Raw genomic sequence first — 72,089 nt, forward strand, 5'->3', positions numbered from 1 at the left:
ATTGAAAAGTCTTAAATTCAAAATTCCAAGACCACCAGATTCTCTAGGCTCGCACACCTTTCTCCATGAGACCCATACTACTTTCCTTCCTTCATCTCCCCATCCCCACAAAAACTTTCTCTGTACCTTTTCAAACTCCTTTAACACAGCAACAGGCAGTTTGTACATGGATAAATAAAACAACGGAATGGCAGAAAGCACTGACTTAATAAGACACACTCTTCCTGCCAACGAGAGAAATCTGCCTTTCCATCTACCCAACCTGCTTTTAACTCTTTCTAATACACCATCCCAAAACGAGACTCGCTTGTGTCTCCCCCCCACGAGCAACCCCAGATATTTGAAGGGAGTTTTCATCACTTCACAATTAAGGATTGCAGCATACTGCTGAATTACAGTATGATCAACCCCACCCCTCCAATTCTACTTTTTGAGAAATTAACCTTCAAACCAGAGGCTAATTCAAAACAGTGCAGAATAACCTTCAAATTGCAGACCGATTTAAAATTCGCTTCACATAAAAACAGAGTATCATCCGCATAATGAAGCATGTTTACCTTTACGTTTTTAACCCCAACCTCCAGACTTTCCACTAAATTCTTCTCTACAGCTTTCCTTACAACACCTGTCAACCCTTCCCCCACAATAAGAAACAGGAAAGGCGCAAGAGGGTCGCCTTGACGTAAACCCCTCTTCGGGCAGAATTCTGAGGTAGGACTCCCATTTACAAGCACCGATACAGAGGAAGATTCCAAGCAGGATTTAATCCATCTTATCCATCTTTCGCAGAAGCCTAACCTTCCAAGCATGTAATAAAGAAACTCCCAGCTTACAGAATCATAGGCCTTTTCGTAATCGACTTTAAAGTAAACACACCTCTGTTTCCTCCGCTTCACCTCCTCTAAAACCTCATTTGCCACAAGGACACTAACCAATAAACCCCTTCCTTCCAAGAAAGCAGATTGTCTGGAATCAATTAGGTTACTCATCACCTTCTTCAACCGAAGAGACAACACCTTTGAAACAATTTTGTATAGACAACCTACCAAAGAAATAGGTCTGAAATCGCTTAGCTGTTGCGGATTATCTATCTTGGGAATCAAACAAATGAAAATGTGTTGATTTAAGTGTTAAAAGTGAGACTTTCATATTATGATCCAAGCAATGAGAGAGAAACAAAATAAAAATGGATTTCTTGTAAATAAGTGTAAGGCAACTAAATTAGATTCCAAGCATAGGAAAATTGGGTTTTTCCTTGAAAGATAATAATTGTTCATTACACTATAATTACAATTAGTGGAGTTTTAATTGGGGTTTATAAGTTGTGTGTTGGTTATATTTTGACACTTTTTCTATTATTTTGGATTAGAGGAGATAAAATGGATGAGTTTTATAAGACACTAAACATTGATTTTTTTTATGTATTTTATAGAAAAATTAGAAAATCAATCACAATTTACAATATTTTTAACAAAGGACAGAGGACGTAAGGCTATCAACATGTCATCAATTTCTGTTGTAGTTTAGGTGTGTTGGTGATGATGTTTGGTGTGCTTTTGGTTCTCATTCCATCTTAGATCAAAATCAATTTTTTATGTTGATTCTATGTACAAAACAGGTGTCTGATTTTAACAATATACCATATACTTTTATATGATTTATTTTCATTTTATTTAATCAACTCTGAAGTAGAAAAAAAATGTCTTTAATATGCAAATTGTGGTATTTTTTCCATTATTTTAGGTTTATTTCTTTGAGTTTTATGATTTATGATTATTTTTTATATATTAGATATTTAATGAATTAAGTGTTCTTAACGATAAAATAAATGATCAACATCAAATCAAGAATACTTGAAGAATGTTATTGAATTTCTTTTATTATGTATACTTTTATGACTGATAAAAAATGAAATTTGAATCTTCAATAGTTTTAACTTTTAAACTCTTTTTTTTACATTAGTTTACCTTAAAGTTGTAAACTTTGTTTTTTTTTTCTTTTTATCAATATTACATTCAATTATAAATTTCAAAATTTTAAAATCTTTTGCCTTTTATTATTTTTTAGCTGTTTCACTATTTATGTTCATTAAAAAAACAATTCACAAAAAACACAATTCATTTTAAGAAAACACAATGAAAGTAATAAAGATTTAAAAATTCCTAAAAATAATAAGAATTTGTAAAACTCCTGAAACATATTAGGATTTGTAACGAGTATTAGGATTTGAAAAGTCCTATCCTTAATCTATTTTTTCTTCCAATGTAAATTTCAATATAGCTCAGCAAAAACTTTAATGACTAGAAAATATCTCATGTTGCCTAAATCAGTCATTGCAAATTCATTCATTACTATAGTTTTAAACTCTTGAAATATCAACTCATCACTACCATTATATATACATAAGATTATTTACATTATTAACACACAATTAACATTTAACTTCCCTCCTTCAAAAATAAAGTATGTTCATGAAGACATTTAAAAAAATCGTTAGTTGCAAGATAAGACAAACTCTTTGGAGCCTGCTTAAGTTCATCCAAGGTCTTTTTGAGCTTGTATATTTTGATTTTCATGTCCTTTACATACATACTTCTGTGGTTACTCTTGATAGACATCTTCATTGATTTCTCCATGCAAAAAGAGTGATTTAATATGAAGCTGGTAAATACTTTTTTTTTTTTTTATAAAAAATGAATTAATAAAATTAAACGAAATATTTAAGGGGTATCCAACCCTAATACACTGATAAATACTCTTATCTTTTTGTTGCTGCAAAAGTCTAGCCTTGAATTTATCAATGGTTTGCTTCAATTTATTCTTGAAAATCCACTTGACACCTATGACTTTGCAATTTGATGGTGGATCAACCAGCTACCATGTATCATTTCTTTGAATAGCTTGGATTTAAGCATCCATTGCATTTCTCCAATGCTGATTTTCTTATGCTTGATTTTATGTTACTGGACCTGCACCTGCAAGCATGGCAAAAATTCATGGCATCTTCCTCAGTTAGAGCATCACCAATGACATAATCTCCCATCCATGTTGGTGATCTTCTAGCCCTTCCTTGAAGAGGAGGTTCTGAAGCTGCTGGAACAGAATAATCAAGCACAGTTAAGGATGAGTTCGTTGTTGCTGCAGTAGAAATCGCAACTATATTTATTAGTTCTAACTACAGAATATTGACTTTAACTTTAAGGTCAGATAACTTTTATATAAAATGGCCTTATAAGTTATATAACATTAATCAATGTTATATTTGTTATTGTCAAATGTATAATCCAATACATTCACACCAACAAAAAATAATTAAAGTTTGTGAAATATAAAAAAAATAATCATTTAAAAAAATAAAATAATGGATATACATAGAAATACTATTATGCAGGAAATGAAAGCTTGAAAATACAAGTTCTATTTTTGTAAATCATGTTTGTAAGTAAGTTTCGTCATTTACATCACTAGTTCACTTTCATACTTTTAATATTAGGTTAAATTACTATCTATATCATTATTTTTAAAATTTTGTAAATTCTTTACTGCACTAATTATTTTATTAAGTTTAATATGCCCAATGCTGTGGAGATAAATTTATTTTTAATGAAAAGGGTATTTTATATATTAAATTTACATAAAATTGGTTATTAATAAGATGCTAAAATAAACTATGGATAATGTACTTAAAACCATTCAAAATGTTAAGTATAATCCGTTAAAAATAATTTTTCTTATAGGGATATATTTATTGTCTATCACATTTTATTTATCGTACCTTCCGAACTATAAACCCTACTTATTTCTTTCATTGAATGATGAAAATATATTTGACTAGCCTTCAATTTTTCTAGCAGATTGTTGAATCCTCCATTAAAACTATTGGAGTTTAACTTCTGTAAGTAAATGACTTGAACTATAGGATCCAAATGCGTCACTGATTCGTTGTATTACAAAATCTGAAGAATAAATGATTAATTAGATTCATAGGATTTGATTTTAGTTGTTAAATTTTAAAACTTCAATCAACACTACAACAAAATCATAAAATAAAAATCAATTTTAGAGACAAAAAATAATTAGTTGCTATAGTACTAAATTAGATACCATTTTAGAGACTAAAATTTTTTTTGGTTTCTAAATTAGTTTATATTATTGTTAAATAGTTTCTATATTGATATCTAATTAGCTGCCAATGTTTTAACTACCAATCATACGACGTCCATCTATCTTTCACAAGGTGTTTAAAACCCCTCTCTAAAAGCCACACATCGATAGTTTTGAAAGGCTTAGGTCCTCAATGCTTGACCAAGGATTTCACTACTATAGCACAGTGATCTGAGACCTCCCTCGATTGCACATATTGTTTGCTCATAGACCACTTTTGTAGCCACTCCTCAGAGACCAACACCCTATCTAGCCTGCTTTTAGCTGAGACATTTGACTTGAACCACGTATACTTCTTACCCACCACCCACAGTTCCATCAAGAGGTTCCTTTCAATGAAGCCATTAAAACCATTAATCTCCTTTGATTGGTCTCCCCTTTCTTTGACACCTCTCCTTTCATTTACACTTCTAACTGCATTAAAATCACCATAGAAGCACCAGGCCAGGTCTTGATCACCATAGATAGTTCCTCCCATAAGATAGCCTTGGCACTAAGGTTGCATTCAGCATACACATTAACCACACCGCATTTTGTCTTGAAAGGCACATGCAAGCCAAAAATAGCTATATAACCCTTCCACATTGCATGACTATCATAACAAAAGGCTTCCATTTTTCACATAGTTAAAAGGCTCCCCACACCATTATCACCACCATTATGAATCCAACCAACATTATTATCCCCCTCATAAAGAAAAACATCTAGCATCTGAGAAAGATTTTGCTTTCGTTTCTTGCAAGTTCATAAAATTTGCACCTTCGCGAGTAATAATTAGCCTAAGATATCTTGCTTTGGTACCCCCTTAAACCTCTTACATTCAGAGTCATTATAATCATAGGTAACCCTTTTTAATTCCCTCCTCATACTTCCTCATCACCTCATTATCCCTTTCTTCCATTCTTTGAAATTCTTTGATGACCTCCTCTCCGTTCCCACTGCAAATGTCACCTACTTGCTTATCAAGCTCCCACAAATTAACAAGTTCCACACAGCTGCCCAAATTCCAAAATCTATGGTTGTAATTAACAATATTCCCATCCGAGATGGCTGCTAAGGGAGCATCTGACTTAGGTAAGGTATTGTTTCTGACTAGATCATAACCCACCCCATACTCACCTTCCCACTCACAAGAGAGCTAGGTTCCCTCAATTCCCAAAGGCCTTTGTACCTACGTTGCCTTGGGAGATTTTAGTAATACTCCCCACAATTGTACCCTCGTCACCTAGGAAAAATGAGTGATTCAAAGTGGAGCCACCAACTCTTCGTCCTTCCCCTGATTCCCTTGGGCCAACATTGACAAGAGATGATTGTGGACCTTCACCATGACACGGGCAATTGCTTCCTGCACCCAATCAATTTTGACTGGCACCCAACAAAAGTTTTAAAACCTCATTCGCCTATGGATGCCAATATCCAGAAGTGACATATTTGCCTATGGATATTGGAATCTGGAAATGACAGTTTTGCCTACGAATACTGACATCTGGAAGTGTTAGTTTTGCCTACGGATATTGACATCCAGAAATGTCAGTTTTTCCTACAGATATTGGCATCCAGAAGTCTCAGCTTTGCCTACGGACATTGGCATCCAGAAGTGTCAGCTTTGCCTACGGACATTGGCATCCAGAACTAGCACTCTTTGACTACGGACATTTTTATCTAGAAGGCACCATCATGTTTCTGTATATACATATCCGAAAGCCAATCATCCTGAACTCTTTTTTTTTGTTTGCAGTGTGATGATTTTGTTACTTTTAATGGATTAAAACCACTAAACCAAACCACTTTAAAGAATACAAGTAAAATCAACATTAAAAGGTATCCATAAAACCAGAGCACTTGCTTTTCATTCTAAATTATTTATATTATCATTTATATAATTCCAAATGCATTAACCATTAAGGACAAAGATAGAACATCATTGAGAGGAGAAAAAAAAACACTGAATAAACACATTCCAGATTTTCAAATCCGGACCTAATGAAAAGACTTCCGGATCAGCTCATCCGCGGTGCATTTATATCCAGAACTCATAACAGAGTTACAGACAAAATATCTAAAACCCACAAGAAACACGAAAACTGACCGTTTTGCGACGCATCTCCTTCTCCGGTGCCTTCTCTCTTTGTCGCCGTCGAAGTGGCTCAAAAGCGCTGCCTGAATGACACAAAACGGTGCTTGCGCGTGTGTGTAAGGCTTCCGGAAGAGAATGTCCACAAGAACCAATTAACGACATTGTGCACTGTGCTTGGCTATTTGGTGCATGTAACCTAATTTCACTTCATTAAGGGTATTATGGTCATTTTACATAAATTATTAAGGGTGTTATAGACATTTCACATAGACAAATGGGTGCTAGTCAGAATTGATTGGGTGCAGGAAGAATCAGCCCATGACACGGATTCTTCAGCGTTGCCTCATGCACAACTCTAACCTCCATTCCACTCCCACCGCTTCCACTTTCTTCATTAAGGATGTCATCTTGCATGTGTGACCCGATACCCACTTTCGGCTCCTCACTAGCTCCCATGCCCAAACGGGCTTCGCTTCAAGTACACTCTTCATCCATTTGGGCTTCAGTTCTCAAGCAGCCTTTTTACCAATTGGGCCTCGTAAAAAACCTTTTGGGCCGACAACAAAGGGGGATTGAGAAGCAGGTTTATAATTTTAATATGCCAATGCTTGTGAGATAAATTTATTTTTTATGAAAAGGTATTTTAGATGTTAATTTCACATAAAATTAGCCATTAAATGAGACGAAGAACATAAACTGATAGTTTTAACAAAGATAACGTGTGAACATCATATTTATGATAATATCAAATTAAAAAATAAATATAAACTATAAAATAAATAACTTTTTAAATGACTATATATAATAATATTAAGTACAAAATTTAATAAATTAATAATGTTGTAAATGTTTCATATGTTTATACAAAAATTAAGTACAATAATAATAAATTTATATGTGGCAAATTTAAATGTTTATATCAATTAATTGTGAAACAAGTGATTATTGTATAAAAAAATTAACTTAACAAATTTTAAATGTTTATAATAATAGAAGAAATTTAAATGTCACTTTATAATTTAGTTTTCAATTTGAATTTAATTACAATATTTATATTATAAATCATTACCAAAACAAGGTTTTACTTTCCTTGTTTTTTTCCTCATTTTTTTTTTCAAATATGATCACAATAATTAGTTCCTCATATTTAAATTTTTAAATTAAACAGTTAATCTCAAATTAACATCTTGTATAATATTTATATAACATTTACAAAGTTATAATTATTTATTTCAATTCTATACTTATCAAAATATAATGTGTATTTCATTTTAACTATATTACAAAATTTTGTCAAATTTCCTTTCTTCACTAATTTTTTATTTATTTTTAAATACTCCTTTTACAATCATTTTCTAACCCCATTGAAAATTCCTCCATGTTTTATCTTACTTTGTTTGAGGAAGACACGAGTTTTGACTCGTCTGCTTCATCGACATGCTTGCTCCTTTCCCTCACTGCCATTATCATGCCATGTCAAATACCATGCTCATCAAAAAAAACTTCACCCTATATTTTATTGGAAAATAATACTTCGAAACAAGCACATGACTTTATTTCATTGGTTAAAAACTAAAAATGAAAAGAAAAAATATAACAATGGTTGATTTAACTTATGGCATTTTTCATGGAAGGTGACTTTCATACTATTCAAACAATCTTTTGAAAAATGAAGTTTCTAAATATTTTCCATTATTATACACCACACGAAAACTATGAACAACAAAAATCCTTTGTATTACCTTCTTCATTTTCGCAACTCGTCAAGCAAAGGGTGCTGATTATCTTTTCCGAGTTTGCAGTCAAGAAGACAGAAACAATGACAATAACGGAAAACTTATACAAATGGTGCAATTCAATATGAAAAAAAAGTACACAATAAATATTTTTAAGTTAAAGTTTGTATGTATAACATTAATTAAATCCATTAATTTATTATTTATTATTATTTTTTTTATTAAATTCGTCAATTGAATTAATAACTTCAATTTAAATAAAATGTAAAAGAATTGTATATTACGATTCAAAACCTGAGTATATTTTACTTAAATTGAAGTTGTTAAGATTATAAAGAGATTGTTAGATTGACAATTTTGGTGTATTTTATTTTATTTAAAATGAAGTTATCAACTGTCAGTAATTTTAGTTGAATTTTTTTTGTCTTTCACGAATGATAATTATTATTTTTAAAAAAATATGTATAATAATAATTTATAAATAGTTTAAAATTACGTGAATTGAATAATAATGTTTTGAAATTTTTTATTTTATAAATAATATCAATAATTCAATTTTGTTTTATTTAAGAAAATCATTCACAAAGTTGAAGAATTAAAATGAAATTTTCTTTCACAATAATTTTAAATAAATTGTTTTTAAAATAAGTTGTGTGACAAATTAAAAGTATTGACTATTTTAAAAGCATTTGTGTTGTTTTTAAAAAAAATAACTTATGTTTTAGGATTGATACAATTTATTTAAATAAATGAGTTATGGTTTATTTTTATTTTTTTTATCAAAGAATGGAATTAAATTTAAGGGGATACAAATAATGTGAGAGAAAAAGAAAGAGTAATGAAACTTTATTGAGAAAACTTTTTACTCGTTTTACACATAAAAAATTCTAAGCAAGGCATAGAAGAGTTCAAAAATGAGGTTCTATTAATAGCCAAACTTCAACATAGGAATCTAGTGGCATTCATAGGATTTTGTCTTGATGAACAAGAAAAAATACTTATCTATGAATATGTGCCAAACAAGAGTCTAGACTACTTCTTATTTGGTAAGATGTTTTTGACCTTATTTTTATTTTAAAATTTAGCATTAGTTAATTATATGTTTATGATATTTAATATATTATATGTCTTAAACCAATTCAAAGTAATTTACTAAAAGCATGTATATTACTTATATATAATGATTTTTTTTTGTAGATACTAAACAAGAAAAAGTTTTGAGTTGGATTGAGCGTCACAAAATTATAGGTGGAATTGCTTGAGGAATTCTATATTTACATGAACATTCTCGACTTAAAGTTATACATCGTGATCTTAAACCTAGCAATGTACTACTAGATGAAAATATGAATCCAAAAATTTCAGATTTTGGACTTGCTAGAATTATTGAAATAGATCAAGAGGAAGAAAATACAAATAGAATTATCGGAACATAGTAAGTTCTTAGTACTCCCTCCTATGCTTCTCATCATTTTCATATTTTTTAAAAATTATTTGTAACTTTCTATTGATTTTGCAGTGGCTATATGTCTCTAGAGTACGCTATGTTTGGACAATTTTCTGAGAAATCTGATGTTTATAGTTTTGGTGTTATGATTCTCGAGATTATTAGTGGAAAAAAGAATATGAGCTCACATGAATCACATCATGTTGCTCATGGACTTCTAAATTTTGTGAGTGCCAAAATCTTGCTTTTTATTTTACTTCATCATTATTCATGGGTAATGTATAAAAATATTAACTTAGAAGTATGAAAGTGTAATGGTTATGACAATTTTTAAATTTTTTTATAGGTTTGGAGAAATTGGAAGGCTGAAACAACACTGAACACATTGGACCCAAAATTAAAAGAACATTATTCTAATGTTGAGGTCATGAGATACATTCAAATTGGTCTATTATGTGTTCAAGAAAATCCAGATGTTAGACCCACAATGGTAACAATTGTTTCATATCTTAGCAGTCACACAATTGAGATCCCATTTCCACAAGAACCAACATTTTTCTTAAATGGTAGAACAAATCCAATTGTTGCACATGAATCAAGTTCAGGCCAAGGTGTCAACACTTCCATACCATCTTCTAATAATGACATATCTATAAGTGAATTTTATCCTCGATAATTTACCTTTTGTACATAATTATATATTTATGTTTAAATATATAGTAAGATCTATTGTAAATTTCAAACTATGAAGTTTGTTTTGTGAGATATGATTTTTTAAATTTTGTAAGGATTTTTCTGTTAGTATAGGAAACTTCAACTTTATTTCTATATTATCTATGATTTTCTTTATTAGATTGGTTTATTTTGACATACGATATATTTTATGTTTTATTGTATTATAAAACTCGTGCTTATAAAAAGTACAAGTATAGAAAATCTATAATAAGTAATGTATTTTTTACTAATGTAAAATATCAATTTTAAATTGATAAACAATATTGATTTAAGAAAAAAAATACGATGAAAATTTTGTATATGCAAGGTTGGATATTACATAATTGTTCAATTAACCAATGTAAATTGTGCATGTATGGTCATATTACATTGGTTTTTTTGCCCTAATTGATGTAATTGTTTTTTAATTCATATTTTACATTCGTTGTTTATAACAACCTATTTAATATATCTTTAAAATCCTAAAATTCATATAAGGGCACCTCACTTTTTACTTTCATTGTTTCACACCCCTCTTTCCTTTGTTTCCTTTTTTTACTTTGCTATATTTTCTTTCTCTTTGAAGGTTCTCTCTTCGTCATGGTAGCTAAATAGTGAATCATCTTGAGTTTGTCGCTCCTCCATCAATATCACTACAAGAAAATCATTAAATAAAAACCAATTTAGAGATAAAAAATAATTAGTTGTTATATTGACTAAATTAGATACCATTTTAAAGACTTAAAAATTTATTAGTTTCTAAATTAATTTCTAATATTGATAAATAATTTATAAATTAAAATTTTCTATATAATAATTAGTAATGTAGGGCGAGTTCGTTGTGACCACACTTCACATTGCGAGTTTGTTGCAGCACCACCAGACTCCAAACAACGAGCTTTTGTTAGGTCATTGTGTTTTACCATTGTTATACTCGTAGTCATGAACACGTGACAATGTGAAACCGCTATATAAACATGCTAGTAACATTTGATATATTTATATATTTAAATAAAATTATATGTATACATATATTAATATACGTATAATTGATTAAAGTAGGAATACTTTTACTTAATTTTTATTAAAATTAGAAAAAAATAGATTAAAGTTAGAATAACATCAAAATTAAGATTTATATTAATTTAAGCTAAATCATTAAAAATAATATTAGTATAATTAAAATTAACATTAGTGAAATTAAAGTTACTATTTAAAATAAAATTATAATAATATTAGAATTAAGTTTAAAATTAAAATTAGATTTAGTAGACCAAATTAATAATTATTTAGTTTCATTAGAAGTTTAAATTTCTTTAATTAAATTTAAGCTTCACATATATATATATATATTTATTTGTGTTGTTGTTTGATATTTCTACTTAAGATAGGTTGATTATATTGATATGAGGTTTGAGAGTGTTCAAACTTCGATAAATTGTAATGTTTCTTGGTAGTATAAATTGTAAATTCAATTTTACATGTAATTAGGATTTGAGGTGTGTGTGGATGAAATGAAATCATTCGATAATGGTTATGAAGTTTTTCATTAATGAATTACATTTTATTTTTGGGAGTGAGAGCGATGATTATTGAACTCTTTCAAGAATGATAATTTGTTAAATCAAGGATTGAAAAAACAAAAGATCAAAGCAGGATTTTTGTTTGGATGTAAATACACATGATGATGATGAATGTTGAGGGTTCATCTTTACTCATTAATCGCAAAATAAAACAAAAACCAAAAGTAGAGAAGTGTGGTCTATGAAACTAAATAAAACAATAACTCTTTTCTCGGCAAGAGTCGGTGACGACGAGGAAGGTAACGGTGGAGGGGCGTCGTGGAGGGAGCAAGACCATAATCAGTGTAGTTAGAAGTTGCTTTCGAAAACGAAAAATGGGAGTTTTTGGAGGAATGTTTGTTTGTGAATGGAAAAGAAGTGCATTTGTTGTTGAGGAGGGTGTGGATTTATTATGCTTACAAGAGGCTAAAGTTTTTGTTCTGGAAGATACCAGATGCTTTGCGTTGTGGGGGGATAACAATATCGGGTGGTTACATTATGAAGGCGAGAATGGAGCGAGAAGTACTTTGACCATGTGGTACAAAGAAGCTTCATGTTATGAAAGCCATTTGGAGGGATTGGGATACATACCAACTTTTGGCTTGCACATTAAATCAAACTTTAAATGTGCTGTAATCGATGTTTATGCAGCTTGTATTTTGGCGGATAAGATGGTGACGTGGGAAGAGTTGACGAATGTTAGAGGTACACAACCGAGCATAGCTTGGTGTCTTTGTGGGGATTTCAACACGGTCAAAAAAGATAATGAAAAAAAAAGATATCAGTACTAAAAGTAATCAGAAGAAGGAAATCAGAGGTTTTAATAGCTTCAAAGAGAGGAACTTATTGGTGGAACTACCGGTCGTCGACAAGAAATACACTTGGTACAAAGCAAATGGTTCAGCTAAGAGCAGACTTGATAGAGTGTTTGTTTCTGATGAATGGCTTCAAAATTGGCCCATGTGCAAGCAATATATTCAACCAAGGGTGGTGTCAGACCATTGTGTGATAGTGGTCAAATATGTATCCAAGGATTGGGGCCCAAAATCATTCAAGTCCATTGATGCTTGGTATTTGGAGCCCGGGTTCAAGGAGTTGGTGCAAGACAAATGGAGTCAATATCGAGTCCAAGGAAACAACTTGTCCAAAGTGTGGAATAAGGATGTGTTTGGGTGTCTGGATACAAACAAGAAAAGGATCCTTAAGGAAATAGAGGAACATGATATATAAGACGACAGTAATGACCTTGATGAACCTGCTAAGTTGAGAAGATTGGAGCTCATAAGTCAGTTGAGGATGATTGATAATAAGATTGAATCGCTTTGTAGACAAAAAGCTAGAGAAAAATGGTTCAAGCATGAGGACACAAACTCCAAGTATTATCACTCTATTCTTAGATGAAGAAGGTTTAGAAACGAGGTAAAGGGTGTTGAGGTAGGAAATCAATGGTGTGAGGATCCTGAAGTTGTACGCAGGGATGCCAAAAAGCTCTTTGAAGAAAGATTTATGGCGACATATGATTTTGGGATTAGGCTGGATTAGGTAGATTTTAAGAGTCTATTGGTGGAGGCTAATTCTAGTTTGATTACTAGCTTTTATGAGGAAGAGATAAAGGAAGCGGTTTGGCAGTGTGAAGGCTCAAAAAGTTCCGGTCCGGTTGGGTTCAACTTATCTTTTATCAAAAATAGCTGGGATACTCTTAAGCAGGATATCGTTGATGTTGTTCTCTGTTTTCAGAACACGGGCTGCATTCTGAAGGGTTGTAATGCGTCTTTTATAGCCTTAGTGCCTAAAGTAAGAGATCCAATAAAACTTGATCAGTATCGCCCTATATCTCTTGTAGGTTCTATGTATAAAATAATAACGAAGGTGTTGTCTAGTCGTATTAAGAAAGTTCTTTCAAAGGTTATTGATGCCAGCCAATCGACTTTTTTGAAAGATAGAGGAGTGCTTGACAATGTCCTCGTGGCCAACGAGGTAGTTGAGGAGTTACGAAGGTATGGGAGAAGTGCCTTGTGTTTGAAGGTGGATTACGAGAAGGCTTACGACTTAGTAAGGTGGGATTTCCTTTTCTATATGATGCGCATATTGGGGTTCCAAAACAGTTCTAATTCAACTGAAAACAGATTTAACAAGTTTTTAAAAAGCTGTTAGGAAATGTGACAATCAACCGGTTGAAATGTCGTTTTAATCAGTTGAATTTGTTATGACAGTTAGTCAACCAAGTCAAAAACAGTTTTGAAAACCGATTATATCGTGGTTCAACCGATTGTTTTTCTCTTTGCTTAGAAAAACATTTTTCTCTTTTAAAACAGATTGATCTAGCTTGTGCAAAGGACTAAGAATGATCTTTACAAGAATTATAAACACCCTAGAACTACACTCCAACCAAATCAGCAAAGCATCAATCCTTCAACATAAATTTGGATCATCAAAGCTTCCATGTTCTACACAAACCCCTTTGTTGGCCAAAGACCAACATTAGTAATACCCAAACCATGAACAAGAGATAACATAGTTATATATGCTTACCTACCAACCCAAAAAAATGACCACCCGCCAACATCGCTTGACTTCGTCCTTACTTTTTAATTGACTTCAAACAAGCCTTTGGGTCCATGCACCATTGGGCATATGTAAACGAAGCACCATGTACTTTGCTAGTGAGCCATGTCCACGCCTTGAGTTGGGCCAAAGAAAAAATCTCCGAACAATCCACTCAACCGTTCTTAAAGATAATTGAATTCCTCTGTTTCCAAATTTCTTCAACCATAGAAATCCACATACACCCCCAATACCTGTTTGTCTTCTGAGACGCCCATCCTAGATAGAACTGAAGTGGGATCTAGCATCCCAATGGTAGACTATATCCATCCCAATCCACTTGTTGCACAAACACCAAGCTCTTCATGCTACCATACATTTGAAGAAAACATGACTCCCAAATTGCTCTTTCTCGCATAGAACACACAAGTTGCTTTCCAAAACAATCCCTCTAATCTCCAGATTCGCACGTGTTGGTAACCTATCAGCCACAACTCTTTAAGCAGTAGTCATTAAAGAGGGTAACACCTTTATGCTCCAAAATACCTCATACATAGAGCCATAAGTGCCTACTTCCAACGTCCTTAAACAGTTGTAAGTCGAACTAACCATATAACCACCATCCTCATCCACCTTCCAAACCTATTGATCCACGAAACCTAATGAAATAGTTTTGCCCTACAGCAAAGACAGGAGGCGAAATACTTCTCCCTCTTCCCACTCGAACAAGGCACACCTCCAATCCACCTTCCATGACCACTTGTCATTAATCCAAACACCAGAATGTGAGACAACAACATTTTTATCCTTAGTAATCGAATAGAGCCTTGGAAACCTTAAACACAAAGCCTCATTCCCAATCCAATTATCTTTCCAAAATATAGAAAATGTATAATAAGTAATGTATTTTTTACTAATGAAAAATACCAATTTTAAATTGACAAATAATATTAAGAAAAAAAATATGATGACAATTTTGTATATGTAAGGTTGGATATTACATTAGTTATTCAATTAACCAATGTAAATTGTTCACATGTGATCATATTACATTAAACTTTTGCTCTCACATGATCATATTACATTAAACTTTTGCTCTCACTTATGTAATTGTTTTTTTTAATTGATATTTTGTATTGGTTGTTTATAACAACCAATATAATATACCTTTAGAATCCTAAAACTCACATAAGGGCACCTTAATTTTTATTTTCATTGTTTCACACCTCTATTTCCTTTTTTTTCCTTCTACTTGGCTCTATTCTCAATCTCTTTGAAAGTTTTCTCCATTGAATAGATCCCATTTTCATCATTTTTTAAAATTTTTATTTTATAATATATATTTGTTTCTTATTTTAGGTTTTGTTAATAACAATAGTGTGTGTATACAATAAAAGTATCACCATATATGAAGGATTATAAATTTTACATAAAATTCTTTTAATGGATGTTAGTATGTTAATTATTTTATGTATTTATTAGTTATAAATAAGAAAAATTAACTGAGTAAATAAAAAAAGTGAAAAATACTTTACTTTAATCATAAAAACTACTTTATCAGTTAATCTTTAGTTTTTAAATATTTTGACGATTCAATTATTTTTATATAATATGATTATTGAATTAATTTTTATATAAGATAATTATCAAATTGATTTTTATAAAATATGGTTACTGAATTTATCGTATATATTATGATTATTGAATTCTTTTTTATATAATTTATTATTAAATTATTTTTTATATAATTGTTCTGTGAAAATTTGGTTTTTAAATTATAATTATAATTTTTTTATATTGTTTTTTAATATTTTAGTTAGTTGTTAAAATTAGATTTTAAATTATTTTTTCACTACACGAAAATCATTAAATAGAAATCAATTTTAAAGACAAAAAATAACTAGTTATTATATTGACTAAATTAGATATTATTTTAAAGAAAAAAAATGATTGATTTCTAAATTACTTTATATGATAAATAGTTTTTAAATTGTTATCTAATTAACTACCAAGATTTTTCCTACCAAATTCATAATCATTAATTGTTATACATATAAGAGCATAATCATAAATGCTAATCCACACTCAATAATTTAAGGATTCAACATTGTAAATAGGTTAAATTGTTGGCACATGAAATATGCATTTAAGACAATATTTATTAATTCTAACGTGAAATAACTTGTATATAAATGACCGTATAAGATAACATTAATCAATGTTAATTATATTTATTGTTGTCAAATATATAATCTAATACACTCACAACAATAAAAAATAATTAAAGTTTGTAAAATATAAAAAAAAAAATACTAGTCATTTAAAGATAAATAAAGGATGCACATAAAAATACTATGATGCAGGAAATAAAAACTTGAAAATACAAGTTCTATTTTTATAAACCATGATTGTAAATAATTTTTGTCATTTAAACATAACTAGTTCACTTTTGTACTTTTAATACTTGGTTAAATTATTATTTATATTATTATTTTTTAAGAAAATTATTCTTTACTCCATTAATTATTTATTAAATTTAAAAAATTTCTAAATTTAATATGCCAATGGAGATAAATTTATTTTTTATGAAAAAGGTATTTTATATATTAATTTTACATAAAATTGGCCATTAAATGAGACGAAAAACATAAACGGATAGTTTTGACAAAGATAATATGTGAACTTTATATTTATGATAATACCAAATTAAAAAAATAAATGTAAACTATAAAATAAATAACTTTTTAAATGACTATATATAATAATATTAAGTACAAAATTTAATAAATTAATAATGTTGTAAATGTTTCATATGTTTATACAAAAATTAAGTAGAATAATAATAAATTTATAAGTGGCAAATTTAAATGTTTATATCAATTAATTGTGAAACAACTGATTATTGTATAACAAAATTAAAAAAATTTAAATTTAAATGTCACTTTATAATTTAGTTTTCAATTTGAATTTAATTACAATATTTATATTATAAATCATTACCAAAACAAGGTTTTACTTTCCTTGTTTTTTTCCTGATTTTTTTTTTTTCAAATATGATCACAATAATTAGTTCCTCATATTTAAATTTTTAAATTAAACAGTTAATCTCAAATTAACATCTTGTATAATATTTATATAACATTTACAAAGTTATAATTATTTATTTCAATTCTATACTTATCAAAATATAATGTGTATTTCATTTTAACTATATTACAAAATTTTGTCAAATTTCCTTTCTTCACTAATTTTTTATTTATTTTTAAATACTCCTTTTACAATCATTTTCTAACCCCATTGAAAATTCCTCCATGTTTTATCTTACTTTGTTTGAGGAAGACACGAGTTTTGACTCGTCTGCTTCATCGACATGCTTGCTCCTTTCCCTCACTGCCATTATCATGCCATGTCAAATACCATGCTCATCAAAAAAAACTTCACCCTATATTTTATTGGAAAATAATACTTCGAAACAAGCACATGACTTTATTTCATTGGTTAAAAACTAAAAATGAAAAGAAAAAATATAACAATGGTTGATTTAACTTATGGCATTTTTCATGGAAGGTGACTTTCATACTATTCAAACAATCTTTTGAAAAATGAAGTTTCTAAATATTTTCCATTATTATACACCACACGAAAACTATGAACAACAAAAATCCTTTGTATTACCTTCTTCATTTTCGCAACTCGTCAAGCAAAGGGTGCTGATTATCTTTTCCGAGTTTGCAGTCAAGAAGACAGAAACAATGACAATAACGGAAAACTTATACAAATGGTGCAATTCAATATGAAAAAAAAGTACACAATAAATATTTTTAAGTTAAAGTTTGTATGTATAACATTAATTAAATCCATTAATTTATTATTTATTATTATTTTTTTTATTAAATTCGTCAATTGAATTAATAACTTCAATTTAAATAAAATGTAAAAGAATTGTATATTACGATTCAAAACCTGAGTATATTTTACTTAAATTGAAGTACAACTTCATATGAAATAGATTGTAAAGAGATTGTTAGATTGACAATTTCGGTGTATTTTATTTTATTTAAAATGAAGTTATCAACTGTCAGTAATTTCAATTGAATTTTTTTGTCTTTCACGAATGATAATTATTATTTTAAAAAAATATGTATAATAATAATTTATAAATAGTTTAAAATTACGTGAATCGAATAATAATGTTTTGAAATTTTTTAAATATTATCAATAATTCAATTTTGTTTTATTTAAGAAAATCATACACAAAGTTGAAGAATTAAAATTAAATTTTCTTTCACAATAATTTTAAATACTTTTTTTTTAAATAAGTTGTGTGACAAATTAAAAATATTGACTATTTTAAAAGTATTTGTGTTGTTTTTTAAAAAAAATAAATTATGTTTTAGGATTGATACAATTATAAATAAATGGGATATGGTTTTTTTTTTGGAATTAAATTTAAGGGATACAAATAATGTGAGAGATAAAGAAAGAGTAATGAAACTTTATTGAGAAAACTTTTTACTCGTTTTACACATGTAACTTTTAAACGCAGAAATATATAAAAAAATATGAGAGAAATAAAAAATTTATTCAGTCCAAACTTATGATAAAAGAGAAAAAAAAGAAGAAAAGACAAAAAAAAAAATAATGAAAGACACACAAATGTTGGACTCACCTAATGTTTGACTGACCTATTTCATTGACTTGTTTGCGTCTGTTTCTCACTGCTGTGTTCAACTCAAATATGTATCTCATGAGAAAGAAAGTTCAAATGTATATTTCACACTAGAGCCTCCAAGGTGCTAACTATTACTTTTAAACTATATAATCCCACAATATATAGAAATAGGGTTAAATATAATATATAAATTTCATTTGTTAAGTGGATTTATTAATAGTTAAGTTAACTCTTAATTTACAATTTATCATAATAATTTTTTTAGGGATCTTAATATGGAAAAAGGATTTTGAGGATAATTTAAGAATTATCATTACCATTAAAAATGTAGATTTTTCAATGTTATATGTGTGTTATATATATACAACAATACTTATATCAACTGTTAGCGTTCTTATTTATTTGCAAAGAGTGAAAATTGTTGCTGTATATGAAGCAACAACAACAATTATGGCAAGAATTATTGTCATTTTTAGTTTTTTTTTTATATTATTAGTGTTTACATCAATTTAATTAACCTGTATATAGTAGAATTTATTCACAGTCCACAATTAAAATATAAAAAAGTTCAATATCATTTATAATTAAATCGTAAAATCATAAAATGTTATTTAACCATAATAGAATATATAACGCAACATTGAGTAATAATACTAAAGGTAGTATAAACCATTCTAAAATGTCAATTACTGTAATACATAAAAATATATCCTAAAAAAATAAAATTAAAGAACTAAGAAGTCTAAAAAATAATCTAATATATAATTTATTATAATGTATTATAAAAATTAATACAATAAGTTGTCCATGCCAATCTCATATAAGCAATTATTTCAGAGTAAAAAAATGTATATCCACGAAATACTACATGACATTGTAACTTAAATTTTTTCTATAAACTATAAATTATCTACTAATTTAATTAGTTAAATATAATTACCTAGTCCTCTCACAATAGTCATCATCAATTCTCGAATGTTTCCTAAGACAATCTTAGTAACTTGTATATGTCAATCTAGTACATCAGAAGGCATCTTCTGATGAACGGGACCAAGGGAGGACCGTGATTCCTAAACAACGTAAAGAATATAGGAAAAAGGATCCGGAGACAAAACTCGTGGAAGGCCTCATTGATAAGTTGAAAGTTGATGAAACAGGTGGAGGGGAGGATGTTTTTGCAAATATGCCTCCTCTTGAGGATGCTTCAGATCATGATAGGTCCTCACCCAAACAGGGGTTGTCCACTCCCACTTTGGACTCACTTGCTGTTATGCAAGCTAAGGACTCAGAGTCAAATTCAACAACTTTTATTGATGATCATCATGTGGAGGTATCTGTTCCTGTGATTGTACCATCTCCGTTGCGTACTACCTCTCCTCAGAGGGTTAAATCACATGCGGATACTAATGCTCCAGTTCCTAATGTGGAGGTCTCTGCTATTGTGACTGTACCATCTCAGTCGCCTCATCCCTCCCCTCGAAAGGCTAAATATCTTGGGGATGTTAAAGCAATATCGTTGGTCCTTCAAAATCACTTTTCTTCTCTTGATGGTTTGGAAACTACAGATGTGGGAGTTGATTCTCATATTGGAGCGTCAACTATTCCGCCTACCATTGTTGGAATTAATTCTGATCATATTGAAAATCAGGTTGTTTCAAAATTTTGGACTGACTCTAATGACATGGAGGAGGATGACAGTGATAATGGGGAGGAAACAGTTCGCACTAAAAGAAAACCAGGGAGACCACCTAAGGGGACTGGTAAATCCAAGAAAACTGCTAAGGCAGTTCTCTCTACAACGTCGCAATGAAGGTCTCTTCATTTTTTTGGAATGTCAGAGGATTGGGGAACCACAAAACTGTGGAGATGTTGCTTAGTTTACTTAACCTACATAAACCTCTCCTGGTTTTTCTTGCTGAACCCATGATGTCGTACACTAATGCTTTCGACGTCCTTTTCAAATCTGTTAATATGCATTTGGTGGCTACGTCTCCTATTGTTAATAAAGTTGCTAAGCTTTGGTGTTTGTCGGTTCCTAATCTTGTCCAAAATTTCTTGGTTTGATCAATTTATCTCTGTAACTTGTCGTCTGCAGGATAAGAGTTTTAGCTTTGCAGGTGTTTATGGTGCTAACACATACTTGTCTAGACGATTTTTATGGAGGGATCTTAGTTTCTTCACAGGGCCTTGGTGTATTCTGGGAGATTTTAATGTTGTGCTCTCGGCGGATGACTGTAAAGGAGGGGTGGCTCCTAATCAGGTTTCTTGTAATGAATTCCTGGACTGGATTAATACTAATGATCTTTCTTGTATGCCTTTTACTGGATCTTGTTATACTTGGTGTAACGGAAGGAGAGGGTTGCATAGAATTCACAGAAGACTGGATAGGGCTTTATGTAATGGAGTGTGTCTGGATGAATGGGAATCTTGTTCTTATCAGGTTCTTGTTAAAAATTGTTCTGATCATTCCCCTATTCTTGCTAGTCTTGCTAGTAATTCTTTACGGAAGGTTAGCAATTTTCGTTTCTTTTCGATGTGGCTTCAGGACACTTCGTGTCTAAAGCTTATTCATGATTCTTGGGCTAATCAGGTTGTTGGTTATCCTATGTTTATCTTGCAACATAAGTTAAAAAGGTTGAAACTTGAGCTCCGAGACTGGAATAAAAATTCTTTTGGTAATGTTCATAATGGAGTTCTTCTTAAGCAGGACATCCTTCTTGGTATTCAAAAAAGCTTAGAGACTGCTAGTTTGTCTGATAGTGATGGACTTTTCTGTCAAGAAAAGATTGCTAAGGAGGAGCTTGATCATGCTCTTCACTGTCAATATTTGTTTTGGAAAGAAAGGGTCAGGATGTTGTGGTTCAAGGATGGAGATCGAAATACTGCTTTTTTCCATGCGGTGGTCAAAAGGAGATATAATTCTAGTGGGATTAATCGTCTACGGATTGATAATGAGGTTACGGAGGATCCTAAAATCATTGAGGATCATATTTTGGACTTTTATAAAAATCTTTATGCTGAGTCTATTTCTAATGTTCTGGATACTGATAATATGGAAGATTTTATTGGTACTTATATTCCTGCGATGGTTTCCTCTGAGGAGAATATGATGTTGATTAAGTGTCCAGATTTCTCTGAAATTAAAAATGTTGTTTTTAATCTTAACGGTAATAGTGCTCCTGGTCCTGATGGTTTTGGTGGTGTTTTCTATCATTCTTGCTGGGAAATTATTGGGACAGATGTTTGCAATGTTGTTCAACAGTTTTTTAAACAAAACTGGGTTCTCCCTGGAATGAATAGTAATGTGGTATCTCTTATTCCAAAGGTTCAGGGTGCTGATTCCATTAAAGATTACAGGTCAATTGTTGTTGCTAATTTCAAGTTTAAGATTATTTCCAAGATACTGGCGGATAGGCTTGCACTTGTGGCTGCTAGAATCATTTCTCCTAATCAATATGGATTTGTGCAGGGTAGACAGATTCAGGATTGCATTGGTATTGCTTCTGAAGCTATTAACCTGCTTTCTAAAAAGGTTAGAGGAGGTAATGTGGCTTACAAAGTTGATATTCATAAAGCTTTTGACACTCTAAGTTGGAAGTTCTTATTATTAGTTTTAAAACGCTTTGGTTTTCACCCCTCATTTGTCGGTTGGATTAGTACAATTCTCCGTTCAGCTATGCTTTCTATAAGAATAAGTGGTAGTTTGGTGGGTTTTTTTCCTTGCAGTCGAGGGGTAAGACAAGGTGATCCATTGTCTCCTTTACTTTTCTGTCTTGCAGAGGAAGTTCTTAGTAGAGGTCTCTCTAAGCTTGTGAATGATAAGAAGATTTTAAATATGGCCAGTCCGCACGGTTATCTCACTCCCTCTCATATTTTGTATGCTGGTGACATATTTATTTTTTGTAGGGGGGATATTAAGTCTCTTAGAAATTTGAGTTCTTTTCTTAAAACATATGGTGATTTTTCTGGTCAATATATTAATAACTCTAAAAGTAGTTTCTTCACCATGGATAATTCTCCAAGATTTGTCACCAAAATTCAAAATATTCTTTCCTGTAGTCATGGTTGTTTGCCTTTCCATTATTTAGGAGTGCCTATCTTTGTTGGTGCTCCAAAGTGTCGGTTTCTTCAACATTTGGCTGATAAAGTTAAATTGAAGCTAGCATCTTGGAAAGGTAAATCTCTTAGCAAGATGGGTCGAATTCAGCTGGTCAATACAGTGATTACTGGATCTCTAGCTTATAGTTTTAATATGTATAAGTGGCCTGTTTCACTTATTAAGCAAGTTGAGCAGTGGTGTCGGAATATTATTTGGACTGGTGATATTCTGAAAAAAGGTATTGCTACCGTTAATTGGGGGAAAATTTGTTCACCTCTTGAGGATGGAGGCTTGAATATCATTAATCTTCATCATGAAAATAATGCATATCTTCTTAAGCTTGCTTGGAACTTTGCTTATAGCGACAAACCTTGGTCTTTACTCTTGAAAGCCAGGGTTCTTAAATCAAAATATGAATTTCGAACAGTTTATAGATCTTCCTCTCTCTGGCCTGGAATTAAGCAATTTTATTCTACCATACTTGACTATACTTATTGGACTGTTGGTACAGGTTCTTTTATTAATTTCTGGAATGATAAATGGTGCTCTACTACTTCTTTAGCAAATATTGCAGGGTTATCTGATGGTGTTAGCATTCCGGATACAGTCTCTCAATTTTGGACAGGTTGTGATTGGAATATTCCCTTCTCTTTACAGCAGATGCCTCTTTTTTTTAATCATATCATGATTAGAGAGGAACAGGATATTCCTAATTGGATTCTAAATGAGTCTGGTCGTTTCACTCTTAAATCGGCTAGGACTTTTTTCTTGGAACCAGGAGTTCCAGGTGGTTGGGGTAAATTCATTTGGTCTTCATCTATTCCGCCTTCCAAAACTCTAGTACTTTGGAAAAATTTTCATGGGCGACTTCCTACAGATCAACATATTCAGAATAAGGGTTTGCATATATGTTCTATGTGTTCGCTTTGTGAAAAGCAAGAGGAATCTATTCAACATCTATTTTTTGAATGTTCTAACGCATTGCATATTTGGAGTTGGGTACGACAAATTTTTCTTACTTCTCATTTCTCTAATAAGGATTATCTACTTTCTTTTATTAAGAGTGATGGTAGTCCTTTGGTTAAATTGATTAAGCTTGCGGTGATAACCTTTTCTATATGGATGATATGGCGTATGAGGAATTATGCTAGATTTCAGGATAAGATTGGGGTTTCTAAGGCTATTTCGATAATTAAAGATTTAACTTGTCTAGTGGGAAATTCGTCTAAAGCTTCAATGAAGAATGATATGTTGGACTTCAACGTGATTAAGTTTTTCGGTATTAAGACTCGTAGTGGTAAAGTTCTTCGTCCTCTTCCTATTAGATGGGAATTTCCTTCACCAGGCTGGGTCAAAATTAATACTGATGGGGCTGCTAGGGGGTATCCTGGTCTTGCTACTTGTGGAGGTATTTTTCGTGGGAGTATGGGAGAATTTATTGGTGCTTTTTCAGCGTTTCTTGAAGTTCAAACTGTTTTGGTTGCTGAGTTTTATGGAGTTATACATGTTATGGAGGAAGCTCAAAAAATGGGACTTACTAATGTCTGACTTGAATGTGATTCTGCCTTGGTTTGTGCTGCGTTTACTGCTAGGACTAATGTTCCGTGGATGCTTCAGAATCGATGGAATACTTGTCTTAATTTTTGTGGGACAATCAGGTTTAGGGTAACTCATATTTTTCGTGAAGGGAATGCGTGTGTTGATAAGTTGGCTAATTTAGGATTTATTCATAGAGAATCTTTTCATTGGTATAATAGACTCCTAGCTAGTCTGTTCTTAGAATTCTTTATGAATAGGTATAATCTACCTATGTATCGTTTGTGTTAACATATGGGTTTTGGTCTAGTCCCCCCATATTTTTGTATTTTCTTTCTTTTTTCTTTTTTTTAATAATATTTTTTTTTCATGTGATGGCAGATGATTGTTGTTACTTGAGGTGTCAGCTTAGCTGAGATGTCAAGTTGCATAGTGATGCCTAACACGAAAACTTTATAAAAAAAAATAAAAATAAAATCTTGTATTAAAAATATTTATGTAAATAATTATGGATTATATACTAATTAAATATTAAAGTCATCCTAGACAAATGACGTAATGTGTTGTTTGGACTAGGAAAGAGTGGAAAAAGAAGAAAAAAAAGACAAAAAAGAAAGAATATAAAACAAGGTTGTTTTGACGGAGAAGAATATATAGAGTGAAAAGTAAACGAGAATAAATAGAAAATTATAGATGATTTGATTAATATAGTATAGTAATTTTTTATATTAATATATTTAAAAAATAATTTATATGATAATTTTTTTAAAAAAACTAATATAAATATTAATTTTTAAAAATATAAATATAAATTAAAATAAATTTTATATTAAAATAAAACAAATTATAAATTTTTGACAATACAAAATCATGTTTCAAAATAAAAAAAATAGAATTAATTAACTGATAAAATATCAAATTTAAATTAGTTAATTTTATTTATTATATTTAAAATATAGATATTGATAATAATGTATTATATTAAAAAATATTAATTAGATGTAAAAACATATTGTTACAAGGGGGAAGAAAAGAAAGGGGACCGAGAAAAAAAAAAGAGAGAGAGTCTAATGTTAAGATAATACAAGGAAAAGCAAATACATAATTCTCTTCTATAGTCATTTAACCAAAAGCCCCTAATGGGTTGATAGTTGTGATTCCCTATCACATAATCAATTATATCAATTAAAAAAATATAACAATGGTTCATTTAACTTATGCCATTTTTCGTGGAAGATGACTTTCATACTATTCAAACTATTTTCTTTCAAAAATCAAGTGTCTAAATATTAATGTTCTATCTTATTTTCCATTATTATACACCACCCGAAAACTATGAACAACAAGAATTCATCCATCCACACGGTGTGACATTGTTGTGGAAGATGAACAGAAGCATGAGCTGGAATCCCTTCAAGTTCATCTTCCTTTGTATTATCTTCTTCATTTTCGCAACTCGTCAAGCAAAGGGCGCTGATTATATTTACCGAGTTTGCAGTGAAGAAGACAGAAGCAGTGACAACAGCCCCTATCAGACGAACCTCAGGACCCTCTTCTCTTCCTTATCTTCCAAAGCTAAAGCCAACGGCGATGAAGTCTACGTCGATACAATCCTTGGCACAAACTCCTCTGACACAGTATATGGTCTTTTCATGTGCAGGGGTGATCTTCTCCCCGACGCCTGCAAAGATTGTGTGGCAAACGCAAACCAGACTTTATCTTCAGACACAAACTGTTCCCTGTCCAAATCGGGTCTGATTTGGTACGCCGAGTGCATGGTACGATATTCCAACCTCTCTTTCTTCTCCACTGTGGACACAACTCCCGGATATTATGTTTGGAACGTGGCCAATATCTCCTCCAACTCATCAATCTTCAATAGTTTATTGGACAACACCATGAAAGAAACTGCAGATGAAGCAGCCATTTCCAGTAAGAGGTATTCCGCAAAGCAAGCAAACTTATCTGAAAATCAGACCCTTTACTGTCTAACTCAGTGCACACAAGACCTTTCACTCCAACAATGCTCAGACTGTCTTGGTGAAGCAATATCAAGAATTCCGGCTTGCTGTGATGGAAAAATAGGAGGAAGAGTTTTGTTTCCCAGTTGTAACATTAGGTATGAACTATACCCTTTCTACAGCGTTACCGATGATGCACCACAAGGACTTGTCCCAGAAACAACATATGCATACACAGATTCTGAATATTCAGAAGATCCCGGCTATATTTCTCACAACTGCTCAAACAGCAACTCTGACGCTGCTTTCCGATCAAACCTCAGAACCCTCTTCTCTGCCTTGTCTTCCAACGCCACCTCTAGCTATGGATTCCAGACGCCAGAGGGAACAGCGTATGGCCTCTTCAGGTGCCGTATCGACATTTCTCATCGCCTCTGTGAACTATGCATCCAAAACTCAACAGACAAATTAACCTCCGAGTGCGGTTTGGCTTCTACGGAGGCCATAATATGGTACAATCACTGCTGGCTTCGCTATTCCGACAAAAACTTCTTCTCCAGCACCGAAACAAGTCCGAGATTTGTGAATCTGAACATCAGCAACAGCAATCTGATACAGTCCTCCGTTGCTACTAAGTTATCGAACCAGTTAGCTAAGGTAGCTAACATGATAGGGAATACTGATAACAAATTCCTAACAGATGAATCTTTGAGATTGAATGATAAGCAAACAGTGTTTATTCTTGGTCAATGCTCATCGGATCTATCAACCGATGGTTGCAATGGGTGCCTAAATGATGTGATTGGAACAGCAATTCAATGGAGCAGTCTGGGAAGCTTAGGTGGACGAGTTCTGTATCCTAGCTGTATTCTTCGCTTTGAACTGTTCAAGTTTTACAGTCTCACGCCTACTCCTCCCCCAACTGCTACTCCTCATCCCCCACCAGGTTTTTCTATCTCTAAAACTTCATAATCATTCGCATGCTAATAAAAGAAGGACAATGATATGAAAGTTCAACAATTTTATCTCATCACTTAACATCCCTCTTCTACCATTCAGCAAATTATTCTTAAGAGCCTATTGTTACATAAATGATTATCAAATACATACACTAAACAATTACAAAATTAAGTATTTTTTGGACCAAGAAAAATCCTTTCTTTATCAATTCACCATGACTTGTTGACATGTGTTACTCTTGTAATGTAGGAGAAAGTCAGCGAAGAACAATTATCTTGATCGTTACATCGAGCATACTTGCAACAGGGATACTTTTCACCTTTTCTTATTATTTGATACGAAAAAAAAATAAGAAAAAATACTAGAACTATTCTTCAAGAAAATTGTGAGTATGGAAAAATAATTACTATCTTTTCAATCATAGTTTAACTATTGACATGTTTCTATTTAGTTGGGCAAGAAAGTTCCACTATAGAGTCACTACAATTTAATCTGCCAATAATTGAAGCAGCAACAAGTAATTTCTCGCAGGAGAACAAAACTGGAAAAGGTGGATTTGGAGAAGTTTACAAGGTAGAAAAAATATATGTTCAATTTTATTTCTTATATGTTTCTATTTTTTTAATAAATATTTTTTATACTTTTAGGGCATCCTTTATGATGGACGATGTATTGCTGTAAAGAGACTCTCAAAAAATTCTAAACAAGGCATTGAAGAGTTCAAAAATGAGGTTTTATTAATAGCCAAACTTCAACATAGGAATCTAGTGGCATTCATAGGATTTTGTCTTGATGAACAAGAAAAAATACTTATTTATGAATATGTGCCAAACAAGAGTCTAGACTACTTCTTATTTGGTAAGATGCTTTTGACCTTATTTTTTTAAAAAATTTAACATTAGTTAAAATTGTGTTTATGATATTTAATGTATTATATGTCTTAAACCAATTCAATATCACTTATATAATAATTATTTTTTTTCTGTAGATATTAAACAAGAAAATGTTTTGAGTTGGATTGAGCGTCACAAAATCATAGGTGGTATTGCTCGAGGAATTCTATATTTACATGAACATTCTCGACTTAAAGTTATACATCGTGATCTTAAACCTAGTAATATACTACTAGATGAAAATATGAATCCAAAAATTTCAAATTTTGGACTTGTTAGAATTATTGAAATAGATCAAGAGGAGGAAAGTACAAATAGAATTATCGGAACATAGTAAGTTCTTAATACTCATTCCTATGCTTCTCATCCTTTTTATAATATTTTTAAAATTATTTGTAACTTTCTATTGATTTTGCAGTGGCTATGTCTCCGGAGTACGCCATGTTTGGACAATTTTCTGAGAAATCTGATGTTTATAGTTTTGGTGTTATGATTCTTGAGATTATTAGTGGAAAAAAGAATATGAGCTCACATGAATCACATCATGTAGCCGATGGACTTCTAAATTTTGTGAGTGCCAAAATCTTGCTTTTTATTTTACTTAATCATTATTCATGGGTAATGTATAAAGAGATTAACTTAGAAGTATGAAAGTGTAATGATACTGACAATTTTAAAATTTTGTTATAGGTTTGGAGAAATTGGAGGGATGAAACAACATTAAATGCATTAGACCCAAAATTAAAAGAAAATTATTCTAATGTTGAGGTCATGAGATACATTCAAATTGGTCTATTATGTGTTCAAGAAAATCCAGATGTCAGACCCACAATGGTAACAATTGTTTCATATCTTAGCAGTCACACAATTGAGTTGCCATTTCCACAAGAACCTACTTTTTTCTTAAATCATAGAACAAATCCAATTGTTGCATGTGAATCAAGTTCAGGCCAAGATGCCAACACTTTCATACCATCTTCTACTAATAACATATCTATAAGTGGATTTTATCCTCGATAGTTTACCTTTTGTATATAATTATATATTTATGTTAAAATGTATAGTAAGATCTATTATAAAGTTCAAACTATTAAGTTTGTTTTGTGAGATATGCTTTTTTAGATCATGTAAAGCTTTTTATGTTAGTCCAGGAGACTTCAACTTTATGTATATTGTGTGTAACTTTCTTTATTAGATTGATTTTTTTTTACCTGTGACATGTTTTATGCTAATTTTATGTTTTATTGTGTTATAAACTCGTTGTGCTTATAAAAAAGTACAAATATGGAAAATCTATAATAAGTAATGTATTTTTTACTAATGAAAATTATCAATTTTAAATTGGTAAATAATATCAGTGTAAGAAGGAAAATACGGTGACAATTTTGTATATGTGAGGTTGGATATTACATCAGTTGTTCAATTAACCGATGTAAATTGTGAACATGTGGTCATATTACATTGATTTTTTTCGTCTGACTGATGCAATCGTTTTTTTTAAATTGATATTTTGCTTTAGTTCACTACAAAATGGTTTTAATGGGAGTTTATTTTTACATTATCTAGGGTTAAAACCTTTATTAAGTCATTTATCCAGGGTTGCAGTTTCTTCCGCTAAACCATCCTTGAGGATCGTGTTCCCCAAGGTTTTTTTAAACCTCGGGAAAAGTCTTTCACAACCCATGTTAAATACATGGGTTTCAAAACCTCCGTTAAATATCATGGGTTTAAAAACCTCAGTAAAATACCATGAGTTTCAAAATTTTCATAAAATGACCTGCAACACACTGCTCTCTGGCACAGGCACAATTGTCGTCGATGGCAGTTCTAGCAAGGAATTACGATTCAATCACACTTATGTCTATTATATCTAAGGAGAATAATCACTAAATAAGGTACTATCTTCTTCTTACTCCAATATAGTTTCTTTCATCACCTTACTGCCCCAACTTGGATCATAAGCCAAGCCATTGTTACCTAGTTCGGAAACAATTGGCGTTTATCACTACTTTATATATCCTAAATAATTGCATTATCTATCAAATATGGGCCTCAAAGCCATGTGTGTTATGGCTACTAAAGACTGAAAGAACATATTACGAGGATAAATTAATTTTATTACTTATCACTTTCATATTGAATTAATTATTAGGTGTATTTTAAAATAAAGGCCTTAATTTAAAATATTTCAAAATTGTGAGAATTAAATATAACAATTATAACTAAAACTAAAATTACACATAAATATACGTACATCAAAAGCTAAAACAAAATAAGTCAGATTTTTTGAAGTATGAGTTCATAACCAAAAAAACTAAGAACTATATAAACCAACTACCATCAATCATAAAAAATATAAAAATACTGTTGAAATACTTATTATCCAAGATTAATTGTTGAAATACTTATTATCAAAGATTATTTTGCTGACTTTTTAAAATAAAATTTTGAAACTTTAGAAAACTTATTTGTAATGTAAAGTTACATTTTCAAAATTTTAGAGAATTTAGTTATAACATATATTAAAACTATGTTGTTTTTAATTATTTATTTATAAATAGATTTTATTTTATTTATTTATTGAAGTTTGAAAATTTTGGTGTTTTATTGAGATTCTTAATTGGCTTAAAGAGGTTCATTCTCTTCTCCCTAACATTATCCACAAGGTTGTCTGCGTCGTCTTGATTACCTAAGTCCTCAATCTCCTTTAGAATACGCTTTTTGTATGTATCCAAACACCTGAAAACATCACGGTTCCACACATTAAGATCAGCTTTAAGGAGCTTCATTTTGTCTTTGAACCTAGACATGCTATTACCTCTGACTGCGTATGATTCCCACTTCCCTCGAACCATCTCCTTGAACCCACACTCCATCTGTCAGGCATTAATAGACCGGAAAGGTCTCGACCCCTAGTTTTATCCACAGATTTCACCACTAGAGCACAATGATCATAAACCTCTCTCGGTTTAACGTATTGCTTACATAATCAACGTACTCCCCGCACCATTTGTTCCTTCATTATGAACCCACCCCACATCAATACCCCCTCATAACACTACAAGAAAATCATGAAATAGAAACCAATTTTTAGAGACAAAAAAAATTAGTTACAATAGAAACTAAAATAGAGACCATTTTAGAAACTAAAAAAAAATGGTTTCTAAATTAGTTTCTATTATTGTTAAATAGTTTCTAAATTGGTATCTAATTAGCAACTAAGGTTTTAACTACCAATTATTTAGTTTCTAAATTTGGTAGCAAAAACCTTGGTTGCTAATTAGATACCAATTTAGAAACTATTTAACAATAATAGAAACTAATTTAGAAACCAAATTTCTTTTTAGTTTCTAAAATGGTTTCTAATTTAATTACTATTGCAACTAATTATTTTGATTTCTACAAATTGGTTTCTATTTCATCATTTTCTTGTAGTGTAAGGAGAAGCATCTAACATCCAAGAACACAAAAGTCTTAGTTTCTTGTAAACAAACCACCTTCGCACCTTCTTTAGAGTGAACATTCCTCACGTACTTAGCTTTAGTACCCCGCCCAAACCTTTTATGTTCAAATTAACAATAATCATAGAGAACCCCCTTCCTTAAACTTTTCCAAGACTTCCAAATCCTTGTTTCCATACGTTATAGCTCCTTAACAACTTCTTCCTCTTCCCCATCACACCTGACCCCAATATGTTTACCTAACTCCCACATATTCAAAGGTATATCACAGTCATGGGCACTCCAAAATCTAGAGTTGGAAATAGTTATACCACCATCCGAAACATCGTTAGAGCTTTTACTCACATTCGATGATGAGCAATATCCAACCAGTGGGCTTCCTCCTCCACTAGAAGACAACCTTTGATATTGGGTGCTACAATCACCCAATTCCCTAAAGATAACGTCGTCTCTGAATTCGTTTAAGAATAGATAGATTAGGCCCCGACACTAAATCATCCTTCCCTCCCGAACCTTCACGACCCTCAAGATCTACTGCACCTATAATGGCTCCGCCCCCTGCTTTGAGAAGACAATTTTGGGGGCCCTCGTTAGCTTGAAGGATGCACGCTTGGTCACTTAACCTTCCTTCAAGAAGAGAAGAAGGTTTCGCTTGCAGGAGTTTCACATCTTGAGAGAGTAGGGTGTTCTCAGATTCACGAGTCACTCCTTAAAAACCAGAACCATTCACGTGTTCCTCCTGCAGCAAGACTAGCATTTATGCTCTCCCTACCCCAACCCTTCCTTCGCAGGCATCAGATTCCGCCGCCCCACCTTGACTACTTCCTCACAGTTACATAAACCTTCACCAAAAGACGACACCTCTTCCTCCAAAAAAACTATAATAGAAAAGGTCATTGATCCGAATACGTTTAGAAACCCTGGACAGGTGAAGCTTGCGTAGTCTAACTTGGAGACGAGCATACTCGAGGTTGTCCCACGCTTTTGTTGCCTCGTCAATGGCTACCAGGTTAGCCACATTACCAACCACTTTAAAGAAACAATCTTTATTCCAAAGAGAGATAGGCAACCCATAACATCTAAGCCAAACAACTCTCCGATCTACAACAGGTGCGTCCGACCAAGGCTCAATAGACTCCAGGCAGCCATCAAACCACTCCTTATTCAACTTAACAATCTCTTCCATCTGATCTTCATCTCTAGGTGTTAACAGAACCATATTATCGCCCAGGAACCTCACCTTCACCATGTTCAGCCCCCCATTAAAGCATTCTTTGTTGAACTTTTTAAACGATAACCCTGCGACCAAATGGCCAACCATACTCTTCTCCATCCATAGGAGGTTTTGCTGAACAAATTCAACTGAGAGGCCATTCCACCTGTCTTGTGGAGAGCTTTTTACAGCACATGCATATGACATATTCCCCTCGTTTTGCTTACTATCAACAAGTCTCCATTCTACTTTATCCTTTCCTTTCTTATCTCTCTAAACGTCCTTACTAAAAAAGGTCTTCCTGGGGGCATCATGAGACCTAAGACCTGTATGATTCGCTTGGTGGCCCTCGTGAGACTTAAAGATTCTTGTGCTTCTTTCAAAACGAGCTTGGTCTACCTTCCCATCTCTCATACACGCTCAACTCTTCTATATTTCGGAATGTTGACGAAAAGCTTCATCTTCCCAATATATATCTGGTCCAACTCTTTTTCTAACCTTCGGACATCCCTCACCTCAAAAAATCTCACAAAACAGAGTCTTCTTCCCCACCTGTTGAGCCTCCTAGAAATAAACACTTCCTTCACCCTAGCCCATCTCTGGAAGGTCTTGAACATGTCATATTCTCCCTAGTTCACCGGAAAATTAGAGAAGAAGAAAGTGGTGAAGTTAACAGAAGAGGGGTACAACCTATGAACCCTACCAGAATCTCCATGCTAAACAAATGATGAAAATGAAACACCAATAAACCCAGAACAAAGTGACCGAGCCCTCGAGCAGCGACCTTCTGGCCAGCACGAAGCTGGTGGCGGACTTTAGTCTTTCAATCTAATAATAATGCTTCGTGCCTTTTGTGTTTTATGTTGTGTTCCTAAATCTTATCATTATTTCTAATATATTATCGTGTCAACTAGCTGGTTTGTATGCTAAATTTTATTAATATGAGAAAAATGTTATAATTTTTTCATATATATTTGTTATCTTTCAATAGAATGGTTATAATACTGGATAGTATCAATGAAAAAAAGTATTTATGTTAAGTACATAGATGTTATATATTGTCCATTGGTTTATTTATATAAATAAATATGATAATTCTAACTTTGATGTCATTTCCTCTATCAAACTTGTTACTTTATTTTATTTTATTTTATTTTATTGCATTTGTGTCTTGTCTCAATAAAAAAAATCCGGTGTTTGTAATGCTTTGTTTGGTGTTTGTAATGCTTTATTTGGATTAAGAGCTAAATGTTAGAGAATGGACTTGAGATGATTTGAAGAGAAAGTGTGAAGAAAGTGAGGTTGTTTTGATTAAGGTAAATAGAGTGAAAAGTGTAGAGAAAATTTATAAAAGTTTGTGAGTGATGGAATATATGTGATTGAAATTGTATTTTTTAATTGATAAAAATGTAAATTTACAAATTATCTTGAATTTAAAAATTATTGAAAAATTAATTTGTTTGATTTTTTTAGATTGTAATTATTTGCAATTAAAATATTATATTATTTTTATAATTTTATTTATATTTTTTATGTTTAAATTCTAATTTTAGTTTACAAAAATATTATTATAATTTAAGATTATGAAAAAGGATAATAGAGTAAATTAAAAATTATTAATTATATAATTATATATATACATGTTTCCGTGCAAATCCCTTTTAAAGTGTGAAGAAAATGTAAACCTGAACAAGATTTTCGTTTTCCGTGATTTCCACACTTTATTCTCTTGGTTATTGCGTTTTTTCATGCACAGTACAAACCTTCTTTTCTCTTGAAAACAAACGGGTTGTAAAGAAGATAGTGTTGGCATCGCATGGTAAGATTTGGATCATCTTATGAATGTTTATTGTTGCATTCATATAATGATATAATTAAACATATAATTTTGATTATCTTGTAAGTTTGTTGTTCTTGACGGTTGGATTTAATGATAATCATTCACGGGAAATATTTGGAGAAACAAATCATCCTCTTGATTAATTTCTCACATCTAAATTAGATTTGACAAAAATTCTTTTAATAAGTATTCACAATATATAGATTAAAAAAATATGATATAGATTACTTTTATGTTTTGTTCTCTGTTGTAAATTAGGGTCTTAAAGACCAAGTCCATTAGGCTTTCAAAAGTCAAATTTTTGTTTTATTTCAGTTTCAAATCAATTGTAATTAATCATTTAGTTTCAACTGATTGTAAAACTAAATATAAACTTTGGACAAATTCTTAGTGATTAGATATCAAAATACCAAAGATTTTGCAATACTCTTAACTTTCTCTCATTTCCTCATGTTTTACTTTCTCGTAAATTTTAACAAGGAGTTTGGATATTGTAAAAAGTTTTTTTACTCAACATATGCCTTATGATTCATTAGAGAACATGATTTTCAATCTTCTCTCTAAAATGCCATTTATTTTTATAGTTGCTAGAATATTTGGTCATAATCAGTTTTCTTGGTGGGAATGATAAACAAAGAGATCAGTAAATTTTTTTTTATTAAAACTCATGTTAGACAACACTTGCCATCACAGGAAAAATTGAAAAAGAAAAACAAACAAACATTGGGGTAAAACCAAACCCATGCAAAAACTCTTTAAGCAACTACATTGAAAGTTTAGACTAGCAAATGAAATAAAGAGAAGAAGGCAAATAAAAGAATTTTCTCTATAGCGAAGCTCCCAAAATAAAAATCGGTGAAAATCAAGCACACTATTACTTTTTCTTTTTCTTATTGACTTTTACTCATGAGGAACTATTCGGTCTCCTGGTGGTTTTGTACTTTTTCCTTTTCTTTACTTGATTATTCACTTTATTCAATTTTTACAATCCAGAACTTAGCAACCAAATTGGCTTGTTTTGAAAAAATATCATTCGAGATAAATTCAACTATATTCGTTTGGACCTTACTCATAAATTTCTTGATCATCACCTAAAACAGATTCAAAATAATTTTGCAAGGCCAAATCATGAGAAATTTTAGAAGTAACGTATTTGACAACAAAAAATGCATATTTAAGTTGGAAGAATTCAAAAGATCTTAAATTATCAATAGACAAAGCATATTTAAGTTGGAAGAATTCAAAAGATCTTAAATTATCAATAGAAAAATATTCCTTCGATTGTACCAAATTATCTAATTCATGAACACTTTAACAAAAGCATATAAGCAAAAATACTAACATGAGATCACATCCCAGCCTCTATATCATTAACTACAACTACAAAGTTATCAACAAGATATAAATATTTTGCATGTTTCTTTACCTTTTGACTTTCAAGTTATCTCACCTCCACTTAACCAACAACAACTTCAACAAAAGTATTGAGATCACTAGCAGATCCCTCCATCCTAGTAACATCAGTAAAAAAAAATCTGTCTTAGAAATAACAGATTTAGGTTGCATTTATTTCACATATACTTCTTAGTTTTATTTCTATTTTGCTTTTCAATTCAAAGTTGTTTTACAAAATAGTGGACAAAACTGTATTACCGAGAAAATTGAAGGCAAAAAATTTTCCTTTCTCATACATTGAATTGTAAATAAAATAATAATACACAACGAAGAGAATGTCTATCAGTGATCCAAACCACACAAATAACAATCGAAAACCATCACCAAATACAACGAACCAAAACTATCTATGACGCCCCTGACACCGAAACACAAGAAGACCATCATTACTAAAGAAGTTGGAAACCAAGAACAATGAAAAAAAAAATATGAAAGCATGTCACGTCAGAAAGATAAAGAAAAAAAATTCAAAAAGGCACCACGTCAAAAAATAAAATTTGTGTATTTTTATCATTTTTCCCATCACGGCACCTAGATGCTGTATGTCACGCGAAAGTGTACGCTAATCATTTTCGTATTATTTAATGATTCTTTTCCTAAACTTTTATAATGATGATTAGATTCTGAAACATCATTATTTTAAATTTAACGTAAGAAAATTAACTATATAATGATTGTTATAACAACCTGATTTTTGAGAGATACAAGTGTTTTGAGCATCACCATGCTGATACAGTCTATATGGTGTGCAACAAGAATATATGCAGCAAGTTGAATATATGCTCAGAACTCAAAAAACAAGAATATTCTTAATCAGTTTGTATTGTTTTCCAAGCTGAAAGTTCTAAGTAGATATATTTTCATGTGTGAGTCTGTTAGAGACATAGTTTAATGTTTAGTGTTTAAGATTTAGGTTTAGGGATTGATTTGATAGTTAATTAGTTAAATAATTATTATATATCCTCCATTGTTCTAACAAGCAAAACATCATGGTCCCAATTCATTTCTTTTCACCCACCACCTGAAAATGAACATTTTTATTATTCATATCTCATTTTGAAATTTTCCAACTTTCCGCTAGACATCTTCAACAGATAATGTACAACAAAAATTATAAGAATTTCAGATCATCACAACGACAGAGACATGATGAGTGGTTGACTTTGACTCGCCCGGTTCACTAACATGCTAATGCATGCCATGCCAATCCCTCACAGTTTTCGAAGTTTCACCTTCTATATATATTTTCCATTACAAAGAAGAAAATCTGAACACTGAAGATCATAAACCATCCATCCTTGAACATGATCAGAACCATGCCTTCCAACAACCTCATTTTTCGTATCTTTTGTTGTATACTTGTTATTACCTTCTTCAACTTCCCAACCACTAAAGCACAGAACGAGGACACGGTTTATTTTGAGTACCAAAACTGCAGTGCAAACAGAATATCTTCGACCAGCACCTATCAGAAGAACATGATAACCCTTTTCTCTTCCTTCACTTCCAGCGCTTCTGCTAAATTATTCTCCAACACCACGATCCTTGGCGGAAACAGTAGCGTGTATGGTTTGTTCATGTGTAGGGGTGACATACCCTTACGCCTGTGCAAACAATGCGTGGGGAACGCAACCGAGAAGTTATCTACAGACCCAGAATGTAACCACTCCATAGAGGCTGTTATATGGTACGCTGAATGCATGCTTCGGTATTCCAACGTGCTTTTCTTCTCCATCGTGGCTACATCTCCAGAATATTCTTTGTTTAACGCTGACGATGTCTCCTCTAATTCCACAACCAGCTTCATGAACTTCTTGCGCAATACAATGAACCGAACTGCAGAAGCAGCAGCGGATTCGGAAGCAAGGTTCTCAACAAAGGAAGCAAACTTGTCTCATTCTCAGACCCTTTACGCTCTCGCTCAGTGCACACAAGATTTGTCACCGCAAAACTGCACAACTTGTCTTGCTGAAGCAATAGAGATGCTTCCAACGTGCTGTGATAGAAAACAAGGAGCAAGAGTTAAGTTTCCGAGTTGTAACATTTGGTATGAGATGTACCCTTTCTATGGCGTCATCACGGATAATCCACCAAAAAGACTCGTTCCATCATCAGGTTTTTCTTGGTGGCACCCGAATGGGGTGAATCTTTTGTTAAACATCCTAGTGTACATTTTGAACCTTATTATTGTATCATTTTTATAATATATGAGTCTAGTGTTGTTAACAAACGTGAAGTCAGAACAAGTAGATAGAAGGTTTCACCTTCTTTTACATATAACTTATGCTCATGTTTCTAATTATCAGTCCAACTAATTTTCTTTTGTTGCATCATCTAGCATAATTATACTTTGATTTTGGTTGAGTGTTTAAAAAGAGAGAGAGAGAGAGAGAGAATTTGAAATAAATGCTGTGGCAACTACTATTTTATTTTCTTTCTATATTGAATGTGCAGATAATTGTTAATGACAATTGGTAAAATAGTTCCAATCATTTATTTTTCATTTTGATACATATTACAATTTTCTTTAGACTCTAATACGTAGATTGTCATAAGTCTGGAATGTGAAACTTAGTCTAGTTCTACATGACCAACAACTTGTTTGTGTTTAAATTTAGGGGATATTTGATTTTTCTTAAATTAAAACTGTTGTTAATGGAAATCAGTGAATTTAGATTTTATGGTGGTAGTAGGGCTAATTGACTGCTGCAGCCTCTATTTCTGATAGCTGCATAATTGAAGCAAATTTACTGCATAATAGCTGCTTACTTGTGAGCCTGGGCGTTCATGTTTGAGAATGTTATGTCTAGTTCTATTGCAAAGCTGGATTGGAAGAAGCTTATATCAAGCTGGAATTTGTGACTGCATATGTTAAAGCACAGCATGCATGATATAGCTTAATTTTTTCTTGTGTTATACTAAAGAAGATTAAAAGTAAACTAGGCCTTTGTGGGTTGTATATGAGGAGATGAGCTTTGTATAAAGGTTATGACAAGCTGAAGTATCTCTTTTAATGGTGTTAGTAGGGTTTGTGTCATTGAGTGAGGCGAGGATGTGAGTTCTAATGAAGGAATGAGGTTTTGTTTTGTCCACGAAGGATGGTTTATTAAAGGTTTCAAATAATACACTACGAGAATACAAAGTTGTAGGGTGAGCCAATAATAATATACTCTAATACGAAGAAGTCAACGCTAAAGTTAGAGTAGCTTTCGTTTTGTGTGGGATAAAAAAACTCGTTCTTTGGTTGGAAGCAACATATATTTGCCTAGGTCTATATGGAACGGATGTTATTAGAATCCATTAGCGCATGCAAAAACATTTAATAATATAATTATAGTGTGGGTTTAATGGACACTAAATAAAGGAAACAAAATTGTGTAGATCTAGCCCTAAATAATTAGAAAATAAGTTATTTGTGTTAGTCTAACCTATACTTAAGGAAAAAGAAAAAGAAATTGAGTATTAGAGTGCGCTTTGGCCCATGGAAAAAAATTGTGAATTAGAGTGGGCTTACCGATTCTGAGTTGAAAAAAGAAATAAGTCAATTGCTTCTTGCACCATATCACTGCACCCAATTATAGGGGAGAAACAAAAATGCCCTTAAAAAAATGGGGTACATATCAAAATACATTCCGAACTTCCTTTTCTGGAACACAATAATCTCTTCTGGATCTACTTTTCCGGAATGTATTATTTTCAATTCTGAATTTTTTTATTTGGAATGAAATTTTATTTTATTTTCCTGATTTTTATTTTTGGAACACAATAATCTCTTCTAGATCTATTTTTTCATAATGTATTATTTTCTATTCTGGATTTTCATTTCTGAAATAAAACGGAATTTGAAAATATTGTTGGGTGCAGGTTCAAAAATAGGAATTCTTTGCCAACATTATAGTGGGCTTGACAGATTTTAAGTTGAAAAAAAAATTGTGGGCCTCTGAGTTGAAAAAAACACTTTTCATTGCTGTGGTCAACGCTAGCATTTATTAGAAAAAAAATAAAATGATTTCAAATTATTTGTCCTGTTCGAAACCTATCTCAATTATCTTATTTGAAAGTTGTCTCATTTATTCTATTTCAAATATATTAAAATTCCAATAAAATTTGAATATGATTCTGTACTGGTATGCGACGAGATTGAGCTGCCCGAGATTCGGTCTCCATGATCGAGATGACCGAGACCCCACGGACGGTCTGGCCGACCGACACATATAATCATTATCGCCAAACCAAGGTCAGTGAAGTTAAATTACCATTAAGAATTAGGTAATGCAACCATAAGTGTGATTCATTCCATTAATCAGACCCAGTAAGGTAAACTCATTAAAATAATATAAATAGCATATATTCTGAGGAACAAGGTACGTCATTATTATTGTACACACCCGAGTGTCGAACACCCTCTTTACTGACTTGAGCGTCGGAGTGTCTTTTGCAGATACCTCCCTCATTTGGCATTCACTCGAGACTGAGAGTCGAAGGAGTAGTGCGAAGACCGGAAGGATCACAGCAAAACCCTAGCAACCTGCCCGAAGGAAGAAAGAATACGAAATCTTCAACATTTCTTTAGGTCTCATCTCCCTAGCAGAAACATATTCCAATCAAATTTTAGGTATTTGTTCAATAAATTACAATAACATAGTAACAAAATGAAATTATATCTGATCTAACTAAACTCAACTAATCAGCTCAACAAAAAGGAAAAATCATGGACAAAAAAATATTAGAATCTACACTACAAGAAATTATTGAATTACTGACAGATCTGGAAAAAGCATATTCGATAGCTAGAAGTCAAAATTGTTGAAGTTATTAAAGTTTTAAAATTACCATTTTGCTATGGATCAGACTTATACTCAAGTTTATTAAAGTTTTAAATTACCATTTTGCTAAGAATCATATTTGTACTCGAGCTCATTGCATATGAGATATGGTAACTACTAAGTCATTTAGTAATTATATTATGACTTTTATTATTCTTATTACGTTAATAGACTTTTATTATTCTTATTATGTTAATAGAGGCGCGTGTCTCAATATAAAAAATATAAAAGGATGTAAGAGAATGGAGTGAAATTTGAAATATCTTAATATTGTAACTAATAAAGTTTAAGGAACAATAATTGAGAGAGAGAAGTGAGAAGTTTTTGATAAAGAGAAGGAAGTGGAAAGTTTTTGATATAGAGAGAATTTAGAAGTTTTTTTATAGAGAGAGGAAAATGATAAGTTTTTGATAGAAAGGAAAGTGGAAAGTTGTTAAAGGAAGTCAAGTTCGATTTTTTAGAGGATAAAATTAGAAAAATAAAAGTAAATATATATATATATATATATATATATATATATATATATATATATATATATATATATATACTACAAGAAAATGGTTAACTAATTTAGAAACCAAAAAAAATTAGTTTATATAGTAACTAATTTAGATACCATTTTATAAATTAAAAATTATTGGATACTAAAATGGTATCTATTATTAGTAAAAAGTTATAATCAATTAGATACTATATTTTTGGTTTCTAATAATAAAAATAAAAATAAAATTATTTTTAGAGACCATTTTTTTAAGTCTCTTATTAAGATATAATTGGAAACCATTTTTTAAGTTACTTTTAATTTATTTTAGTGACTAATTTTTGGTTTATAAAAATAATTAAATTAGAAACTAATTTTTTAGTTTCTAATCTATACTTAATTTTTAGTCATTATTATTTAAATTTAGATACTAATTTTAGAGTGATTAAATTTTATAAAACTAATTATTAATTTATAAAATATTTTAAATTAATATGAATAAATTTACTAATTTATTAATTTTAGTATAATATTAAAATAATTAATAACAATTTAACAATTACAATTAAAATAGTATTTTAACTTTTTAATTTTACTTAAACATAAACTTAAATTAATAATAAATTCAAAATATTATTTAAATTAAAAAATTTATAAATTAATTTAAATAGATATCCATACTTTCTAAAAACTTATTTAATTTTTTTTAAATTTGAAGAAACAGTGCTTTGAATTTCTAAATTTATCTCTTTCTTTAACCCTTTCTACTCTGCGACGGCAACAGCTACGGCAACGGCAACGACAAGGCACCTTGCGGCTCTGCAATACTCTGCAACGACGACGGCAACGACGACGGCAACGCACCCTGCAGCAATGGCGACGACAACGCACTCTGCACGGCGACGGCAATGCACTCTGCACGGTGACGGCAACGCACTCTCGCACTCTACAACAATGGAGTTTCTCTGCTCCGAAGAACCTCTTCAAGCGTCAGATTCGATTCGTGTTCATTCTCTCTCTTTGTTTTTATTTTTTTGCTTCGAAGCTCCGCGTAAGTTTACTTACAGTGTATATTCCCCATCTTCAACCCTAAATTTATTCTGTGGACAGAGATTTTGCTTACAATTGCTTCACCGGTTCGATTCGAGAGGAATGGGCTTCAATGAAATTAGCTTCAATGTGAGTCTGAGTCTTTTCCAATACAATTCTTATTTTATATTAGTTACATATTACGTAAAACTGTGTGCAGTTCTCTTCTTGTGAATCCCTTATCTGGAAAATTCCAAAGCATCTAGGAAATTTTACCTCTCTTAGATACCTGTATGTTCCAAGCTTTAATTCAATTCATTCCTATGTCCTAGATATTATCATGTTTATAGAAATCCTCAAGAATGAGGTATACTTTGAAAGTGTTATTGTGGTAGTATGTGGTTTATCATCCTTACTAACCTCTTCATTTGTCTTGTCTCCAATTAGGATGCTTGAAGCAAACCAATTTTCTGGTGCTGTTCCACCGGAGCTTGGGAAACTAATTAACTTGGAGACATTGTAAGACACCAATTCTTTCATTTTTAATATTATTATTATTTTTACTTTCTCTTAAGATATCATGTTTTCCTATGACTTTTTTCTGCAATTTTAACACTGAAGGGTTCTGTCATCGAATCAATTGACTGGGAACTTACCGCTTACACTACTGGACTACAACATTTGACTGACTTGTAAGCTTTGATATTTGACCTTCTTCTTAATTATAACCCAACTACTTAACTCATATACTGCATCTCATGCATAAAATTCATTATCACACTGCAGTAGAATAAATGATAACAATTTTACTAGAACAATACCTAATTTCATACAGAGCAGGCAACTTCTCCAAAGACTGTGAGATTCTAATTCTTTCTTTGTTAAATGATTTGACTATGCAATTTTTCTACTGGATAATTTTCAACCAATTTTCATGATTCTAGAATCATGTAATGTACACAATTTTTATAATGAAACTAAATATTTGTTTTTATGTTAAATTATTGACACAATGAATTAAACAGTTTGGCATTGCTTCTGTTAGCTCCTAACAGGTAGCATGCGGCAATATACAGAATTCAATCCTGAAGGATGGAAGTAGCATGTAAGTTTCTTGTGGTTTAAAATTTTTTATCTATATTAATTTTCTGCAATGAAGGTTTTACTCTCATAGATTTGGAGTGTTTAGTATAACTCGATTGATTTTTTAGTCACTGAGTATGTGGTCACTGCAAAATAGAACTGGCATAAAAAATCATGATGAAATTATTTCCTAGCAATAGCAATAGCAATTGCAAAATATAGACAATTCCCGGTTGATTCATCTTTATTCTAGAAGTAATTCATACTTTAAATTTATATGTGATTTACTAAATGTACTTAATATGAGAGAAACCTTATAGAGAAAAACCTAAACTCAGTCATCTAAATCTCAAATGGTATTTCAAAGAACTTAGTCTGTCTAATTTGAAGCTAAAACACAAAAGAACTTACTTCATTTTGGGTTGTACACAAAGGACAATAGGATTTCTATTTCATTTTTACGCTTAGAACATCTCTAATATAGAGATCTTATGAAGTATCTTAAGTTTAAAACTAAAATATTATAAAAACATTATTGAAACAAGTTTATATAATATAATTGGAGGTCTTAAAATTAAGAACTCTGGCTTTTAACAATAAAAGACAATATTTCAATATCAACAACAATCTTTATAAGAAATTGAAATGCAAATAAAATATTATAACTAGGGAGTTCTAATAAAATGTCACATCAGAACAAACTTGTAAAATTTAGCGTTAATTGCATAAAAAATGATGTAGTATATTCTTGAATTGTAAATGGTTTTATTGTATCATTCCACTAATCAATGCTTGTGGAATCAGAGTAGAAAAGCACTGAGAAAAACTGGGACGAAAGTATATCACTGGTTAACATGCCAAAAAATGCCAAAATTATCATGATGGGGCATTCATTGATAAAGAGGATAGATGGAGCACTGCTATGTGTTGCTGTTTTTGGGGTTTCATCCAAAGGGCTATCTTTTGTCTTTTTAGACCACCTACAAACAGTTCTTGTTATTACCCTCCCCACTTCTAGGGAAATTAATTAATTATTAATTGTGAGTAAATTTGTACAATCTCCACTTAGTTCATCATCATCCCTTTGCTGCTTGACAGTACTAGATTGTTTAGTTGTTAGTACTAGAGATTATAAGAGATTCACTCAATAACAATTGTGCAAGAATATGAATTATTCATCATCATGGTATAATAATAGTAATGAGAAACAATCATTCATGAAATAATAATGCGTGTGTATGGTGATTTCTGTTATTTGTTCTTTGATCGAGGCTTTGTCTTTTGAGACTTGTACTTATATTTTTTTTTTCTTCCCTCTTTCTTTTTCTAGCATGAAAAGCAGATTGAGAACAGAAGAAAATGGAGAGATTGAAAAACAAAAAAAGGGAATAAATTAATACTCTGCATGCATGCTTGGATGATCCGAGTTAAACTCTTTTCTTTTTTTTTAGTTTAGCTCACGGATCCAAGTAGCCCGATTCATTAATTATCATGTTAAAACATGATGATAATATTCTATTGCCTTGAATATTCTATTGATATTCTATTGATGTTAACAGTATAAAGAAGAAAAGTATAAAAAAAAATTATTTTCTATTTTTTTTCCACCTGATATTAATTTTTGATATTCTTTTGTTCATGATATCTCGGGATACATCTAGGCTATTTTTTATTCTATTTAAGCAGTAATAACTACAGTGAAGAGAAAATGAAGAATATTAAATTTTTTCAATAACACTTCTTATTATATATTTCCATTTCTAATAAAAAGAAGTAGTAGTTGATGCCACTAAGCATAAGGTTATAAATAAATATAAAATATGACTTGAGATGATGAACTTTATAAATTTATTTTAAAATTAGTGAACTTAAATATATAAATAAATAAATATTAAAGAGTAAGTAGGTAAATAAAATAATATTTTATAATAAATTATATTATTTAGAGACCAATATAGTGACCATTTTTTGGTATTTATATATTTGGTCACTAAATAAGTTTCTATATATTTTGGTTACTAAATTAGTTTCAATGAAATTGGTTGTTAATTTGGTTTCTATATAATTGGTCACTAAATTAGTTTCTATATATTTGGTCACTAAATTGGTTTTTATTTAATGGTAACTAAATTGGTTTCTAAATTAGAATCTAAATTGGTATCTAAAATTAGCGACCATGATTTTAGCCACTTAAGACTATTAGTTTCTAAATTAGTCTCTAATTAAGTTAGTGACTAATTTTATCATTTTAGAAACTAAAAATTTAGTTTCTAAAAACACTTTTTCTTGTAGTGATATATATATATATATATATATATAAATGACAGAAATGTTCAAGATAACAATAAATTGATAAAAAAACTTCTTATTATATATTTCTAAAATAATAAAATAAAATATTCGTATAAGGATAAAATGAAAAAGTAAATGTGTATAAAAAAAAATTACGATAATAATCTTCTTTATATATAGGTATAGATAATATTAGTGTTATTAATATTACCATTACCATTATTATTATTAATATTTTTATTTTATTATATATCCATATAAAATAAAATTATTAATTATTATCATGAGAAAATGTTATTAAGATGAAGAAAATTAATTATTATTATCTTAACTATTTATTATTATTATTACTATTATAAATATTATTATTATGATTATATTAATATTGTGAAATTTATGGATAGATTTTATCGATGGATAATAATTCGCGTTCAATTATCAATAAATATTAATTAACATTTAAATTATCGATAAAATTTATTGATAAATATTGATTCACATTCAACATTTTTTAAATTTGTTGATAAAATCTATCGGTAATTATCAACATACAAAAATTTACCAGTAAAATCTGTTGGTAATTAAATTATCGATCGAGATAAATTTGTTAGTAAATTTGTTGATAATTATTATGAACACAAATTCGTTCATAATTGAGCGCAAATCATAAATATAAAATATGTTGATAATTACTTAAAGACACAAATTAGTCACTAAAATTCCTCGATAATTACTAATATACATAAATCCATTAATAATTACTAACAAACACAAATTGATAGATATTTTAATAATTACTAACAAACACAACACTAAAATTCGTCAATAATTATTCACATTGTATATGCATGGAATTTTTTACAATAACACCACCATTAACCAATTTGTAAAAATATTTAAATTCCCAACATACTAATTAATCACTATTGTTTTAAAATTGAATTTTGTATATCTAAACACAAATTCATTTGGTGAATAGTTTGGAATAATAGATATTAATTTAAAATATAAGCTGAACAAAATTAATGAAAATATTGTCAATTTCTCTCACCAAAAATGACATACTAATTAAAATCAATACTCATAATCTGACCAATTTTTTGCTAACATTAAAATACAACTGAGTTGACATTGAATAGTTCATTAATTACAATATGAATGAAACCAATCAACATATTCAAAACTTATTTTCCAATTAAATCCACCTTCATCAACATCATGAATTTTGACCCTGAACATATATAAAAGCCTTCAGATTTCATATTTGCTAACCCTAGTGAAATTTTAGTTCCATCCAAGCTCAAGTGAATTGAGGTAAATTCACTTACTAACTCATAATAAAACATATATTTCTTTTATTTTCTGTAAAATTTGTTATAAAACATAATAAAAATATTATAAAACTAGTAAATTAAGATTACCATTAATTTTAAACTAAGCGTTTAATTTTTTATATTCTAATTACTAAATAACATATCTATGAAATTCTAAATTAAGAAAAAGCTAATAAAACTATTAGAATTACTCATTTACTCTTAGGCTCTGTTTGGATTAGGGAGGGGATGAGTGAGATTTGAGGGAGTGGATGCGTGAGGAAAGTGTGAAGAAAGTGAGGGTGTTTGGATTGGGATATGTTAGGGTGGATGTGTGAGGAAAGTTTATGGGAGTTTGTGAGTGATGTGATGGTTATGAGGGAATTTTATTTTTTTTAAAGGTGTGAAATGTTACTTTACAGATTAACCCTTGCCTATTAAAAATAATAAAATGAGTTGTTTTTGTTTAAAAATAAAAAACTTTCACACATTTCGTAGATTTAAAAATTATAATTAAAAAATATATGTTAAATGTAAATATGTATAATATAAAAACTATAATTAGAAAAAAAAATATGTATTCAACAAATTAAATAAAAACAGAACTTCAAGTAATAAAATTGAAAAATAAATCAAACATTATATAAATAAAAAGATATTAATTTTTAATATTAAAAACCCTCTAGAAATGAAAAATAAAAAATACTAGAACAACAAAAATATAACATAATTAACAATAGAAAAAAATTTCATAAAAAATTATAATAAAATAAATTATAACTCATAAACATAATAACTATATATAGAAATATTTTAATATAAACATAAAAAAAAAAAAAAAAAAAAACAGAATTTCAAATAATTTCTTTAAATATTAAATATATACTATAAAATTAAAAAATAAATCACATCTTATATAAATAAAAAATTACTATTTTTTAATAATAAAAAACCTCACAATAAAACAATCTAAAAAATACAACAGTAAAAAAAATATAACTTAATTAACCATAGAAAATGATTCCATAAAAAATTATAATAAAAAATAAGGATAAAAAAGTATTGTGCTCATTAAACCAAATAAAACATAACATAATACATAAATACATATTTTAATATATTAATTATATTTTTAATTTCTAATGAATAATTTAAGTTAGAATAAAATTATTTTAAGTGATGGATTGTTTTTAGGAATTTTTTGTATTAAATAAATTAAATATTTAGTATAAAATAAAATGAAAAATGTTTAGTATAACCTTTTGGAGATTACCATGATCCGACCCAGGTAATATTTTCAATTTTAATTAGATATAGTATATTCCTTTCTTTTAAAAAAAAAAACTAAATCCAACCACATTTAATAAAATATCTAATTAGAACTTGAAAAATAGGTATCACCTGATCTACTCTAATAACTAATATATAAATGGAAGATTTTATTTAACTATATTTTTTTTACACTGATTCATAATATTTTATAAAATAATAAACAAACTTAAAACTTCCTTAAAATTTATTATGATTTATTTCTTCATTTTAAATATTATATATATGTATATTTTAAACATTGTACAATAAATTTTCTAAAATACTAATACATTCAAATGAAACATTGTGATACATTCAAATGAGGGTAAATTGGGAAATAAGGGATGCTGACATGACTTTCCCTCTACATCTCTTCATTTTGAGGGGAGAGGATATTTACTGTTCACAGGTATATTCTCTCTTTCACTTCCTTGCACATCCTTTGATCCAAACCATGTATATCCACTCACATCCTTCCTCTTGAACAGTACATCCATGAAAGCAAACAGGGGTTAGAAAGTAATGTCACGTTGTTGTTTCAATCATAAGTTTCATTGAAGATATATTATGTAATTTTAAATAATTTTTATTTGCAATTACATTGAAAACGAAAATTATACACTATGTTTCTGGTCCAGCACACACATTAGGTTATTTTATTTGTTGCATCTTCACGACTATAAACCCTATTTTTTTTCATTGAATGGTGAAAATATATTTGACTAGACTTCAATTTTTCCAGCAAATTGCTGAATCATCCATTAAAACTACTGGATTTTAAATTCTGTAAGTAAATGACTTGAACTAGATCCAAAATGCGTCACTGATTCATTGTATTACAAAATGTTGTTATCTTTAAATGACTTTTATTCATAGATTATTATAAATCAAATGGAAATCAAGCATTACTGATATATTTTGACATCTATTTTACAATTATAATTTTTAATATAATTTTTTTATTGTAGTACTTACTTACACATGTGTGCTATTTTATTTTTTTTACCAATAAAAAATATAATTAAATGGGATATGGATACTCCAACTTTTATAAAAACACCATTTTAAGTTCTCATCACTCCAAACACCACGAAGTAATAAATTTGTGCTATTAAATTATTTAAAAAATATTTTCATTAATTGTAAGTAACCCATTGTCAGAAAATAATCCTCTATGCTAATATTACCAATGTTACAATGCAAACTTGAAAAAAAAAAAAAAACTGTGTCATATTATTATGTCACATACACTTTGACCTAGCTACCACTTTCTATCAAAAAATACTGAACCATGTGTTTCTGCTCCTCTCTTTTTTAATTATCTTAAATTAGTTTAACTTAAATGTTGTTTTTTACACCTGTTACAACCCACGTAAGTCTTCTTATTATTTATTCTACTATATGTATAACTTACTCTTATGCATGATGAAACTATCTGCAAGTATAATAATACAGATAATGTGTCAGTTACGTACTATTGGCTTACTTCTCGGATTAAAAACCAGTGTATTTTATTTAAAATTTATTTTTTATAAGCCATTTTGTTATGCTATTTTATTTTATAGAGTTAAAATTTATTTTTTATTGCTTTAGATATTGATGTGATAATTAATTTTAAATTTAATTGTACTGGTCGGAAGAGTTTTAGAAGTCTTGAAATTTCGTTATGTTCAAAATGTATTAAAATCAAAAAATATATAAAAAACTAAATAATACATCTTAATCACGATTGATTAATCTCAATCCAATAATAATGAATTAAAAAAAAATTATATACAGATATAATTAGTATATAATTTCAATTTTAATCAAAAAATAATAAAAAATATTATATATGAATTATATCCATACATAATGTATTAAAAAATTAATTAAAAATAAAAATATTACATATGAATTAAATATCCATATGTAACTTATTTTAAATTTAATTAAAAGTAACAAAAATTGTTATATAAATATTATATCCGTAATATAAATTAAAACAAAAGTGTTAGATACAGATTTCTCGTACGTAACTTATTTAAATTTAATTAAAAAATAACTAAACATGTTACGTACAAATTATATTTGTATATAATTTATTAAAAATTTAATTAAAAAAAAACTGTAGGTAACTTATTTAAAATTTAATTAAAAAATAATAAATAATAATATTACAAATATGAATACTAATAATAATGATAATAATTAATATAATAAAAACCATAATATGTGAAAACAACTATATGTATTGGTTAAATCTTCTTTTATCATTTAAGGGAATGTAGAAAGAAGATAGAAATGAAGTAAAATAGAAGCATGTCACCTTAGAAAAAGGAATGAAGGAATTGTGTCACATGAAAAAAATGAAATTTGTGCGTTTTTATCATCTTCCACGTTATAGTACAGAGTTTCGATATCACAGAAAAATGCATGCTCATTATTTTCCTATTATTTAATGCTTCTTTTCTTAAAATTTTACATTGATGATTAGATTCTGAAACTTCGTTGTTTTAAATCCTTGATCAATGTGATAACAACCTCACTTTTGAGGGATAGAAGGATTTTGAGCATCACCATGTAATACAATCTATATGGTGTGCAAGATATATATACATCAAAATGAAATTTAGAACGACCATTGATCACATTTTGTACTGTTTCCAAGCTCAAAGTTCTAAATATATATTTTTTATTTGTGAGTATCATAAAAGATTATTAAATATCAATTAATTTTAAAAAAATAGTCATTGAGTAAATTAAATATTATTTTATAAATTAAAAAAATTACTTTATAAATTTTTATTAATAATAAATATTAATATAATTTTTATTAATAATAAATATTATTCTAAATATTAATATTTTTTAGTTTATAAAATAGTATTATAATGATTAATTATTTTTTATTTTTAAATTAGTTGAAATCATTTGTTATTTAACAACTTTTTTTATTGAAAAGTTTCTTATAAACATATTAATTAAATAATTATTTTATATCATCCATTGTTGGAACAAGCAGACATCATGCTCCCAACGCATCTCTTGTAAAATTAACATTTTTATAATTCTTGTCTCATTTTTTTGACATTTTCCAACTTTCGGCCAGACATTCATTTTCAACTGAATTTTGACATTTTCCAACTTCAGGCCAGACCTTCATTTTCAACTGATAATGTACAAATAAATTATAAGAACTTAAGATCATCACAAACGACAGAGACATGATGAGTGGTTGACTTTGACTTGCCTGTTCATTGACTTGCAAATGCATTCCCATGCGAATCCCTCACAATTTTCGAACTTTCACCTTCTCCTATATTTTCTATTACAACAACACAGAAGAAACTCTGAACATTGAAGATCATAAACCATCCATCCTTGAACATGATCATAACCATGCCTTCCAACAACCTCATCTTTCGTATCTTTTGTTGTATCCTTGTTATTACCTTCTTCAACTTCCCAACCACTAAAGCACAGAATGAGGACAGGGTTTATTTTGAGCACCAAAACTGCAGTGCAAACATATCTTTGCCCAGCACCTATCAAAACAACTTGATAACCCTTTTCTCTTCCTTCACTTCCAACGCTTCTGCTAAATTATTCTACAACACCACGATCCTTGGCGGAAACAGTAGCGTGTATGGTATGTTCATGTGTAGGGGTGACATACCCTTACGCCTGTGCAAACAATGCGTGGGGAACGCAACCCAGAAGTTATCTACAGACCCAGAATGTAACCACTCCATAGAGGGTTTTATGTGGTACGCTGAATGCAAGCTTCGGTATTCCAACGTGTCTTTCTTCTCCATCGTGGCTACATCTCCAGAATATGCTTTGTTTAACAATAACAATGTCTCCTCCAACTCCACAATTAGCTTCATGAACTTCTTGCGCAATACAATGAACCAAACTGCAGAAGCAGCAGCGGATTCGGAAGCAAGGTTCTCAACAAAGGAAGCAAACTTGTCTCGTTCTCAGACCCTTTACGCTCTCGCTCAGTGCACACAAGATTTGTCACCGCAAAACTGCAGAACTTGTCTTGCTGAAGGAATAAAGATTCTTCCAACGTGCTGTGATGGAAAACAAGGAGCAAGAGTTATTTTTCCGAGTTGTAACATTTGGTATGAGATGTACCCTTTCTATGGCCTCGTCACGGATAATATTCCACCAAAAACACTCGTTCCATCACCAGGTTTTTCTTCTTCTTCTTCATCTTCTTCTTGTAGTCGTGACCTTGAAATATAGGCACTAGAAAGAGGATAGAGGTATAATTTCTTTTCATTAGTATTTTGAACAAAGACTTCTTCAGATACATTAAAAATTTCATGTTTAGGAAAATATGAGTCTAATATGTTGTTAACAAACGTGAAGTCAGAACAAGTAGAAAGAAGGTTTCACCTTCTTTTACATATAATTTATGCTCATGTTTCTAATTATCAGTCCAACTAATTTTCTTTTGTTGCATCATCTAGCATAATTATACTTTGATTCTGGTTGAGTGTTTAAAAAGGGTTTCATGGACTTGCCTTACAAATAACTTTTTTGGCAAGGATCTAGAGTCAAACCCCTCCAGGAACAACTCACTTAGCTTCTTGCCATAGTTTTTTACACATCATTCTCCATGCTCCATGCAAAAGAAAGAAACAAAACTGATCACCTCTCATTAATTTGCACCCTGAACCTTTCGCAACCCTAAACAAATAAACTCACTTAACAATTAACTTTTATAACATAATAATATATATTAAGATTTTAAATTAAAGAATAAATGAATACTTTTATTTTTTTAATGGTGTCAAATGAATGTATTTTGATTTTTAGTGACCACTCATTAAAATGAGACAAGATCCACTCAGTTGCTAAAGATAAACCTTAACCCTCTAACCATACACCAAATCCATGTTTCTAATTACACATTCACACAATATAGATGTTTAAACAGATACAATTGAATTGCATAAGTCCACAGTAACACACACAACACACAAATGATCCCACAATTAGGGCTACAAGTATCATACAACCCTGCATATCAAAACCACCATTTAGTGACAACCAGTGAGTTTTGCTTCTTAAGAGCATTCCTTTTCATTTTGCAGTTAATTTTGTGCTTCATGAATCACCACAAACTCTTCTAAAAGTGTATTTCCCATGCATGTGGTGCACCTAATCACCCTGCTTTACTGCTGCAAAGTGTTGTTGTCCACACCTGCAGCAAATGTACCTTCCACATCAATCAGCTAGCTCAAGTGAAAATCATGAAAATATTCCAAAAGTCAAAAATTAAGTTTTTTTAAAAAAAAAAGGATGGAGGACAAATTCAAAACGCGTGTATCATAATAAAAAGATACCATAGAAGATTATATATAAGATCCTGGTACAAATATTGATATAGATTTAAGTTATTTAATTGTTTTAAGCCAAGATTTGGACACAATAGCTAATTTGAGAAAGAGAAAACCAACAGTTTATATTTCATCCACAACATATATCAGTTCTTCCTCATCAACCATTCACTACAAGAAAATCATGAAATAGAAATTATATTTTAGATACCAAAATAATTAGTTGCAATAGTAACTAAATTAGATATCATTTTATAAACTAAAACAAAAATTGGTTTCTAAATTAGTTTCTATTATTGTTAAATAGTTTCTAATTGGTATCTAATTAGGAACCAAGGTTTTAGAGACCAAATTTAGAAACTAAATAATTGGTAGTTAAAACCTTGGTTACTAATTAGATATCAATTTAGGAACTATTTAACAATAATAAAAACTAATTTAGAAACCAATTTTTATTTTAGTTTTTAAAATGGTCTCTAATTTAGTTACTATTACAACTAATTATTTTGATGTCTAAAAATTAGTTTCTATTTGATGATTTTCTTGTAGTGCTTCCACTAAAAGCGATTATGTTTATATGATTTCATATACTCCGAATCAAAGCTAACCATGAAGTTTTCTGAACTTAATTTTGCTTTTTTCAATAACTATTATTTTATTTTGTTTCCATATAAATGTCACAAAAATATTGAAGATTCCTAGCATAAATGGCACAATAGGCCGAGCGAATCAATAAGTATTATTTTGTTTTGTTTCCATATAAATGTCAAAAAAATATTGAATGTGCAGATAATTGTTCGATGATAATTGGTAAAAAAGTTCCAATCATTTTTTTTCCATTTTGATACGAATGTTATTATTTTCTTTAGACTCTAATATGTAGATTTGCAAAGTTTTGAATGTGAAACTTAGTCTAGTTCTAGATGACCAGTAACTTGTTTGTATATATTTAAATTTAGGGGATATTTGATTTTTCGTAAATTAAAACTGTTGTTAATGGAAATCAATGAATTTAGATTTTATGGTGGTAGTAGGGCTTGTTTCATTGAGTGAGGTGAGGATGTGACTTGTAATGGAGGAATGAGGTGTTGTTTTGTGAACGATGGATGGTGTATTAAAGGGTTTTTTTAAGGTATTTTTTGAAATAAAAAAAGGATGAGTGATTTGTTTAAAAAATGGACTATAAAAAATAATTCTAAATATTAGTTTGACCTTCGTGTACAACTACTTTACAACAATAAAGTTCACATATGTTTTATTGGGTACTTTGTTATCATTATCATATATGATAACATTTTTAATGATAACTTTTTTTCTTAGTCATAATATTTTATAGTCATCATTATCATAATCATAATATTAGTCTATAGGTTTTGTTAATGACATGATATTTTTTATAGAATCTAGCTAGCCATTCAAAGGTGAGATCAAGTTTTTTCTTTAGAATTTTATTGGCTCCAATATTTATAAGTTTTAAAATACATAATAAATATAATAAATGGATATAATATTTTAAAGTTTAATTAAAGTATTATAAGTAGGTGTATTTTAATGCTAAAATTATTATGTTATTTTTATTTTTTTCTATTAATAAATTATAATTTTATTATATTTTTAATATGTATATAATATTTAACTTTTTTACATATTATTATATTAATTTTATGTTAATTTTTTTTAAAAAAATATGAATTGGATTTAAAATACAATTCACTTTTTTTATAGAAAAATATGGATTTGAATTTAAAATCCAAACCAAATATTTGGATTTGAATATTCAAATTAATTTTATAAAAAAGTACATATTTGAATTATAAATTTGATCCAAATATTTAGATTGGATTATCCAAAATCCAATTCATGATTACCCTTATTCAAATCATATTTTTCAATTCACAATATTAAAAATATGACGAACTTAATTGGACCAACTAATAGTTGTTGGCATGAAGAATTTATTTTCATCAACAATATTTGTAGTATTTCCATCAACAATATTTGTAGTTTATATATTTTTAACAAGTGACTTCTCTTTTGACACAGGAAAAGATCAAACACGAACTATTATCTTGATCCTTATTTCCATTATCATTTTATTGGGACTACTTTTTGGCATTTGTTATAGTTTGATGCGAAGAAAAACAAAAAAGAGTAATAAAGTTATTCTCAGAGAAAATTGTGAGTAAAAGGGAACTCTAATATTTACTTTTCATTTAGAAAACTTAAGGAAGTTCACAAACTTGGTTTAATGACTGAAGTTTTTTTCCAGTTGGACTTGGAAGTTCCACAATCGAGTCACTGCAGTTCAATCTGGCACTAATTGAAGCAGCAACGAACAACTTTGCAGATGACAATAAGATAGGGAAAGGTGGATTTGGAGAAGTTTACAAGGTAAGAAAAATTGTACTTTATTTTTATTATATGCTCTGACTTTTAACATAAATAATTATCCATTTTTTCAGGGCATTCTTATTGATGGAACCTCTATAGCTGTAAAAAGACTTTCAAGAAATTCCAAACAAGGTTTAGAGGAGTTCAAAAATGAGGTTTTGTTGATATCCAAACTCCAACATAGAAATTTAGTGACTTTCATGGGATTTTGTGTTAATGAGGAAGAGAAAATACTTATCTATGAATACGTGACACACAAGAGCTTGGACTACTTCTTATTTGGTTTGATTCTTTTCATTTCTCTTTAGTTTCTTTATAAGTTTAACATGCTTTAAGGATTGAATGTGAAACATATATCACTTAATTTTCTCATGTAATGAATATTTTGTAGATACTAAACAAGAAAAGTTTTTGACCTGGCCTGAGCGTTACAAGATAATAGAAGGGATTGCTAAAGGAATTCTATATTTACATGATCATTCTCGACTTAAAGTTATACATCGTGATCTCAAACCTAGTAATATACTATTAGATGAAAATATGAATCCAAAAATTTCAGATTTTGGTCTTGCTAGAATTGTTGAAAAAGATCAACAAGAAGGAAGTACAAAGAGAATTACTGGAACATAGTAAGTTTTCAATATCTATTCCTACATTTATCGTCCCTTGTACAACATGCTCACGATTATTTATCATTTTTCCTAATTTTGCAGTGGTTATATGTCTCCAGAGTATGCTGTGTTTGGACAATTTTCTGAGAAATTAGATGTTTACAGTTTTGGAGTTATGGTTCTCGAGATTATTAGTGGAAGAAAGAACATAGGTTCATATGAACCACATCGTATTGTTAATTGTCTTTTAAATTTTGTGAGTACAATATCATTTTGCCATATTTTTATTCTATCTATTATCATTTATGCTTAATGTATAAATGAAATCAGTTTTAAAACCTAAAAATGGAAATGATTTGTCTAAGCTTACCAATTGTTACAGGTTTGGGAGCATTGGAGGGATGAAACGCCATTGAGTACATTAGATCCAAGGTTGAAAGAAAATCATTCTAATATTGAAGTCATCAGATGTGTTAAGATTGGTTTATTATGCGTTCAAGAAAATCCAGATGTTAGACCTACAATGTTGACTATTGTCTCATATCTCAATGGTCACTTAGTTGAATTGCCTTCTCCTGTAGAACCAACATTTTCTTTGAATCGGGAAACAAATCCAATTGTTGCATATGAATCAAATTTAAGACAATCAACCTCAAACAATGAGATGTCTGTAAGTAAATTGTATCCTCGATAATTTTGTGTTGAATATCAATAGTATACATATTTTATTAATGTTATTATATTATTTTGCACTTAACTATGACATACCTATAAAATTATAAGATACAAACCGGTTTGATAAAGTTGAGTTAAATTTAAAATTAATTTCTTAATATATTTTGATGAGAGAAAAAACTTAATATGTATAAATTTGTTAAAATAAGTTTGATAACATGTTAACCTAAAAGCTCACACACGAACTTATCAAGTAAATAAAAAAATTATTATCTAAATTATTTTAAGTCATTATTCACCTAATCCGTTTAGTATGTAACTTAAATGAACTTAGATTGAGTTTATCCGTAAATTTATGGGTTAACTTGTTTTATATGATAAAACTTATTATTTCAAAAAAATATTTTATTAAAATATAAACATGTATTATATATATATATTAAATAATTATATTAAAATTAAAATTATTTTCATAATATGATTTAAATTTTAAAAATATATTTTCACTTTTTAAAATCTTTTAAAATAGACTGAATCGAACTACAATAAGTTTAGAATATGTTTAAAATCCAAGATGTAATAGAAACATAAGTTTTCTATAAAAGGAGTGAGAAAGAGTGGTATCTGACATAATAAATTTTAGTTTAAAATGGGCACGTTTTCCCATAAATGAGCAAGAAAATTGACCTTTTTACTCATTACTTTTCCTTTCAAATTATCTGCACAAGTCCAAAACCATCAAATCTGTTAAAACTGTTTTGAAAATATTATCATTATATAAATATGAAATATTTATTACTGCATTTATAATTAATTTATATTTACTTTTGTACTTATATTTTTATATACAAAGTGGCCCTATTATGTTTTGACCGAAAATGTTTTAAAATAAATCTCATCATTTAAACATTAAAGATTCATTATTGTACATAATTAATTAATTTAATTTATTATTTTTTATATGATATGGTAAAAAATAGTTTTCTAAAATTAATGTTAATACCTATTTGTAAAAAAGAAAGAAAGCATGGAGAATGACGCTGTTTGCAAACCCACGGCAGCATAAAGTAATGGAGCACGCTGATCTGCATTTGAAAATACCGTCGCTGTTTTCATGCTTCAGGAATATACCAAACATCTTAACGAATATTCCATTTTAAAATTAACCAAAATATAATTTAAAAATTTAATAAACTTCTTTTAATATAAAGTAATTTAGACATTTATAAATTTATTTACACAGAGTAATTTAAAACAAAAATTAAAGAAAATAAAACAATATATTATTCATTATATATAAATTTAACCGTTTTCCGAACATTATATTAAGATATCTATTTACATTGGCTAAGAGAATATGATGAGAATATTTTTTTTATAAGAATTGAAAAAGAATAAAAGGTAGATAATTTTATTCTTTCAAACGAATTTAAGATTATTTTAGTTTAATTAATGATTAAAAAATTATTAAATAAAAATTAATTTTAAAGATAAAAAATAATTAATTGTTAAATTAGGTATTATTATAAAGACTAAAACATTTATTGATATCTAAATTAGTATATGATGAATAATTTCTAAATTTATATCTAATTAATTACCAAAATTTTAGTCACTAAATATTTATATTCTAAAGTTGACAATGTTGTAATCTTCGAGATAATTATTAGTAATTGCAGCTTTTAAATGCTTAAAAATCATAGTGAAATGAGAAAAACTTCACCTGTTAATAATACTCTCACGATAAAATTAGTAAAATCATAAAATATAAGTATTACATAAATATCTTTTTTATTTTTTGAGATCATCCTTTATTTATAGAATTTTTCATCAGAATAATACCACAAACTAAATAATAACAATTATATCTTTTATCTTCAAAATAATAACAATTAAAGTGTTTATTTTCATAATAATATCATCAATCATTTCCCGATTAATTAATATAAGAATTAGTTAATATAACAATTAGTTAGTTTTTTTCTTACATCTAATTGTTTTTTTAGTAGTTCATCCAAGTGTTTTATATTAAGAATGAATTAAACCCAAATAATTTGTACATTTGTAAGGCTTTTCAAAAGGATTAATCCAAAGTTAAATCCTAATAATCATTTAAAAATACAAACAAGTTAATATAACACTTTTTATATATTCGTATAAAACAAATGAAATTTAACTCATATATGGTTATTTTTTGTGTGGCTATTCATTTTTTTTTTTTTTTTATATTTGTAGGCTTATTTCAATATGTTACAAATAAATCCAACTAAGACTTTTAAACGAATTATTGTAAAAACAACAATTTAATATTGAAAATTAATAACACTGTATAAACTTTTTTTCATTAATATATTTAAAGTAAAATCTTTTAGTATTTCCTTTTTCTTCTCATGTTCTCGTGGTTATTCGTAAACTTCTCTCAGGATTCACGTGCTACCTTTTTTCCAATAAAGAAAAAAATAATAGCGACTCTACTGGACTCTACCAAGAAACTTGTATTTATAAATAAACCAAACCACACAAAACAGTTCGGTCTTGTTAGGTTACCTTTTGTGACATTTGTGTTGTTAGTTGCGGCTGACACCGAGAAACAAACAGGTATGTACAGTTTGTCTTCTGTAACATCGTAGCACTGTGGCGTTTATTTCATAGCATGAATGATTATCAGTGTGTCTGAATTTTGTTCATCTAGATTTGCCATTGAATCTGATAGGAAAAAGAAATGACCATGACCCAGATGGGTGATGAGTGATTATTTGTTTATGCGAATGATTTGTATTTGGTTTTGCCATTGAATCTGAATCTGATAGGAGAAAAAAAGGGAGAAAGCGCAGATGGGTAGCTCAGGTGTCTCATGGAAATTGGCGGATCATCCAAAGCTCCCAAAGGGGAAGACAGTGGCTGTGGTGGTGTTGGATGGTTGGGGAGAGGCCAAGCCCAACGAGTATAACTGCATCGCTACCGCTGAGACACCATGCATGGATTCTCTTAAAAAGGTTCAATTTTTACCATTTTTGGATCCAATCTTTGTTTATAGATTTCAAAGATCTGTTGTTATTTAACCGATGGGGGGTTGGGTGTAGCAATAGTGACCAGTCCTTTACGAAGTGACGAACCAAGGTTCGAATATCCGTTGGATATGATAGTTTTGAGGGTTGCCTCCAAAGGAAGATATCAGTGAGAGGCGAAAAAAGATCTTTCTTTTTGGGTTAGATGACATTAATCAGGACTGTTATTGTATTACAGGGTGCCCCTGAACTGTGGAGATTGGTTAGGGCTCACGGTACCGCTGTAGGCCTTCCAACAGAAGATGACATGGGAAATAGTGAAGTTGGTCACAATGCCCTTGGAGCTGGTCGCATATTTGCTCAGGGGTAAACTAAAATTAGCCTCTCTTTTTCATCTATTAGCCCCTATGTACTTGTTACTACCAAGGTTTTGAACTGAGGTTGCGTGCTGTAGTGTTTTTTCTTTTCTTTTCTATATTGCTAGAAATTGCGGACAGATCTGCCAATGCAGCCACAGCTGAAATCGCTGTCGCATACCATTTTTTAAACTAATTGATGTTTGAAAAACTAAATTTTTTGCTTTGTTCCGCTTGTGAACATTTGTATTTGTTTTGCTGTGCCTGCCATTTTTTATGTCTTGGATTGAACAAAACATTGCTTTGTTCTGCATTGTTTCTTAGATTATCATAGATGTATGTGATCAATAGGGTTAAATGTGCTTCAGACACTTGTGTACTCTTGTTTTAGGATGCAATACGGAACATGGTTGTGGTTTTGTATTGTTGTGTCACTTTTCCCAAGGAATTTGTATTAAGTTTGGGTTCACAGTGTTTAGTTAGTATTTCAGTTGATTTCTTCAGTGGAATTGGGATTTATAATTGTTGCTTACCACCTTGAAATGTTTAGTTATGGCCTTCCCTTTGAGCTATACCATTGAGTCTCTTTTTCTTGCTTCAACATTATCCCTAGCTGTGTGATGATTGATACATTTTGATCTGTGATTGTTCCTTTTAGTGCCAAGCTTGTCGACATTGCTCTGGCCACTGGAAAATTTTTTGAAGGAGAAGGTTTTAATTACATAAAGGAAAGTTTTGCAAATGGCACATTGCATCTCATTGGGTTATTGAGTGATGGTGGAGTTCACTCCAGACTTGATCAGTTGCAGGTGATTATTTGGGGTTGAAGCTGTTTTTCCTTCATGTGTATACAACTCATTCTTTCTAACTAGCTATTTTTGTACAGTTGTTGCTTAAAGGAGTTGGTGAGCGAGGTGTTAAAAGAGTCCGTGTCCATATTCTTACAGATGGTCGTGATGTTTTGGATGGCTCAAGTGTGGAGTTTGTTGAAACCCTTGAAAATGATCTTGCAAAATTGCAGGAGAAGGGCATTGATGCTAAGATAGCATCAGGTGGAGGTCGTATGAATGTCTCAATGGATCGCTATGAGGTATATAGTTACTTGGAAATGGCCTTCAATTTGTGGTGCCTGATTACATATGTTAATTGTTTCTTCATTTAACTTCTCTCTAAATTTGAAAATGTTTTGGTCAATTATAGTATTCATTAGATGTACTCTGACCATTCTATTGGGTCACTTCAAATTTAGCTTTGTATTGTAACATCTTATACTGCTACATAACCTACATCATTGAACTTTTTAACAAGTCTGTCACTGATTTTGTGCAGCCATGTGTCGTACTCCTACCAATTTTATTCTGTCTATTGAGATTCACTGTTGCAGTGCCATATTACCTCTGAAATTTGACAAAGAAAAACAAAATAATTTGCTTTTAAATCTTTTATTATTTAATTTCTTTTAGTTGCTTATTCATAGTAATAAAACTGCCTTTTTATGGTTAACTTGCAGTTCAATTTCATATCGTTCTATACAGCAAATAAATATGGTTGACTTTTTCTTTTCTTATTTGTGTATTTCTAGTACTTATGATTCACTGTTTTCAAAACAAACTGCAGAATGACTGGAATGTTGTGAAACGGGGGTGGGATGCTCAAGTTCTTGGTGAAGCCCCTTATAAGTTTACAAATGCTCTTGAAGCTGTCAAGAAGCTGAGGGCAGAACCAAAGGCCAATGACCAGTATCTGCCTCCTTTTGTTATTGTTGATGAGAGCGGGAAACCTGTTGGTCCGATTGTCGATGGTGATGCTGTAGTTACATTCAATTTCCGAGCTGATCGTATGGTCATGATTGCCAAGTCTCTTGAATATGAAAATTTTGACAAATTTGATAGAGTTCGTGTTCCAAAAATCCGGTATGCTGGAATGCTTGAATATGATGGTGAATTGAAACTTCCAAGTCATTACCTTGTTTCTCCACCAGAGATTGACAGGACTTCTGGTGAATATTTAGTGAAGAATGGTATTCGGACTTTTGCTTGCAGGTAAATTGTCTCTGTTCAAATCATTAATAGGGTTTTTTTGTAATATTGTAATTTATGGAAATCCATAATATTTCTACCTGCTTATTTTGTTCTTGATGGTGAATGATGGAACTGTGTAACTGTAACACATGAGAAGTCACTGTGTTCATGTTGTTTACCTAGGGAACAAATGTTCCTCATTTGAGAGTCCTTTATTTCCATTGTGACATTATGTTTACCTTGTGTGCTCTTCATTGTCTAGTACTATGTCTAGTACTTACCTTATGTGTGAATTTTTTTTGTCAACAGTGAGACTGTTAAATTTGGTCACGTCACATTTTTCTGGAATGGAAACCGGTCTGGATATTTTAATGCAGAATTGGAGAAATATGTGGAAATTCCTAGCGACTCTGGGATTACATTCAATGAAAAACCAAACATGAAAGCATTGCAAATTGCTGAAAAGGCTAGGGATGCTATTCTTAGCAGGAATTTTGATCAGGTAATTAAATGGTTTATCAGGTGATTTTTGGGAATCATGGTCTGTTATTTACTCTTTTATTTTATCTGTCGTGTAGGTACGTGTCAACCTACCAAATGGTGACATGGTGGGTCATACAGGTGACATTGAGGCAACAGTTGTGGCTTGCAAGGCTGCTGATGAGGCTGTGAAGGTACGAAGCTTAATTTTCACATTTGTTGGAGCATTTGTGTAACTAGAACTTTGTTGTAATCTTTTTAAACTATAGCTGACATTTTGGGAATTCCTTATTTCACTAAAACAAAGTTTTATTGTATTGATTAATGTATATTTACATGTGTAAATGTACAGATGATTCTTGATGCAATAGAGCAAGTGGGTGGAATCTATGTTGTCACAGCTGACCATGGAAATGCAGAGGATATGGTGAAGAGGGATAAATCTGGAAAACCACTTCTAAAGGATGGAAAAGTCCAGATTCTTACTTCCCATACTCTTGAGCCCGTAAGTTTTACAAATTTTGTCAGTCACTGATTACAAGTTCACATGAATTACAATATTCTCTACTGTCAACTTTCAAAGAGCTTTGGATAACTTGTAGGATCTCCACAAATACAATTATAAACCGAAATGAAACTCTAATTCTGATTAGAAAATGAGGCCAAAAATACAAAAGGAACTGAATCTGACTTTTGTTACGACATTGTCATAATTTTGGTTCTAAATCTCATTTTTGGTTCTAATTTTGGTTAAGGTGCCAATTGCTATTGGAGGTCCTGGATTGAGCTCGGGTGTCAGATTCCGCAATGATGTTCCATCAGGTGGGTTGGCCAACGTTGCTGCAACTGTGATCAATCTTCATGGATTTGAGGCTCCCAGCGACTATGAGCAGACTCTCATAGAAGTAGTTGATAAATAGGAACCAATACAAGAGTTATAATATTTTGCAAAAATACAGGGAATGCTGTAGATTATACAGCTCAAATAATTCAAGGTTTCATCCCTCCACATACATCATATGTGAGGTGGTTTTGTTCTTTAAGAGTTTCCCATTTCAGTCTGCAGATGACAGTACACTAATTAATGCCATTTTGACACTTTATTGTGCCGAATTATATTTGAATCAGGAATTTTTCTTGTTCATCTCTGTGTAATGTTTTTAATTAACATTATGATCAAATATAGCTACTCTAAACAGTAATATTAAACTTTTTATTTGATCAAGTCATAGGAGCCATCTGCACACTTTGAAAAACATTCACAAATATACCCCTCTTCACAAAAAAGTACCATTAGGAAGTAAGGATCATTATAGAAGATTGACCATTATAATCTTCATGACTGAATTACGTGAAAATTACAGGCGAAAGTTGTATCAGGGGTTGATCAACAGCGGAATGAGCTATTCGTTTTAGTCTGAATAATGAGTAATCAAACTTTAAGTTAATTTAATTATAAATTTAGCTACAGTCCGAATAAGATTTTGAAGGCTGTAATTTGAGTTTGAGAGAATTTTTATGCACACAAGATAGAAGGGAACCCAATACCATTAATTTTATTCAGAGCATTCACATTAGGAATATGTTGAACCACATAATTTATGGTCTTTAATGTTCATAAAACTTCCACAAGATTCTTACTTTATACACTAACCTAACACTTGTGTCTTAGAATAAGGAAAAGGATTTATTCCAGCTAATGTTGACATAGTATATATAGTCTTCATCCAGAAGCTTCAATTAAAACTTTAAAGTTAAACAATTATCTTTTCATTCACTCATCAAATAATAAATATTTGAATTAATTTAAAATTTAGATTATTAAATTTTAAGTATGATGACCCTCTAAGACCTCGTGTTAATGATCTTAAACCCTCTATACCACTGCATTGAGTATTAAATAATCATCACTTTTATTAATACATTATTTAAAGAAATTAGTTAAATATATTACTTTTATTTTACATTACATAATAGAGTGAATGTATTAATAAATATTAATAACAAAATATATTTAATATATTATGAAAAATATTACTTGACTTATAGACTGAGAAGATAAAAAAAATAAATTCTTATTATTGTTATGAACATTCTAACATCTAATAAATTATAGGTTTTTTAAATCGCAATGTTAAAAAGTAAACTACTATTAAAAAGATTAAAAAAAACACTGTTAATAGTATATTAAAAAATTATATATAATATGCTATTGATTTATTTAAGATAGAAATACACCATTTAATTGAATTATGCATCTAAGATAACCTAATTATCTTTATTTATTTATTTTTACTTTAATTTTCTTCATATTTTCTATTTAATGCAAAAGCTAATAATGGTTAATGATGAGAAGAAATCTAAAATCAACAAAAGAAACTATAAGGATTAAAGTCAAAAGGAATTAAATTGCATAAACTTAAAACATACTTAAGTAAAAAAAAACATACTACCAAAGTAAAAATCTCAATTTTCAAATTATATATTTTGACTTATGCTACATTGGTAGATAAGAGAAAACAAACTTGTATGGTTGTCATGTGACATTAACCTAAGCTATAATAAATCCTATTTGATTCAATAGTTATACAAATAGAAGCAGGATGAGGGGAAACAAACCCATACCATCTTATCAAGTAACAACAAGCAGGGAGAAAGAGGGGTGAACTTGCTCAAGGCTCAAGAGATTTGTTGAGGTTGATTGCTATTTTGGGATGAGAGGAAAGAGACAGTGAGGGTTCTTGAATTTTCTTTGGTGGAGGAAAATGGTACAATGAGGGGTTACAAATGGAGGAAGAACATGGTGAGGAAGATACAATATTGCAGGAAAACGTTTCTGACAACAAACAGTGGTCGGCAGTGACAAATGGTACTAGAGAGGAAGAAAGTTATGTTATGGTGTAGAGATCAAGTCAATCTAGTGGTGCACCATAAACCACCTAATAAGATGGTGCACCATAGCCATTGTCCCAAAGCATTCAATTTTCCATTAATTGCAGGATCTCAGATCAAAGAAAAGTATAAAAAAATATAAACTAGGGAATAGAAGATCATACCTAGGACTCATAGGGCCTATGTTTCTACTCGTTCTAAGAAAACAAAAAAAAAAAAAAAATGAAAAACAGATTTATAGAGAGATTTACACCAATGACATGGATGAGGTAAAAAAAACTCCATAAAATATGCCCCTTTTCCATCCCACATCGTTCTCCTATGAATTCCAGGACAAACTTAATACAAGTAGTATGTCTCATCTGCCTCAATTTTCAGCAGTGATTGTACTATACAGAAAATATAAGAGAGCCTAAGAAAAGCATACATATCAAGTTTTCCTGAACACTTTTGGTTACCTCTGCATAAACTATGAAATCCACAATGCAGAGTCCTAGATCATAGTTTCACAAACTATTGTTACAATGCTGTGAGGCAGCTTGTATTTCTGAAATCCAAAGCTGAAATAGTTCCATTCCATCATCAAAAGGGAAAACCCAAGCATGGGGTTCTTTGGCCCATGAAGCCTGAAGAAACATGGAAAGTCATCAGTTAGACCATACATGAAGAAGACCATGTCTGTTACCAGTATAGATCTCATTTCGATCTTCATCGTAAAAGAGGGCAGTGATGTCCTCCAAAGCCTCTGTAACTGAATTCCTCATTAGGCAGGGATAAAGACTTTCCCTGCAGCTACAACCGTTGCGGCTGCACTCATCCGCCCTGGCACAACTAATTGTTGTATTAATTTTGGCGACACATTTCCCAGTCAAGATGTTGCTGACATGAATTGAGCCAGCTGTGCCAAAGAGCAAATTATAAAGATATAAGACCACTTAAACAAATTAAAAGCTGCTTATGATTACTCCATTTAGAAATCAAAGGAAAACTAAACTCAAACATGATTACCATTGCCTTCCATCCATTGATCATCAGAATCTGCCTTGCAGTAAGAGATAATGAGATCCTGATCACTTGTTATGTATATGTTGTTGGTATTGCAATCTGGATGCCACAATTGGTGATCCTCAAATGAAGTGACAAGCTCCCCTCGGAAATTCCAAACAGAAACTGTTCGGTTTCTGAAAGTAAGGAACAACTGATTCTCATACAGAAAGATAAATGCTGATGGAGTCATGAACTCTGTTCTGCTTACCTCCATCAGCTCGGCATTTCGAACCTACGAAAATCACACAACCAGACGTGAAAATAATTATATAGGAAAACACAGACATGAAAGAAAGGGATCTGCTTAATTTAAATGAGTTTTACATGAAATAAATTTTATAGATTTAATCTACTAAATGAGAACTCTCAACATTAAACGTTAGTTTATTGAAATTCAAAAGTACATAGAAAGATATTACAGTTAGAGAAGATTTATTCAAGGAGTAAGTGGATCCCTTTTCAGACACAAATATTAAAAGAAAAGGGAAAAATGAAGCTCACATCAAGAATCTGAAGGTTCTCATTTTCTTGCTTGACTAGAAGCTTTTCATTAAATTGCTCTATGAAGTCCACCTTCTTATTCCGATGAAGCAGATGGTTGAATACTTTGAGAACTGTGCCATCCTCAATGGATATAATCTTGAGGGGAATATGACCACTGGTTCTATTGAAAATTAATAACATGATGCCAGGACTGTAACAAAATAACAAGTAATAAGTACAGGAAAAGTAACAAAAGAAGAAATCCACCGAAATAAAAAGATTAGGAATAGATCCTACACAAAAAAAAAAGAGAAAAAATCAGGAGAGGAGTAAGAGATTCCTTTTAAAAAGACCATGTACTTTACACCAAGTAGATCTACTTAAAGATGAGAGAATTAATCTCTAATCAAATACACCGAAGTGTTAGAAAACTGTGTTTCTACAAAAGTCAGTAAAGCTAGTAAATGAGAAAAAGGTTCAAGGACTTCAGGACCACCTGGCATTCTCCTAAAATGACAAAAATAAAGTATTCAACAAAGAAATAGGTATAAAAGGATTCTAAGCTAGCATCAAACACATATTAAGAGATCCTTGTTTAGCCTTCAAACTTGTTCCATGTCATTGGTATTTCATGTGCACCATAGTCCAAATAAAGGACTTAAACCTTGGAGGGGGCAATGGACTTACAAACAGGTTTATCAATGTGATACTATGTATATTCAAGGAGCTAGTAATTGAAAACACAGATTCGCATATAAACCACCTAAGATGGTTAAGGGACCAAATCCCTTTTATCCAGACCAAACAACACGAGAACAAAGTCAAGGAGACCCAAGATTGTCACCGATTCCAAACAAAAATAGAAATATTATAAGGACTGGAGTCTTGAACACTAAAAATGTGCATAGGAAAATTGTGTAAAGGGGGTAGCTGATAAGTTGTGCGAAAGCCAAAGTAAGAGATGAATACCCAATTGTCCTCCAAGAATGCAATGACTAAAATGTAGTATAAGTGTAAAAGCATGTGGAATAAATCTTTCAAAATCTTTTATATTATTATCAACTCCTGATATTGATGAGCTAATCCATAATCCAGGTACATAGAAGGAGACAAAAGAAGCCAAAAGATGGCCACATCAGTAAGGTTTGGTGTATGAGAGAAAAAAAAGGGACAAGAATAGAAGTATGCTGAGAGAATGGAGGAGGCAGTTCTGAAGGGAGTTTGGTCTCTTAATCAAGCAGTCTGGAAACTTAGTAGTGATGTCATCAGGACATGAGAAGTCAACCTGGTGGATTGGGTAAGCTTCTAGTTGATAGGCACATAATAGCAACTGGGTCATGGCCCAAGAGCAAATGTTTGGGAGAAAAGACACAAGACAGATCTAAGCACTTGGCAACAATGGTCAATGTGCGCAAACAGAGCATGCCAGCATGTCTAGTGTGGCTGGCACTCAGCATCTCTAGTGATGGAAATATAAGAAATGCTGAGTTCAAGAAGTTAACCAAGGATGAAATTCAGAAAAGGTACGGAGGAGATTATGTCTCTGTTATGATGAAAAATAAGAGATTCGTCTTTGTTGTGATGAAAATAATTTCTTTTACAAAAAATACCAAAGAATTACACATGTTGATCTTTTGAAAGGACAAATAGGACATAATTTAGGAGAGCAAAGGAAAGAATTTCGTCAGTGGAGCTTGCATGCAACAGAACATGAGCAGTATTGCCGGGATGACATCAAAGACATCCATGATCAAGGAATGAGTGATCAAAGAAAAGGTGATGGTGCTAGCAGATTCAGGTGCTTCAAATAATTTTATTCTCTAATCCAGGTGAGGGAGTGAATAATTCAACCAGAGACGACCAAAGGGTATATTAATTTAGAGGTTGGGCATGGATATAGGTGGTAAACAATTGGGGGTGTTGGGAATTTAGAACCATAATTGACTGATTTTTTTAAGGTGGTACGGTACTTCTATTTATGAGCAGTTGACATAGGGAGGGAAGGGAGGGCATGAGTGGCTTCAGATCTTCAGGGAGATACAAGCTAATTTTAATTTTAAGGAGCATGTTGTTAAGGTGACGGAGGAATGGAGAATGTTAGAAATTAGTGGAGACCCTATACTTTCCAGAACTGGGCTTCCTTAAATGCCACAATGAAAAGAGCAGTGAAACAATGATAACTGTTTCATACATAAAAGAATATGGAATAAAGAGAAATAGCAGAGACTAATGCTCTGGAAAGACTAGTCTGAGTGACGGAAATTTGACTTTAGGCCCCTTTCCAACTGGCTAGGTGGTTAGAAATCTTCATAACAACTGGGTCCCCAAAAGAAACAGTACCACCCAAAGGAACTCAACAAGTAAACAAGAGGTCACTCACTGTACAAATCCAACAACACGCCAGAACTTCAATGGAATAGAGAGAGAGCAATCATGATATTATCCACATCATTTTGATGTCATTAGCAAACTGAAAATGACAGAGTACCACAGTACTACCCCTTCTAACCCACTATGGTTCCTGTAGTCCACCTGCTGCTCATAATTAATTGATCAAGAAATAAGACAGGGGAACATCCACAACAAAAATAGACAAAGAAGAGATAACACATTCCTTGCCTCACACCTCTTCGATTGTGAAACAAAGCTTCTAGATCTCTATTGACCAAATGTACTAGATGTGAGACATGCAGATATCCAACTTATTCATCTGCTGGAAAATCCTTTTTTCCCTAGAACCTTGTTAATAAAACCTGAGTCAATCATTAGGTTTCTAAAATATATAACCATCCCAACCATCATCCACAAAATAAGAACCTGAATAACTTTTACCAGTGAACAATATAACGGTAACTATGTAGCAAGGAGTACAAACAGATAGGATAAAATTACCATGACAGCGACATGACCATGCATGCTAATTTATTAAATAAATAGGGCTTTTGCAAAACCTGGAATTATGAAACAGAAAGTCAGCCTGAGAAAGAGAAAGTACCTGATCTTGATTTCTTGAACATGCCTATCTGCAATTGAGTATAGCATGGTATAGTTCTTGAGATCAAAAACCTTGTAAATACTGACACCATTCAAACAAAATGTATTAGATAGAATAAGCAATGAGCAGACTAAACACTTGCAAAACAGTAGAATTGGAACAGAAAGACAATAGAATGATGAAGGTACCTATCCTGTGCAGAGTATGTTAGGACCTTTCCATTGACATCATCAAACTCTACAAATCCAGGCCATTTCAATGATTCAGACTGGAAAAGAGGAAACCCAGCATCTGGGGTGCCCCTCCGTATGTATCTAAGAACATAAACAAAAGATCATGTAAGCAAAATTGTTTTAACACGTTGAATAGGAGGATTTGAAAGAACAATCATACAATGCACGCACTCAATCTTTGTGGATCTGCATTTCAAAGAGCTGAAATTCTCTGAAGCATAAACGGATACAGTAATAAGTGAGTCATTGTTCTTATTAAAGAAGAGGCTGCGGATGACTTCATCAGGGCAGACATTCAAAAAGCAAATCCTCTCATCGGTTTCTGCAAGGAATTCACACACAAAACCCCAATTACATGAATTGTATAAAATCCAACAATAACTAACTCATGAGAAGTGGTAATCGCAATTCATACAAAAAATAGTGGTCTGTGTAGATAGGACAATAACTAATAAATGGGAAGCAGTAAATGATAATTCATACCCAAAAAGACACGTATGTAGTACAATAACTAATAAGTGGGAGGGAGTTGTAGTTGTAACGAAAATCCATACCCAAAAAGGAACAACGTTTGCATACAAATGGTTGACAAATGGGCAATAGGCAATGACAATTCAAATATAAAACAATAAGAAGCTGTGGTTTTTATACAAATGGGCAGTGGAAACTCATACATGAAAAAAAATGGGCCATGGCAATTCATACATGAAAGACTCAAAAGTTTAGGCTTATACACAAAAGTATTCATGATTAACATAAGGTAATGGGCAACAGGATTCATATATGAAAGAGTCAATCAAAAGAGTAGATCTATACACAAACAAGACAATGACTAGTAAATGGGTAATGGGCAGTAATACATGAAGGAATCAAAACATGAGCCTTTTGCACAAAC

At 30.6% G+C, this 72,089-nt stretch overlaps 6 protein-coding genes and 2 pseudogenes across 9 annotated transcripts in view; 6 read left to right on the forward strand and 2 right to left on the reverse strand.

Moving 5' to 3' along the window:
- Positions 1-392: 392 nt before the first annotated feature.
- On the reverse strand, positions 393-989 carry LOC137823714 (secreted RxLR effector protein 78-like). Its single transcript, XM_068628949.1, has one exon. The coding sequence runs from the start codon at positions 987-989 to the stop codon at positions 393-395; it is 597 nt and encodes a 198-aa protein (XP_068485050.1).
- Positions 990-8,862: 7,873 nt separating this feature from the next.
- On the forward strand, positions 8,863-10,100 carry LOC150025377 (cysteine-rich receptor-like protein kinase 8). Its single transcript, XM_090294212.1, has 4 exons — positions 8,863-9,023; positions 9,175-9,412; positions 9,497-9,650; positions 9,771-10,100. The coding sequence occupies exons 2-4, from the start codon at positions 9,324-9,326 to the stop codon at positions 10,098-10,100; spliced, it is 573 nt and encodes a 190-aa protein (XP_090150338.1). The 5' UTR covers positions 8,863-9,023; positions 9,175-9,323.
- A 15,836-nt stretch (positions 10,101-25,936) lies between these two features.
- Positions 25,937-29,385, forward strand: LOC137826940 (cysteine-rich receptor-like protein kinase 6; annotated as a pseudogene). Its single transcript, XR_016514671.1, has 7 exons — positions 25,937-27,458; positions 27,722-27,857; positions 27,924-28,045; positions 28,120-28,330; positions 28,461-28,698; positions 28,784-28,935; positions 29,056-29,385. The product of XR_016514671.1 is annotated as a cysteine-rich receptor-like protein kinase 6 (transcript).
- An 8,265-nt stretch (positions 29,386-37,650) lies between these two features.
- LOC137823729 (cysteine-rich receptor-like protein kinase 25) lies at positions 37,651-38,799 on the forward strand. The gene is made up of 2 exons (XM_068628971.1): positions 37,651-38,449; positions 38,789-38,799. The coding sequence occupies exons 1-2, from the start codon at positions 37,651-37,653 to the stop codon at positions 38,797-38,799; spliced, it is 810 nt and encodes a 269-aa protein (XP_068485072.1).
- A 3,587-nt stretch (positions 38,800-42,386) lies between these two features.
- LOC150025378 (uncharacterized) lies at positions 42,387-45,351 on the forward strand (annotated as a pseudogene). The gene is made up of 7 exons (XR_016514672.1): positions 42,387-42,630; positions 42,752-42,820; positions 42,891-42,961; positions 43,118-43,189; positions 43,292-43,362; positions 43,457-43,775; positions 45,084-45,351. The product of XR_016514672.1 is annotated as an uncharacterized LOC150025378 (transcript).
- A 6,674-nt stretch (positions 45,352-52,025) lies between these two features.
- Positions 52,026-57,698, forward strand: LOC137826233 (cysteine-rich receptor-like protein kinase 25). 2 transcript variants are annotated; one of them, XM_090293672.1, is made up of 7 exons: positions 52,026-52,879; positions 56,052-56,180; positions 56,272-56,393; positions 56,465-56,675; positions 56,785-57,022; positions 57,107-57,260; positions 57,387-57,698. In XM_090293672.1, exons 1-7 carry the CDS (start codon positions 52,039-52,041, stop codon positions 57,696-57,698), a joined length of 2,007 nt encoding a protein of 668 aa, XP_090149798.1. In that variant the 5' UTR covers positions 52,026-52,038. The 2 variants fall into 2 exon arrangements, with proteins under 2 accessions (XP_090149798.1, XP_068488222.2); XM_068632121.2 differs by having other exon boundaries at positions 52,026-52,849; positions 56,046-56,180.
- Positions 57,699-60,087: 2,389 nt separating this feature from the next.
- On the forward strand, positions 60,088-64,688 carry LOC137823628 (2,3-bisphosphoglycerate-independent phosphoglycerate mutase). The gene is made up of 10 exons (XM_068628837.1): positions 60,088-60,277; positions 60,490-60,675; positions 60,926-61,053; positions 61,702-61,852; positions 61,930-62,133; positions 62,661-63,085; positions 63,374-63,566; positions 63,643-63,738; positions 63,897-64,049; positions 64,300-64,688. Exons 2-10 carry the CDS (start codon positions 60,514-60,516, stop codon positions 64,462-64,464), a joined length of 1,677 nt encoding a protein of 558 aa, XP_068484938.1. The 5' UTR covers positions 60,088-60,277; positions 60,490-60,513; the 3' UTR covers positions 64,465-64,688.
- Positions 64,689-66,697: 2,009 nt separating this feature from the next.
- The window catches only part of LOC137825043 (uncharacterized), a 6,716-nt gene continuing 1,324 nt past the window's right edge, over positions 66,698-72,089 (reverse strand). The window contains exons 2-7 of the mRNA XM_068630717.2: positions 71,366-71,516; positions 71,150-71,275; positions 70,962-71,042; positions 67,985-68,177; positions 67,445-67,715; positions 66,698-67,334 (exon numbers count right to left, since the gene is read on the reverse strand). Of these exons, the coding sequence (XP_068486818.2) occupies positions 67,084-67,334; positions 67,445-67,715; positions 67,985-68,177; positions 70,962-71,042; positions 71,150-71,275; positions 71,366-71,516 (1,073 nt within the window). The 3' untranslated portion in view covers positions 66,698-67,083. The remainder of the gene's footprint in view (positions 67,335-67,444; positions 67,716-67,984; positions 68,178-70,961; positions 71,043-71,149; positions 71,276-71,365; positions 71,517-72,089) is intronic.

This window comes from Phaseolus vulgaris, chromosome 8 (assembly GCF_051622355.1).
Source record: "Phaseolus vulgaris cultivar YP4 chromosome 8, ASM5162235v1, whole genome shotgun sequence".
NCBI classification, from domain to species: domain Eukaryota; kingdom Viridiplantae; phylum Streptophyta; class Magnoliopsida; order Fabales; family Fabaceae; genus Phaseolus; species Phaseolus vulgaris.

Coding starts and splice junctions, on each gene's coding strand:
- LOC150025377 (XM_090294212.1), top strand. CDS start 9,324: ATGAATCCAAAAATTTCAGATTTTGGACTTGCTAGAATTATTGAAATA. Junction 9,413..9,496: donor AATAGAATTATCGGAACATA/GTAAGTTCTTAG, acceptor TTGATTTTGCAG/TGGCTATATGTCTCTAGAGT. Junction 9,651..9,770: donor CTCATGGACTTCTAAATTTT/GTGAGTGCCAAA, acceptor ATTTTTTTATAG/GTTTGGAGAAATTGGAAGGC.
- LOC137823714 (XM_068628949.1), bottom strand. CDS start 989: ATGAGTAACCTAATTGATTCCAGACAATCTGCTTTCTTGGAAGGAAGG.
- LOC137823729 (XM_068628971.1), top strand. CDS start 37,651: ATGCCTTCCAACAACCTCATTTTTCGTATCTTTTGTTGTATACTTGTT.
- LOC137826233 (XM_090293672.1), top strand. CDS start 52,039: ATGATCATAACCATGCCTTCCAACAACCTCATCTTTCGTATCTTTTGT. Junction 56,181..56,271: donor AGTTATTCTCAGAGAAAATT/GTGAGTAAAAGG, acceptor GTTTTTTTCCAG/TTGGACTTGGAAGTTCCACA. Junction 56,394..56,464: donor GATTTGGAGAAGTTTACAAG/GTAAGAAAAATT, acceptor CCATTTTTTCAG/GGCATTCTTATTGATGGAAC.
- LOC137823628 (XM_068628837.1), top strand. CDS start 60,514: ATGGGTAGCTCAGGTGTCTCATGGAAATTGGCGGATCATCCAAAGCTC. Junction 61,853..61,929: donor CCAGACTTGATCAGTTGCAG/GTGATTATTTGG, acceptor ATTTTTGTACAG/TTGTTGCTTAAAGGAGTTGG. Junction 63,567..63,642: donor TTAGCAGGAATTTTGATCAG/GTAATTAAATGG, acceptor TCTGTCGTGTAG/GTACGTGTCAACCTACCAAA.